This window comes from Alosa sapidissima, chromosome 22 (genome assembly GCF_018492685.1).
Source record: "Alosa sapidissima isolate fAloSap1 chromosome 22, fAloSap1.pri, whole genome shotgun sequence".
Taxonomy (NCBI): Eukaryota; Metazoa; Chordata; class Actinopteri; order Clupeiformes; family Clupeidae; genus Alosa; species Alosa sapidissima.
The window spans coordinates 25346638-25407585 of NC_055978.1; the positions used below are offsets into that span (position 1 = coordinate 25346638).

Here is a 60948-nt window from a genome sequence, read left to right on the forward strand (position 1 = left end):
ACCCACTCCCTCTCACCTACATACTCAAAACCTCATACCCACTCCCTCTCACCTACATACTCAAAACCTCATACCCACTCCCTCTCTACATACTCAAAACCTCATACCCACTCCCTCTCACCTACATACTCAAAACCTCATACCCACTCCCTCTCACCTACATACTCAAAACCTCATATCCACTCCCTCTCATATCTATGGCACAGTACCACGACTCACAATTCATGCACACACACACACACGCACACTCACTGTAAACTGTCCCATGTAGCCTTTTTTCAAATACTGTCTTTATATATTTTATGTTTTTTGTGTTCACAAGCTGTCTATAATTTCAAATAGTGTTTGTATACTGTATGTTACATGACTTTTTACACTTAGTTGGGTTATGTAAGGTTTGTGTTTTTTTTGTAAATATTTGTATAACACCTATGGCAAAACTTAATAAAAAAAAATAATAAAAAAACCTCCAAACTAGACTCTAGTGCTCTCTGCTTCTCGAGAGTTCCTCGAGCCTTTTTAATGAATTGGAGGGCTTGACCATACCGCTCCATTCCCAGCGGTCAGGTTCTGCAGGGCTCCCACCGACGCCTCCTGCGTGCACTGGCGGCTGCTGCGGGCGATGAGTGACAGGTACATGCGTGTGGTGATGGCGCTCCAGAGCCACTCGGCCCCGCTGGGGTTGGACTTGTCTTCCAGCAGGGGGCGCTGGTGCTCCTGCTGCTGAAAAGGAACATTGAGGCACATAACAGGTCAAACACCACAACAACACCCCGAGACAATCTCTATACAAGAGCATGTTTGAAATGCTAAAAAGAGCTTTGGGCTTTTTCCTAGAACAGTGAGTAGTATTTTAGGGGTAAGGCACAGCTGTTTACCTCTACAATCTCAACACTCCTGCCTGGGAAACAGCCTGGGGTTTTGGTCTTGATCGTGGCGGCGTCTCGCATCGTGTAAAGGTCTCCGGCGTACCTCAGTGGGAGCTCAGCCTCCAGTTGGTAGGAGAGGTTGTGCAGAATGCACACGCAATTCTCTGTTGTCTGGTCACACGAATACCAGTTCAGTAAGGGAGTCAATATCAGAAGTAGTATTTCATAAACATGAAGCAGTCAAATGACAGCACGAGTCTAATCAAAGGCATATGAAAATCCCAGACATCACAAAGCTACTCAGCCAATGCATGTGAGGCAGGATGTGGAAAGGTGCAGATGTGTATGTTAAGACCTTGTCATCGGGCTGGTAGTCAGCGATGGTCCCTCGTACGTAGTAGATCAGAGCATCGATGAGGCCAGTTCTCTCTCGCATGACTTTACGGCCATCAGGGCCCGATGAGCTGAGGTTGCTGGAGACGTGAGAAACACATGAAGTCAAACGTCAAGTGACTAATAAAAAAATAAAAAACACACAATTTCATATTGCTAGCAGTACTTATGGAAATAAAAACAGGATCAGGAATTGTGCCCTAGTTAGTAATAATAATACAAAAATATATGAAAGTTACAAGAAAATAATATCAATGCTCAGTACTCAGAGACAAATCTCAAAATGTTTTGTAATATTTTATTTCCACTCCTCTACACCGCTCGCTACATCAAACATTGAGGTCGGACTGGGAAAGGTGATGCAGCAGTAACAGCAAGAGGTGGTGAGTGGGTGGACAGCCCTTAATGTTTTGAAACACCCAATACATACTGGCATCATTATCATTATGGGATACATAGGGCAGAATAACAGTAGGTGTCGTCATGCTTGGAGCATGTTAGGAGGGGAACAACACTATTTAACCCTTTCTGGCTTGTTGGGTTCATTGCTTCTGCGTGAAAACTGAAGTTGAATCAACTTTTGACGGAAGATACTTCTAAGCTATGAAAATGATGACCTGACATTGCACAACCTGTGGATCGTTCTTAAGCATGGTACTTAAATGCTAACTCCAGCACATGCACATAAACTCCAGGGGGTAACAAGTAACATCGACATCACATACATGTATGAGATCTTACATTCTCCTCCTCGCCTGAGCTGGATAGAAGTGATTTTGGCACTGGGCCCATCCTGTTCTAAACCCCCCACTGTAACATGCTAGTTGAACAAAGGTATGACCTCATTCTAAGTCCGGACAAAGCCAGGACAAAAGCAGCATTCTGGGGATGCCATTATCACCCTCTGTACTGCTTCAGCACCATCAGCCTACGGCATCAGCATTCACCCACTGACTGACTTTCAGAGTCTTCTAGGCTCCAGTCGGGCCCCTCAGTAGCAACTCTATGATCGTTTATTACATAACTTCCTAATCCATCACAATGTTACCATGCGGTTAGAATCCAACGCCCATCAAATATTCTATTCTAATCTCAGCAACACCAGCCAGCCACTAAAAAGTGCCCATAATCTATGTGGTCAAGGGTCAGTCTTGTAATAAAATCACCTCTGACTCCAACATCCCAACGTGCCTGAAAATAATCTCGTTATCTGGAGGCTGGAGACCTTATCTGGAGGCTCATCCAGACTCTCCTCCTGACAGTCCTAATCGCTATCATGGAAGAAGGAGTGGTAGCTTTAGCAACCACATAGCATAGCTATTCCATTGACTTAAAGAAAAATAACTACTTTAAAATCAGGACATCACAGATGCTGTGGGAACTGTGTGCTACTTTAAAGAAGACGAAAGCCAAAGCTGCTTACTATTAAAGGGAAACCTGAAATCTCAATAAAAAAGGACATTCCTCTACTGAATGTTTTTATGGAATTAGAGCCAATAGTCATCCTCGACTGAAAGTAACAGATAAGAGCACTGCTAGTGTTCCATTTCAGTCCTAAACCAAAGGGGTACTGAACAAGCAAACAAACGGACAGGACCCTATTAATGATTACATCAGCCAGGGCAGACACAGTCGGAATACTGAGTAGCCTCTAAGCAATCGCTCTTCAGGTAAATAAAAGGGTGTGTGTCTAAAAACATTGGCTCCTGAGACTTCTGAAACCGATACGGAAGTAAATTATTCAGGTCCCGGCAGTGTTGCTAGGACAACAGGTCTTGTTACTACAGGGCAGGTTTTGTTTGTGGCTGGGACAGACTAGGCTAAGTGCCAGATTTCCGCAAAGGACTCCTCTCACTGTTTGATCAGCTTGTTTGGGTGTGTCTCCCTACACAGGGTTGGGCTGGGAGGTAAGCCTGCTGGTGCTGCGTGGTGCGATGTCGTAAACCGGTAGTGATTTACACACACTTTATATTAACAATTTATCCTAAGGCCTCTGTTTTCTTTCAGTGCACTCCTGAGATCACTACATTGTAAAAGGACTCTGGCTCAAAGGAGTCTCAAACATAATACATAATCGACAGTTTCGAAAAAGGAAGATCCCTTTACCACAACCCGACACGCCTCTTACACAATACAGCAAATATGAATAGGAAATGATTCATCAAAAGAATCACAGAATATGTGAGGGGAGGTATTAGTTGCTTTCATCTGTCAAAATAAGTTATCATATACTTTTTTAGTAATCCAGAAATGTAATTCAGTGTGTCATCTGTGCTACTTTTTGTTTGTGGCATTCATGTAATCATCTTTGATAGGGTTGATCCTCAACTGCATATTCAGAAGCTTTGAGGGACACAGCCCACTTACTCAACCTCATGATAAATATCACACAGAGATGAAACATTGTGTGAGAGGGTAGGACCCACATCTAGACACGTCGAGACAAACGGACACCTCATCTCCAAACATAAAATGCACGGTGAACTGCAGCTGACCGAAAAAGGGCATGAACATGTCAAACTGGCCCTGATCTGATATCTTACAAAACAAAGTAAAATAAAATGATCTGCTCATAATCAAATGCCTACATATGGTTCCATTCAAATACTACAGCGAAACTGGGCAGCCCATTTGTATGGGCTAATGCAAATACAAATGCTGCAACAAATGGTCATCTTCTCTTGGTCTGACCTACCGTAAGCAGCCTGTGGTGTTGTAGAAGACCTCTGCATCAGCCAAGAGGTCCTCTTTGGGATTTTCTCCTTCGTTGATGCCGGAGCACGGCACCATCACAGACTCTGTGAGAGTGGTCAGGGCCTCTCGGAGAAGATACTCCTTCAGTTGGTCGTGGGAGGACAGGTTCCATAACAGTCCTGGAAAGACACGATGAGTCAACAATTACTAGGAATGCAGCGTGATGAGACATCAACACACAATAAGACCAAATATGACCAATATGATCAAACTCAGATGACACAATAAGACAATATGACCAAACTCAGGAGAAACCCATTTGGTAGCATTTACTGCAACTAAAGGCAGTCTTTCTGGGGCAGCTCAGGGTTATGTGTCTTGCTCAGGGGCACAATGTTTACAGCTCTGGGACTGAGCTAATGGCCCTCCACTGATTCATGACCCTCCACTGATTTAATTGGAAACCCAGATCCTTAACCACTAGACCATTGTTGGTATTGTCAAATACGTCATTTAATGTAATATCAATTGGAAAATTCCAAATTCATCTGATTTGCGGTTGACCAAGGTCACTGCCCACACAAACCTCAATCTCACCTGTGAGTTGTCTTCGGGTGTCTGTGTCTCTGCTTGTTGTGAGCAGGCTCAGGATGGCCGGTACACCCTCGCAGTCCCTCACCTCCATCTTGTTCTGGTTGCTCTCGTAGACGATGTTCCGCAGAGCCCCGGAAGCAGCGTGCTCCAGCTCCTCACTGTCACTTTGCAGAAGGGCAAGCAGCTTCTGGATGCCATGCAAGTAAGAGACCTACAGAAAGGCCCACATTTAGTACTTAATTATATAGCTATTACATAACAGCAAAGAATAAGAGGTAGCTAAACAATTTCCTTTTTTGTAGGATAAACTCACAAAACCTTAATATGCACTATTTACCACGACCTTGCTATTTACTAGTATAACTACTATTTACTATTTTTTATGTACTGTAGTAGTAACTTCTTTTTACTTTGTAATTATACTATCAGAGACAGAGACAGAGCTGTCTTATTGTGTTACCTTCTTCTTGGCCTCAGCACTGTTGAAACAGTGCTGTTGCAAGAAGGAGGCGGCAGAAACTTGCACATCCACGTCGTCCTGTGCCAGAAGGCTGATGGCTTTCTCCACAGTCATCGCAGTGCCCTGCCCCTCAGCTTTCCTAAGAAGCATGATGTGGGAGACATGAGACATAACAACACATTCCTGCCTCTGCCAATTTCACATATTCCTACACACGGTGAATCATTCGTGAAATGACTACTATACTCTCTATGTCAACAAAATAGCTAACCGTTCGGTGACTGCTGTCTGCTGAGCCTGTTGTCCAACTACAGCCTTTTTCACGCTGGTATCCAGCTCCATGCTGACCACAGAGCCTGGGCAGGACTCGCGCCTCTCCCCATCCGTCCGGTGGCTGTCCCTCCTCACTGTCACCTGGTTCAGCCAGGCCAGGCTGCCTGTGTCCTGGCCGCCCACCCCAGACTGCCCCTCAGATGGTCCCCCTGTCTGCCACCCTAGCTGCCCCCCGGTCTGCCTGTGTGTCCCATACGAGCCCATGGCCACCCGCTGGGCCTCTGTGCTCCTGTAGGGGGTGCTGTGCACCAGGAAGTCCTCCCGGGGCACCGCAGGTCTGGGCCGGGGCCTGGGCTGGGACAGGGGCTGGTTGGCCGGCCGGTTCACGGCTCCATGGATGGTGCTGTACAAGCGGGTCCCGCGGACGACCTCGGAGTGGGCGTAGCGGTGGGAGGGCGGCGCCAGCGTCCGGGGGCTCTGCTCCATGACAGAGGGACGCGCAGCGGGCATGGTGAAGGAGCCGTTTACCCAGCTGGTGTCCTGGCTGTGGCGCTGTGCCCTCTGACCCAGATGTGCCCGCAAGAGGACAGGGCTGGCGTCTGGAGTCACGTCCACGCGCTGCATAGGACTCTTGACGCCCACCTTCCAGCTGAAGGTGTTGCCACCATCATAAGTGACGAGTCGGCCGTGAGAAGGATTACGCTGTAATAGTGGAAGAATACTTTATGAACACTCATCTGCACCATGCCTGATCATAGTTATAACTCACTCCAACATTATGGACACAACACAGTTTCCACTCTTAATACATAATGCATATCAGTAGCTTCACCATGCTGCTTTATTTCCACACTGAATCAATAATACATATGAGTGAAAAAACATAATGTATGACCTTTGTATTCAATTTGAAAGGCATGTAAAACTACACAACAATTAAGTCAAAAGTCCTCATACAGAGCATAATTCATATTCTAGCATATAACAGATATAAACAGGGGTCTGAGAATTAACTACAGAAAATACCACTGCACATAGAAAAGCACTGCTAATGTTTATTCAAATGATGCTAAGCTGTGATTTATTTGACATAACTTGGAATTCAAGAAAAATGGATGGCTGTAAACAATGGTTTTGTTTCCTGCTGTTCTTATCAGAACCCTTCTTTTATTGTTATTCTCCAGCTACTGGGTTTTTTTCCACCATTTGCATACACAAATATATACAAAACGCCATGAGACAATGACAAAGGAAAAACCAGTGTGGGACTGACATTTCCATCGTGGTGAGCCGATATGAACCTAAGGGCACACTGATCCCGACATGGAACAGATCTGTATAGAGGAAGGCCATGAGGTTGTACTACAAACACCACATTTATATTACAGGCTGACAACCTTGCATTCCTCGCATGTTTTCCCTGCAGACGCAAAGACTCGAGGACAGAGCTATATTTAACATTTAACTGGCTATCTTCCTACATGCAATATAAAACACGTGGACGCATACACAACACTTACAGCAGATGCCTAGAGCCATTTCTGTTTTAAAAGGAGACAGAAAGAGCTGTTGATATGTGAATAGATAATGAATCAATGTCAGTGACCAGCTTGTATAGGCAAGGTTTACATTGGACATGCACAGTGGAACTATACAGTGGATCAAATCTACACTCCCAAAGTTTAAAGAGATCTGATGGATGGCACACAACATCATTTTTTCTATATTGTGTTGAAATAGAAAGTGTTTGCTCTGTGCCTGCATTCCCATTTCTCTTGGTTACTGGACATGATGGAGCATGTGTGATCTGAATGGGGCACTGTGCTTTATGGGGCAATGTGTGTGCATGAGTCCTAATTGTTCTGAAATGTTTGAAAACCAAACAAAATTCCTCTCTGGCCAGGTCCATTACGGAGCACCCATTACAAGGGTTAAGAAATATCAGAAGTCTTTCCACTCCTGTTATTTGACCAACACAACTGATAACACACCATGTTAAGTACATGGAGAGAATGGGTTGGCAATGCTGGCCACTGAGAATTACTGGGACTTGGTTCTGCCCATACTTGCCAGGTAGAAAGTTGTTTTAAACAAGGAATATTGCATTCACTTCCTCATTGATGAACTACTGTGCTTAAGTAAAGTATCCATTATATCATTACCGCTGTATTTGTATGTACTGTATGTTACCCTCTGGCCATATTATTTGAACACCATCGACATTATTATTAATCATTCACAATTGTATCTTTCAGTCAGACCAAATAAGACAACCAAATTAGCTTGTGTTTTATGAGGGTAGAAAACAGTAAGTAATGTTGTAAACCATTCACTATTCATGACTCCAATCCTGTCATTACACTTATCCTCTCACTAGTCTCAATCTTCCACAGCACTGCTAGGTTTCTGGGGGCAGGCCACTACACTACCACTGGGCTAGACCACTACAAAAAAGTTCCAGCATATCTCAAATATTTGCTCTCTCAGCACAGGCATTGTAGAACTGATTATATAATTGTGCAGTCCCTTTTAAGTGGCACACAGCCTTTCTTTTGACTATATCTTAGCTTGGTTCCAGGACCTCATTGAAAGAGCTCTAGATTCAGATGAAAATGATACAAATAGATAGATGTCCACCATCTGTCCCTAAGTTTCAGTGTTAATTTTCAATAGTTTCAATAGTTTTCAGTGTCAATGCCAATGTCAATGCATTGCTTATCTCCCTCTGTACGTGATAATATTGTTGTAGATCTAACTTAAATTAGAACTAACTTAAAAGAATTGTTGTGAATTTGATCTCTTTTTAAAAACACTGACGTGTCAATTGGCTATAGGCCTTACAAACGGTCCTCTTCTTCCTCCTTTTATACATTGTTTTATGTTCGGTTAAATCTTTTGTTGTTGAGAGATATCTATTTTATTTCTATATTTTTGATTTGCCTTCATGTTTTGTACCTCCAAATTTGGAGAATATATGCACAAGATTGATAGAGTATGCTTTTTGTTAATAATAGTAGTATTACAGTAGTAATAATGTCTCGAAAACATTCTCACTATGCACATGGACCTCCAGAGAGCATCCATGTCTCCCATTATGATGAAGGACATGAGATTACTTTCAGATATCTTCAGTATCTGGTGCTAAATAGAACACTGGTGTGCTATTTCAACTGGATGCTTGAAGAGTCTGTTTCCCAAAATGACTCAAGCAAATCAGAATGTGGCACATAATAACAGGTCCACGACAAACACTTTCCCAATCTTTCATCAGCATCAAAGTGAATTGCTATATCGCTCATAAGGCTATATTATTACAGAGTTGTAGGAAGGCGTGTTGATGCAATGTGTCAGACTTACGTTCAGGTGAAAGGAGTGTCCATTTGTCATCCCATAGCTTGATAAGCTCTTACTGCTGCTGGTCACACGAGGGCTGCCTGAGAAGTGATACAAATGTAAACAGCCTCTACATCTAACCCATCTGTTTTGACTGGTCAAGTGTCAAACTTGGTTTGTTGACCAATTAATTCACCAGAAACCAAATTGAAAACCGCTTAGGCTATGCCATTGGTAGCCTGTTTGTTTGACAAACTATCTGAGCAAAAGTCAGAACAATGATCCAATGCTTAGACTATCTAACAAAACCTGTCAGACAGGGAATCACAGACGAACACAAGTCTTCTTTTAAACACGAGTTATTTGCCCTCAATGTCTGAAACTTTACAGGAATGAGTAGCCTAAGCATAATTGTCAAAACCTACTGTAGGATGATAGCCTTCCTTTGCGAGCGAGGGTATGTTGCACTTGCTGCTGAACTCGTAGGCTCCGTTCAGATAACAAATGTCTAGATGTCGTAATTTTCTCTTCTGTAGGCACTACCAAACTTGTGTCATTGGCTTCTGAGGACAGCAATATTTCCTGTATGGGTAACACGGACTTAATGAAATGCGGTTCTAAAGCCATTTCACCCTCTTTCAAAGTTCCAGATGCTTCCGGCGCTAACAAAAGACAACGATACACTCACCACCACCTCTTCAGGTGGAGAGAGAAAGACAGGTGTTCCTGGCTTGCGGCACTGCTGGCTGTTCCACGCTACACAGTTCCCTTCACGTTAAGAGGGGCGTGGTCTGAATCATTTAGGGGCATACGATTGGCTTGTTTTGATGTACGGTACACAGTGCCGATATAGATTAATTATTCAACTATTGATAAATTGTCCGGCATGACAGTAGCCTGTTCCTGTGACATTTGTTCATAGGACATGCGTGTAGGCTATTGTCAAATCTATGGAGCCACTACATCCAATTTTGATCACTGGACCCTACCGCTTTGGCATTCCCATAGTTTCACTGATATTCATTAGTTTGGGGAAGGGCCATACCCACTGGAGCTTAGGGGTCCCAGTCCACATTGGGCAGTGTCCTACATTAGGACAATTTATACAGCAGTTTCTACAGCCATCTCCTCGGCTTTGATACGGAGCCCCTAAAACCATCAGACGATAACCAAATTAAATACTGTGCTATCCTATAAATAATCTAAAATTGATGAATATGTGAATTGAAAACTCAACTAGTGAATGCAATAAGAAATTAGTCAAATTTGTTTTATTTGTTTTATCTATAATTCATGTTTTAGATAAATAAAAAGAGACTTCATATACTCAGTCACTGTTTTGGTCTGACAATTTTTGAAAACATTTATTCAATAATTCTACTATTATCATGTATAAATGTATGTATACATGTATATTTGCATGATTTCATGCACTTCTTGTCAAACACAATATATTATTATATTACCCATGCGAAGCTATCACATCTCATTTGTGAGTGAGCAGAGGAGCAAACCATTCACTCTACCAGCTCAGTTCTCTACTGCCATCTACTGTTGTAAAAGTGGACGAACAACAAAGTTCTCCAAGTCAACAGTAAAAACCTAGTAGGCCTAGTGGTTGAAGGATTTATGTTAGTGCATAGGCTACAATAAAAACAGTGGCCACTTTTTTCGAAATGTTGAGTTACCTATATCCTCAGTGTCCTTACGAGAGATCATGAATGTCACTGTCCTCTCTTGAGTGACTTTTAAATAAACTTTATTTCAAAACAAACTCAACCACTGAGCATTTAACACAGGGCCTGGTTTCATCAAGACTCCTTTTCTCTTTGTAAATTAACTCTACATTCATTCACTTTCATGGAACTATAGACATCCAAAAACAGTGCTAACAAAAGCAACTAACAATAAATGTGGATCAAGGCACTTAAAAGTAGCCTAGTAGACACATGATTCTGGATATGGACCATGTTTTAATTAATTTCTCTGTGAAAGTTCCAAGCAATTTTATGAATCATGAGCATCCATATTTGGAGCACTAATTTTTTCACACAGCAACTGATATAAACACAAAGTGCCTGTGTTTGCATATTTGACTTCAGGTCAAGTTAGTTTATTTTAAAAACAAATAAGCATGTTTGTGAACGGAGCCGTACAGATGGTGAGAGGTGCAGTTCGGCTTAGCATGGGAAACAACACATGAAACAGCTGTGTGAGACTATGCTGCATGACCGTCTCAGTCGTCTTGACAGCTCTTTAATGCACCTAAAGAAGAGTGGTAAGAATGTCCCACAGGTTCTCTACTTATTTATATTCTTGACTTAATTAACGTTACCCTCCAAAGTTAATTATGAGCTCATATGCCATTACTCTGCATTGTGAAAGTGGAGATAAGTAGTACTTCAATGGACTTCATTTTCTGTGATGCTCAGTTTACTGTTCCAGAGGGTAATGATAATTTATGGGTAAAGCATGACAAGTCTTTCATATATAAGGAAGGCGTAAACATAACACGCTTGGGAGCTTATAGTCTTATTTAACCTCCTCCAGCATCTTAATCCACCCAGTGAGGTTGTTTGTGACAGCGTGTCTCCACACCGATTAAAGTAAAGAACGGAAATGCCTTTCTGGACCTGATGTTGCAGCTCTATTCTATTTAGAAATGAAAAGCAGAAACAACTAAGGGGGTGAGTACCGGTGAACACTCTGGCACTGAAAACCCATGTGTAAATAATTGCTGCAGGCCATGTGTGTTACAGAGCCTTGCCAAATCATGAGGCCTGTGGCTGTCCATATCAAACTAGATTTGAGGTGATGGACCACAAATGTAAGCAGAACTAGCTGAAGAGTCACATTTACAAACATTTGATTACTACATACTGTACATACTGTAAATTTTACAGTATGTACAGTATGTAGTAATCAACCCTATTCATTGCATATCAAGACATCTGTGTGTCTAAAGCTGAGTTACCCCATCAACATAAATGCTGTCCACAAATTCCTACACAAAAGAAGTGAGAAACTACATGCAGTGGGTATGCCAAGTTTGTATAGATCTGAGGAAGAATTTGAACAAAAAAAAGTTGAACAAAAATGAACAGATTAACAAAAATATACATAAACACAGGGTTCTTAAGAATGCATATGTGAAAGGCTTTGTTATTAGCCATTTTTAGGCCTCAATGTTCTCAATAGGTAAGCTGCTTAACTGGCCTATAAGTTCAATTATGTGTTGTAGGTCAGTGCAGTTCTCTAATGACTGCAGAGTGCGTGTGGATAGAGTGAAATTTACTCTACTTGGACTTATTGGGGAAATGGGACACACCTCTGACTGAGTAGTTATGTGCACTTCAAGAGCAATGGACATAGTCTATTATAGGTCTATATGGCCCATATTGCACAACATAGAATATGGACTTAAACGCATTATTTAAATAATCAACTGTTCTAAAATTTTTATTAATGGCACCAACATTAGATAGGTGTGGAACAAACAATATAGCAATGCAAATGTTACACATCACACAACGCATGATGTTAGCCTAAGAGACATTTAAAAATGAAAAACACATAATCAGCTAGCCAGTCTTCTCACTTTCCCACTTATAACTGAAATAACTGAACGTAATGTATTCATGACCATTAGGTGCAGGTGCTTTTTTTAACTATAGACCATTCAGGACACAAAACTGTGACAAAACAAACAAACAAAGAAAAACGATAACTACATTTATGTACAACCATCAATGCATTTGAGAGTGTGAAAGTACATTGGTACTTTTATACATTAATGCTGTTGGGGTCAATTCCCGATTACACTCTAACTTTAATGATAAAATAGGATTAGAAGGACCACTCATAAACAAATCAAAACCTCAGTGAAACCTTTACAAACAGGTTATAACTGTTTAACATAGTAGACAAATGCGATACTGTACAACGACACCCTGCAATTTTAGTAAAGATATTTTACAGCATTGTTAGTTTAGGCATGGCACAGACAAAAGAATGCTCCATGACATCATCAACATAAAGGCTTGTGCACTGTTGCAGAAATCGAATAGCAAAAAATTTAAAACGAACGATAAATGTCTCTGCATTTGCTCACTACATTGTGAGCGACCAAGTGTTCATTGGAAGAACCTCACGTGTCATTTTCACACACAAAAACGAAATAACAAAAAAAGTTGTCATTGTGAAAATCTGTCAGGTGTTTAAGTCCTCAACACAAAATAAGGGGATCTTAGCGTGTTATTCTGGGATCAACCAACCAATGTCCTCAATGACTGAACAACGCAAAATAACATACTGGTGCTGTCCATTTAAGTTCTCGTCCAGTGGCTTTATTCATGAAGCACTGAGAGCTGACCTGACAGAACGGTACAGTATTTCGTCATATTCCGATTCCAGTAGATTGCTGTAAAATGCATGACAGTTCTCGATGGAGAACGCCCTCCCACAATAGTCAGCGTCAGAGTTAAATAGCCATTCCCAGACTCCAGTGAGGGGAATTAGTGTTTGAGAAGACAGTGGACAGTATGTGCTAGACTCTTGAACCTCCCTTGTGAGGAGAATATTCAGGAGAGGAGACAGTGATCACACATAAAGCAGGAAGAGGAGATACCATGTCCATTTCGGTAAGACTTTGGGGTCACCAACTGAACACAACCATCCGACAGACACAGGTAAAACACCAAGAGGGAAACCGATGCAGCAGTTTGCTGGGGTACTTGGATGAGTTTACAGTGGATGAGTTTTTGTGAAGTTCAGTAATGCCACACTTGTTAAAAAGCACACTTTGGCATTTCAAGAAGACAAAAAAAGAGTTTGTTTTTAATTTGGTTTTCTCCAACAGCGTCCTTAATGCAATAGTGTGTGTTTGTGCATGGGAGTGTGGTTCACTTCAACACTCGTCCTTCACATGATGCTACACTTAGTCTTTGATTTCTTCTTCTTCTTGCCTTCTTTACTCATTTTCTCTTTGTGTTTGCGAATTTCTCGCACTAGTGTGTAGAAGGCGTCATCAACACCCTGTGGGAAAATAAGCAATACCATAATCAATGTTTAGAAGCTGACATATAATAACTCAATACAATACAACCATTGTTCTCTTTTTGTCTGTCTTGCTTCATACCTGTCTGGTTTTGGCAGAGGTTTCTATGAAGGGGATCCGATAGCTCCAGGCTAGGTCCAGAGCCTGCTTGGAGTCGACAGTCCGAGATGGAAGATCACACTTATTACCCACCAGGACCATGGGAACATCCTCTGAGTCCTTTACCCTCTTGATCTGTTCCCTGCATGCATAGTACAAAACATCATAAACAACTGTTTCATGAACATTTTCCAGCATATCCATCGATACATGAATGCCATTTTCACTATTATTTAGTTTGTGTATAAAATGTTTAACACCTGCATAATCTATATCATCTACCCAGTTTATTCCTGAGCCAAAAAAAAATGGGTATTGCTATGACACTTCAGTAATCCAAAATTTGTTTATATTTCTGGCCGAAGCTGCGGTGTGGCTTCATATGCTAGAAGCCATGTGAAAGTGAACTTATACCTTTTCGGTCAGACATATACTAAATATTCCTTTTGAGTGAAGAATTGTAAACATTTTCAAAGAAATATAACAATGAAGTTAGCCTACTGAGATTGCAAGTTATAAAGAAAATGGATGGAAGATGAAAACTGAAATGTAGGTAGGTTTCAGGAATAAGGTGGATAACAGAGCAAAGTTATCTCAAGACCTGACCTACAAAACCTACAATACCTGTAGTGGTGGATATCCTCAAATGACTTGCTATTGTTGATAGCGAAGACACAGAGAAAGCCCTCTCCTGTCCTCATGTACTGGTCCCTCATGGCGCTGTACTCCTCCTGTCCTGCTGTGTCCAGGATGTCCAACAGACAGGTCTCTCCATCAATCACCACCTGCTTCCTGTATGAGTCCTGGAAGGGGATAGGTCCAGACCAGCATGTTGGGTGGGGCATATTGCTATGGTACAGCAATGGCTATCTGGATACTGTATTATCTACATTAGTGAAATCACATCACTCATTAGTGTTTCATTCACCTCAATTGTAGGGTCGTACTCATCAACAAAATGGTTCTGGATGAGCTGGATTGTCAAGGCACTTTTCCCCACGCCACCAGCCCCCACTACCACCAGTTTATATTCCGTCATTATTCACCTGGGGAACAGAGGCACATGAGTCATAATTAATACATATCCTACCCTCAGACCTTCAGGGGGAACTTCCCAAACCTAAATCGTAGGAATGTCTATTAATCCTTTTGCACATAACACATGGATATTTCATCTCTTTCAAAGCACATTCCAGTTCTATTTAGGGAAAGCACAATTTCACACAAAGGTTCTTGGGTGTGTCCCAGTTATAGAAACAGCTATAAAAGTTCTCCTTTCTGATGAGATGTTTTGGAGATTTCATTTGGAACACTTTTGACAAAATGCGCAGCTCTGAAATGACCTCTTCAAGTCAGAAGAATCCCTTTTTACCAGAAAAGAGTTTTTCCTGTGAAGAATGTCTTGTATAAAAACTAGCTTGAAGAACAGTTAATGTCTTTTAACCCATACCATTCCCAGGAGCATGCATTTCAACAATACTGGTGCTTCCTTAAAATTCTATCCAGTGGTAAGAAAGGTGTGTACTGCCAATGTCTACTTCAACCAGATGAGTGACAGGAGTACATACCAAGTAGCATGACAACCATTGGCATATTTCCAAGTTCACCATACTGTTACAAAGCTGTGAGTGAATTAGAACATTGCTGCTATGCTAGCGGAAACTTTTACTAGTACATGTGCTCAGAAGTCACAATCTTTCACCATCATCAATGACATCAATGCTAAAATACTGACTCTGCATTTCCTCAAAAGCTTCAGCATGGAATGTTTTTTTCCTTTCTTGACGAGTTTCATAACTGACAGTTTGTCAAAGCAGATGCTGTGTTGCAACTTGTGACTTCACAAACTACGATGACTCACTCGTCCTAATCTGACAGGTGGAGAGGGAGACAGAGATGTCGCTACCACAACCAGCTCTGAGGATGTGGCTTACAATGTGCACCTGTGTACCTCAACATCATCCTGACCCTTAACTTGGACTTGGTGTTTTCTTTTTATTTCAGGACATTTAATTAAAATAAATATCTGCAAATGGTAGTAACTAGTAACGTGAATGACCCCATATCCAGATGTAATCAAGATGATAATGTGGTATGATGACATACATACTAGACCATATCATTTACAATTATTTTGAATACAGCAATACAATAAAATAAAATAAAACACACCTTTCATTTGTTTCAGACGTTCAGAATATGTTCAGAATAAAGTTTTAACCAAGTTCTTTAAAATACGCCTTTAGGCCTGCTTTAAACAATGTCAAAAAAGGTTAAGATGATTTAGCTTTGCTGTATGATAAACAATTCTTGATATGAGGCACACAAAAAAAAAGAGTATCCATGAAGATCATGATCATGTGAATTTATATTTCATTGCTAATTATAGCTAAGGGACAAAGCGGAGACAGATATACTGAACTAGACGGCACATCAGTTCAAAAATCAATAAAGCAACAATCAATACGATTTTTTCAGGTCCACCAAGTTTGCCACTGTTAAACAAAAGAAAATGACATCCCATCAAACCATTTACTGTATGTACTTCATCAACCTTTTACTGTGTCGACTTACAAGTATTAAGAGTGAATGCTGATGCAGATGTTAAGGTGTTTTTCTAAGTCTAACCCATCATCTTTCCATCTGACGTTTTTAAAATGTAAAGTCTCCCTCCTACTTTCTCATGAAGCTTTACATTGTAGCCTGAGTACATGGTACGGACCAACCCGTTGTTGTTGGTTAGTAGACAGTCCTACCTTCTTTTTATGTTAAAGTTTAAATTAAATGGTCTTCTTGTCCCAGGTGCATTGGGCAGATCCCTAGGGCATGCAGCAGGCCTTAATCAAGTGGTTAGGACATTTTAGCACAATTTTGTGGTTTCCAGTCAGATCTATTGATTATTGATGATAATGTTAGGGAAATGTGAAATAAAGCTTATGGTAAATGACAGATTCAAGCTCTTATAATAAAAAGATTAATTCAATGAACATATCCTGACATCAGTTAGGCTACATGGTAGCTCAACCCTGATCATAGAATTCTGTAACATGTAAGGCAAAATAAAACAAACATGTTCTTACAGTATGTGGGCTGAACTATAAAAAATAACGACTAAAACAATATGTTTTTTTCAAAATTCTTACCACTGTTATGGTAATGTTAGGTACATTTTCAAGTTTGCACCTTGCAGAATAATGTTTCATTTGAAGGTTAAATGCCATGTCTAATTCCACTAAACATTTCTTACAGTATTGGCTAAAGTGTATCGCCCTGCATGTAGGTTTGCTGCTGGGCAAAAATGTTTAATCATTTGGGTGTGTTGGATTCATTCGTCAGCAAAAACTCATTTCCAGTCATAAACAAAAGCAACAAAACTGACACTGTACCCATATATCCAATTATTCCAATTGTGACATTCGTTGTTAAATCAATTAAACAAAATTTCTTACCTTCTGTTTTCCTTTTACAATGTAAAATAGACTAATTCAAACTTCCCTCGGATGATATCCTAACATTTTTCGGTTAAAATGGTCATTGACGGTTGAAGGGATGAGACCATTTTAGACTACTACTGTAAAATCAGCGACATAAAAGTGAAACACTATTCTGACGGCTGGTTTGTTGGCCGTCAGAGAAAACAGGGCGGAAACTGAGAATCAGAAAAGCTAATTTTGAAAGACCACTTACCCAGACAACGTTGAATAGGAAGCCGGTCCGTTCGGTGGTTCCCCAAATGTTTCCACATATGAACTGAAAATGCTAGGGATTACCCTGACTTCAAGGTGTTGAATCAGAGCACGAAACAGTTCACACCCCAATTGTCACGGGTAAAATGGTGTAAAATGCAGTATGCTAACCAAAATAGGCTACAAATGTGCGGACCTCTGGAGTTTTGCGTATGGCTTGCACTCAACTTAGATCAGACTGTGTGTAGTGACCGTGCGCAGCCCACCTTAAGTGGAGAACATTTGTTTATCATGCCCGGGTCAATAACTCGACTATAGGAAGAGTTCAGTTTTATTTCAGTCCTCAAATCTTTACGATTTCTCATTAGTGTTTTCCAGTAGGTCTCAATTTGAACACAAATCTGTCATATAACAGTAAGACAAGGTTCCATGGAAAAAAATGCCACAGTACGAGACAATAGTGAATTGCCTGCCGTACAGAAGCAGGGAGACGATTGAGGAATTCCGTTTCAGTCCTCAGCGTTTAAATAGGATCTATAAATACACGCAGCATAGTTCACATACTACGTCAGAGCAGATATCTACTCTGATTCGTTCATTCCCTGTCAGTTAACTTGGTATGCAGAAAACAAAGGGTGTGTTCAAAATTGTCCAGATCCAGGAAGGCGAGAAGTCATTCAATGGTTAGTGGGGAGTGTCACAAGAATGTATGAAATTAGTATACAGAGGTCAATAATTTTTTTATGCCAGACTTTATTGTGGTGTGGTAGAGTGGTAAGCTTAAGTGCATCACAGAATGCGTTACTGTATAATGTCCCTGCCTTCTTAAATGGAGATTATTGTGATATTGCTGTAGGCTCTAAATGCAGATGTCCATTAACTTTGTGTGAATATCCTTCAGACTTTTAAAAGGAACTATTATCTGGTCAAATATGACTCATAAGTAAATGTCAAATAGGCTAAATGGAAATGGAAACAAAACAAGCAGTCTGTGTACAGCTTTCCTTTAAAATTTCTGTGAAATTCTAGAAAATAAAATTACTATTGAGACTGCATTTTGAACAGAGGAATATATAATTATCAAAAGTAATGGTTGTTGAAGATGTGCAGTAATCCTTTTAGAATGACTTTTGGAGGCTTTTCCACACTGTGGTATGTTTTGTATGACCATTCATGTAGATATATATATATATATATATATATATATATATATATATATATATATATATATATATATATATATATATATAGGCTATGCCTATATAATTACACCTAATCAATTAAGTAGGGGTAGTCTTTCTCTAAAGCACTTTATTGCACAATCTACATTAAACACAATCTTTATTGTTAGATATGTGAAATAATCTAGATATGCTGTTTACGTGGCTTTAAGGTTTAAGTTGCACCACTGCTCCACTCAAAGGGGTCCAACTACCCCTTCTCTGCATGCCTGAGAGGAAGGAAAGGACATTCTCAATAGTTTTATAAGGACAGATCACAGAAACAACAACAAACACCTTCCAATGCTCAGAGTATTGTACAAAGCTCTCTATATGAACTTTTATGATAAGTTGTTGGACCCAAAATCACAGTGGAGTATGCAGGCAAGTGTTACACATGTTATTATGTGTAAAATATAAATAAAATATAGGCTATTATGTGTAAAATATAAATAAAATATAGGCTATTATGTGTAAAATATAAATAAAATATAGGCTATTATGTGTAAAATATGAAATATAAAGACTGGAGTCACAACATTGCTGAAGGAGGGAAAACAAATCTTTGTGACCAACAGTTAGGCTATGCAATTACAATAAAGACGCTTGCTCAACATTATGTACATTTAAAGAATGTTGATGGAGAAAGGAGGGTGAAGAAAGGAGGATGGAGAAAGGAGGGTGGAGAAAGGAGGGAGGGTGGAGAAAGGAGGGTGGAGAAAGGAGGGAGGGTGGAGAAAGGAGTGTGGAGAAAGGAGGGTGGTGGAGAAAGGAGGGTGGAGAAAGGAGGGTGGAGAAAGGAGGGTGGAGAAAGGAGGGTGGAGAAAGGAGGATGAAGAAAGGAGGGTGAAGAAAGGAGGGTGGAGAAAGGAGGGTGGAGAAAGGAGGGTGAAGAAAGGAGGGTGGAGAAAGGAGGGTGGAGAAAGGAGGGTGGAGAAAGGAGGGTGGAGAAAGGAGGGTGGTGGAGAAAGGAGGATGAAGAAAGGAGGGTGGAGAAAGGAGGATGAAGAAAGGAGGGTGAAGAAAGGAGGGTGGAGAAAGGAGGGTGGAGAAAGGAGGATGAAGAAAGGAGGGTGAAGAAAGGAGGGTGGAGAAAGGAGGGTGGAGAAAGGAGGATGAAGAAAGGAGGGTGAAGAAAGGAGGGTGGAGAAAGGAGGGTGGAGAAAGGAGGGTGGAGAAAGGAGGGTGGAGAAAGGAGTGAGTATGTAAGTGATGGAATCCTCTGCCTGTTCATTGTCTCACACCGTCTTGTTTGGTGCATATTTCTTTTCCATTGCCTGTAGTTAACATCAAGAAAATATACAGCAACTGACTCCGATAATCTGTGCTTTTGTCATTCGTTGTTCTTCAAGGACTGCAAACATATTTTTAATCAACTAGCAAAGCAATGAAAATGTACCTACCTTAAACCATCGAATAATTAATAAATAGCTATATAATGACTCTAAGTAAATATCTGCGGAAAAATATAGTTCAACAATATATATCAAACAATACCTTGGTAAATTCACCTTTTTTTGTGAGCGTCTTGGCTCCTGCATTGGTATGTTTGTTTTGGTATGTGCCTGAGGCCAGACGCTGATGCAGCAGGGGTGAGTGATGGAGGAGGGGCTTTGGGCCCACGGGCTTTGAGAGACTCTTTTCGCATCTGTTTTCCTGTCAAGTACATGTCATAGCATCATTTGAATGGCACACAGGAATAAGGATAGTTCACAATTTAGGCCATTTTTCAGTGTGAGATTGTGATCAATTCACCTTCGCAGGCGTAGGAAGGGTGGCGGGTCTGAGTGTTTGAGATGAGGTTCTTGCTTTGCTATGTCTTGTGGTGTGGCCCTCTTACTATCTCCTCTTGATAGAGAGTGGCCAGCCCTGCTCTGTGGTTTTCTCTCAGGTTCCTCCCAAGCTTGGCATGTTCTCAACATGGAGCGCCGAGCTGGCCTGTACCATGCCACTGCCTAACCACCCAACAAATATACAAACAGCTTTTGATGAAGATGATGAACATCTGTCTGTTGATTTTATTATATGTTTTTTAACATATAAAGTGAAGTTTCCTGTCTATAGAATATGTGATATATTACATGTTTTTTTTTTACTTTTTGAAAGAATTGTGCTCACTTGACCATTTGTCGTACACAAGATAGTGGTGTATTCAGGGCTTGATCCAATTTGCGATAGTCCAGTCCACACATGATCATTAAAAGAATGTGCACAAGGTCTGCAATGTTCTGACCAAACCTTATGAATAAATGAAAAAGAGAAAGTATGTTGTCACTGAGATGCTTTGGTGATATCCTAGTTATGTTTTTTTTTAATTATTAAAAAATAAAAAAGTGTTAATAATATGATTGTTGTTTTGTACATGTCATGTGTGTTTTTTGTGAATCCTCACATATTCCACTCAATGAAATTGTGCCAGAGAAAATTTGCACAATATTGAGGTCTGTTATGTTCTATATTCTATGATTTATGACAAGAAGATATAAATGCAAAAATCCTTAGAGATGTTGATTACTGATCTTGCTCTTAAATCTGGATCTTCAAAGGGTATGGAGTGTTTCTCTTTACACTTGCTAGATATTTTCTGCATAGATGTGACCGACCAGAGATATGACATAGAACATCCTTCGGCACGGAATACAGACTGTGAGTCTTTCACACCAGTGACTCACAGTGATTGAGGCTCCAGGTTGAATGAATGTTCTCGGTGGGAAGAGGAAGCAGTTGACAGGCTGTCCCTTAATGCTCTGCTGCAGGTAATACCCTCCGATGTCCTGCTCTGTCTGGGAGCAGTTCCCAAGCCTCACAAAATGTCCCTGAGCCTGGACCTCCATGATTTTCATATGACCTGTCGTACTGCAGAAAAGGTAATATATATTTCAATATGTCCATTATAGTTAATGTCATTTAAAAAATGCATCTCTTAGTGCCATTTAAAATGAATAAGATTAGCTGCAAAATATCATGTAAGGAAAAATTGTTTTATAATGGATCTCTAATGGCATCAGAGTTTGGAGGAGGCCTCTCTTCATTGTTTCAGAAATTTTCAGAAAACAACAATTGCAATTTCACTGAAATATTCTGTTAAAACTGACTAGAACTTACAACAGGTCAAGGGTGAAACTAGACCATAATGCAGAGCTGACAGGCTAGTTATAATGCACAGATTATGAACTTGGTATAGCCTGTACTTTTGTAAAGAGGCCGATAATATGAGCTAAACCATAATCCTACAAATCAGTTTTAATATGGCCCTAGACTGCCCTAAGTCTTGCCTGGAGTATTCCCAGACATGTTGTTTGGCAGTAGCTGGCCTCCTTGCTTTCTCAGTCTTAGCGGGGGGACCTTTCTCATTGAACCTGTTGTAGAAAATGTCCCAGATATCCATGGAGCAGGTGCTTCTGGAAAGGCTTAGGGCTGTTACTGGCCGCTGAGCCAGTGCCAGCCTTCTGGGATGGCCTGCACAGGGGATGAAGGGCAATTCAGGACCATGAACTGAGCTAAATGTAGTATAATATACACCATGATATTTACAGTATAACGTTGAGGAAAACCCAGGTTTTAAGTGAACATTATGAACACATTTTCTGCAGTATGGACATACCTCTTGCATGGGTATCCACAGTTGTCAGTGGCCTCCTCATACTGCCCACGCTAAAAAGACAGAACCCGGTCAGATGCTCGGACTCTACTAATCCAGTGTTCCGGAACATATACTACATTTCAATGTCATGTCAGGCATAATCAACTCAATTCTGAATGGCTGCCATATTATGTGCCCAATTCTATTCAAGAACTTGTGTTCTAAAAACAAACCTTATAATCATAAATGGAAAACATTAGTTAAATGTTCACAATAGTATCACAGATTATTTTCGTTCTGACCTGAATGTTGGAGGAGAAGCCATGTCCTTGAAAGAGTTCCTACATGCCTCTGCTGGCTTCTCAGGCATGCCTTGAACAGTCCAAGAAGAAAAGATAGGGTCTTAATGAAATGCACTAAGAAAGCGATTTTCAGTTAAAGTGGAGGGATTAAAGGAGAATGAAAATGGGCTGACAACTAAAATGGATTCAGGCAAAACAAAGATGTAACACCTTACATACAGAAACGTCAAAAAGTACTTGAGTCACATAGCATGCAGCACTAGGAAATACACATCATAGTAAAGTATACTCCAAACCCAATGGAACTGCATCCAACAGTTCCAAATAAGGTTTAAAGACTTTTGTAGCCTATATCTACCATAACCTGAAGTGTTTGAGCTATTTATAGAGAAGTAGTGCTGCTGCTGCATGTCCTGTACTTTTGTACTGACCAACCAATTAACTCTTTACATGTAGTGCCAAATACATAACAACAGAGGGCAGCATTGGCCTCATAACAAAAGATGTCCTGTTGAGGAATTAATATTTGAGGAATTAATAAAAAAATAAATAAAAAAAGCTATAAATGAAAATTACATTGACTCACTGAGGTGTCTTGTACAAATGTGTGAAGCCTATGTGTGAGAGCAAGAGAAATGTGTCAGTTATTTTCTACATCTTTCTCAACAGTCAACATAATAAGGACAGCATTTAAATGTATTTGTTTTTCAATGAAAAGGAGAACAGAGTTGGGTACAGTTTCCACAAGGAACAAATGATAAAAGATAATCTGGAATTAATTACCAACTGTAGCAGAAGGAACAGTAAAATGTCAAAAGTTCTGTTAGGATGTGACAGTGATGAGACAGGATGTAGGACAGATAGGGTAGACAGAGCCAAGGGCTCTGAGATTATTATTAGTCCTTAAGAAAGCAGAAATGAGTGTCATGTGTGTCAAATTGCTCTGCCTAGCGCAAGTATGGATGAGTCTACCAAGCATACTGGTAGGTAAAAAATAAAATCACATAGGCTACAATAAATCTCAAAAGTATAAATCTCAGAATGAAGTACAAAAAACAGATGGAACAAATGCCATACCATGGAGCACCATGGAAATTGTTGGGAGAGGAACATTAAGTTCTCATATAACACAGCTGTTTGACCAGGGAGCTAGAGAATTGATATACACTGCACCTAGACTTTATTTATTGATAATTTCATTACATCTTAATGTTACTATTTTCAAAGTTTTGATGAAGCTGTTTTCTTAAATACAACGAATAGGATGAATTCCATTCCTAAAAATCCTTTATCAAAAGCATAGCAGCTGCCAGGTACTAGGTTACTAGTGGAGAGAATGGCACATGGTTCACTGTCTGTCAAGATTAAGATCAGAGCTTTACTATTTATGCCATTTCTCCACCCTCTTGACTGTGACCCAACATAATTTATATGTCGTTATTTCAGGTATTTTATCAGCAGCTTTCCATGCCCAACATATCCAAGGTACAAGGATACAAGGATACAAGGATACAAGGAAGTTTATTGTCACATGCATATAGTTACTGGAAGTAAGAAATGCAGTGAAATTGACGCAGGCATGGGGTCTCAGCCTATTTGTGCATTTATGGGGGGGGGGGGGGGGGGTAAAAAGTGCAGTAGAAGAGGGTGCATAAGAAAGGTGGGGGAGGATTGGGATTGGGGGGGGGGGGGGCACCAACAAAGAGCACCCAAGAGCAACAGGGGCAAGGAAAAACTCCCTTACCAAGGAAGAAACCTTAAGGCTAGGCAATCAAGGACATGGGTAGATGGAGGAGAAATCAAAAATAATAAATAAAAAGTTCTATGGAGATGTGCAAAAGTTGGAGAAAGTCGGATATGTGTGTGTGTGTGTGTGTGTGTGTGTGTGTGTGTGTGTGTGTGTGTGTGTGTGTGTGTGTTTTGAGGTGTGATGAAATAAGAAAATAAATAAAAGGTCTGTAGCATAGGGAGAGGGATGAAAAAGTGCTAAAAGTCTTGTAGGTGTGTGTGTGGTTTCTGTTAAGAGTCCTGTGTGGGTGGGTGGGGGTTGACTGTGTGTCTGAGTGTGTGTGTATTTAAGGGAGAGCGCCTTATCCAAGAGGCTGTACTCCTCCTCTCTATATGTCATCCTGGTAAAGAAGGTCGGCTGTGTGAGAGAGTGTCTGAATTCACCCAGCCACAGATACAGTACGTTGTCCTTATCTATGTCACAAAGTTAACGACAAGCCAAAGAAAATGTCCAGTTTTGAATAGTTCTGGATCTAAACTCACCACACAGGAATGAACATTAACATGTGATACAAAGGTTTTCACTTTGGTTTCGAAAGACCTCTAGTGTAGACTACAGCCTTTCTATTCACATGGCAACACTGAATATACTGGAAGGTCAAATAATCCTGTCTATTGTCAATAGTCTGTGCGTGCATGCTGTTCATGCTATCATGATAACATTCTGTAAAAATAAACATGCACCCTAACATAAATAATTCAGAAACACCTCCAAAATAATAGATTGCAATTCAAAAATGGTTTGTTGTCTTGTCTTGTGAAATAGCACGGCTGCCTTGAATAAACCCTCCATGGACTTTAGTGTGTTAGAATGATTGTCAATGCAGGAATGTTCTGATTGAGCAGCAGATAATGTCCAGCATGGACTGAGAAAACAGGCACTCACCCAAGCACTGCAGTGAGCAACCCCAACAGAGCTGCCTGCTTTTATCAGCTTCACAAGGTTTAAGCCACAGAGGTACACAGCATCACTCTGCCAGCCAAGGAATGTGTGGAATGTCTGCATTTCATTATGATGTCACAATGAGAAAAAAAGATGGATAATTTCTTCTTCTTCTTCTTCTCCTCTCACTCTTTATAGACTCTTTCAAGAGATTTCCATTATCAGCATAATAGTTGGCCCCACAAGGCTTCCGTTTTAACATTCCATATGTTATCTTAATGCAGAGGAAGTAGATTGGGAACCAAATAGAACGTTCCAGCATTGTTTTTGTTTTTATTGTTGAAAGGGTCTATAGCAGTAAATATTTAGGACGCCAGTGTATCAACGTTTGTCTTAAATCCAAAGTCAAGTTCCATGCCAGAGTTTGTTAGTTCAACACAATTTTTTTCTTACAGTATTGAGTGCTAATCTGTGGGCCATGTGATATACAGGTCTTAAACTATAGAGGGCAAAGTGTCTTTCAGACAGCCTTCACAGAGAGAGACCTGAGGAATTCTGTTTAGACAACTTGATAGGCAGTGAGACAACACTGACCAGCTGTGTTGGTTGTCTGGAGCAAGCTGTCTGGCATGCCTGCGTCATCCTAGGCAGATGCTATATCAAGTGCTTCAACAATAGTATGCTCTACTCTGGTTTGTATGCACTGGCAGTGGAAACACTGCTGGGTTTTGGCATACAAAGAGCCTTCCTGATTCAATACATGTCCAGGATGAGAGATGTAATCCCCTTAAGAGCACCTGCAGCTATTGGCACTGAAATGTGACACAGAATAGAGTTGGACACAAAATATAAATAGTTGTCAGACACAGCTACTTTCTGTGGAAGATACTTATGAACACTTGATAGTTTAACAAATCAGTTATCATCATTTGCTTGAATTTCCCCTGGGGATCAATAAAGTATCTATCTATCTATCTATCTATCTATCTATCTATCTATCTATCTATCTATCTATCTATCTATCTATCTATCTATCTATCTATCTATCTATCTATCTATCTATCTATCTATCTATCTGGGATATATGGGGCAGCCGTGGCCTACTGGTTAGCACTCTGGACTTGTAACCGGAGGGTTGCCGGTTCGAGCCAGTGGGTCGCGGCTGAAGTGCCCTTGAGCAAGGCAACCAACCCCTCACTGCTTCCTGAGCGCCGCAGTTGAAGCAGGCAGCTCACTGCGCCGGGATTAGTGTGTGCTTCTGTTCACTGTGTGCTGAGTGTGTTTCACTAATTCACCGATTGGGTTAAATGCAGAGACCAAATTTCCCTCACGGGATCAAAAAAGTATATATACTTATCTATCTATCAATAATTCAATAATGTGAACATTTCCTAACTGACTTGACAAGTAACCTAAAATGCATTTGCAAATAGTAAATGTTGTTGAAAATAGCTAAATGGGAAAGGAACGGCAAAATCTTCTGTTACATCGATAACCAGCCCTGATAGCATTTTACACTAATGATAATTGTGACAGTAATGGTTCTTGTTTGTTTTGCTAATTTTTATGGATGTGGTCTTATGGAAAGGAAAGCCTGTTAATTGCTTGGATTGAGTGGATGAGGTTTCAGAAAGCTTAAATAAAGAATACAATAAATCCCTCACCAGACACACCAGTGCCTGAATCCATAACAATTTGCTCAGTACTTTCGGAGGGTAGCAGCCATGTAAACACCTGACATCAAATAAATAAGCTTAATGGTGTTTTCACTGGGTGCAGATGACGGAGACTGGTGGGAACTGGGGAGTCGCCACTATTCAGCAGGGACTGCTTGCTTGTTTAAATATAAGGAGATCTCGTTGGGGTCATCACTTTGTCCACTCTCTTTTCATTTGCTCCTGCATGTGTTTTGGAGGAGGCCGTGAGGAGCTGGTATTGATCACCCAGTGAGGGAGAGAGACCTAGAGCTCCCCGCTCCGCTCCACTCCACTCTGGCCTGCGCAAGAGGCCAATGATTTACACCCTCTCCTGACTAAGAGTATTTCACTCAACGCCCCCACACATACACACACACACACGCTCATGAGCACACGTTCACACACACACACACACACACACACATGCACATACACACACACACACACACACACACACACACACACATGCACATACACACACACACACACATGCACATACACACACACACTCTCTCTCTCTCACACACACACACACACACACACACACACACACACACACACACACACACACACACATGCACATACACACACTCTCTCTCTCTCTCTCTCTCTCTCTCTCTCTCTCTCTCACACACACACACACACACACACACACACAAACACAGACACACACACACACACACACTTTTATCTTTTTAATGGAGCAGCAAGCATATGTCTGCTTCTTGAACACCCTTCAGCTCATGCATGAAAGCATTTCTCTCAAATATGAATTCCTTCATCCTTCAATAATAATAATAAGAAGAAGACGAATAATAAATCAATATAATGGCAATTGTCTGGTTGTTGGTGTGGTTCAATACTTCTTTGGTGATATGGTAGCTTTCTGTAAACTTATGTCATTTTCACAATATAGATTGTTAGAATTCAGCTGAGCATGCGTATGTGTCGAACACCATTGTAGATAGATAGATAGATAGATAGATAGATAGATAGATAGATACTTTATTGATCCCCAGGGGAAATTCAAGAAATTCATTGTAGACAATCGATTGAAATTCCTGGGCACTTTTAAGGTAACAGATCAGCATACCATTTGGTTTTGTAATGGTTTTCTTTTACCCAGTTCAACTGGATACATACCATTTATAAGAATAAAACAGTAATCTGTTGTTACCTGAGAGTACTCAAGTGTTAAACCATACTTATTAACAACCGCTATTTAATATTAACTGTGACAATGGGCCCATTATTGAGCTCAAGATAACCTAACCTTTTCAATATTTACACACACACACACACACACACACACACACTCACACACTCACTCATTAAAAAGTGGAATAATGAAAAACAGCAGATGTTAATTAAGATGTTAAACACAGAACCTAAACATATGTTTGCATTGTCCTCTGAACTGAACGGGTTTACTCTGCCACCAAAGAGTAGCCATACTGCAAATCATCATTAATACTTTACATATTCTTAGATGTCACCAGTCCATCTCATTTATGATTTTAAATAGAATCTAGTCATATATGACTATCTGACCACAAGGAAACACACATTCTGTCAGGCGAGGGCTTTTTCAACTGGGTTAAGATTACAGTTTTATAATCCGATTGCTCCAAAAAGCTGGTGCTCAGTAATAACATTTGGTTGCCTAATAGTTTTATTGAATTATCATAAAATCTGTTTATTGTTTACTTGAGAATATTGCAATATTCAAGGACAGACATTGACGTCAGGTGTGACCTCTTGGCACTTTTGTCAATGTATAGTCACATATGGTTTTCCAATGGAGGCGATAAGAAAGGATCCTGGAAGCATTACATCAGGAAAAACAGATGGGCTCTTTGAGATGAACCACACACTAACATGCTGAAAGGTTTAATCCCTCAAATAGTGCTGCATCTCTCCACAACATTGCACATTGCAGGATTACACTGGCCTATCTCATCATAGGAAGTTCTGATGTAATCTGAGAGAAAGGGACTGAGAAGAGATTTGACTGAAATCAAACAGCTATTTAGGCCTCAGCTGTAAATCCAGTATTTTGTAACTTTAATGTCTAAGGCCAGAAGTCCAACCAGAAAAAGGCACTTTATCCCACATTCTGGTGTAGATAATTTAGATAATCTAAATAATTACTACATAAAATCACTATCAAATATGTCTAACATTTTTTTTTAATTAGTGTAGAAAATAACACAAAATGTGATATAATACAAACATATATTTTGCAAATGGGTAAACTGATGCATAATAACTGTTAATTGATGCATAATAACTGATATATAGTTATTTCCATTGCAGATTATCTATGCCTTATTTCTAAACCTGCAAAGAGACAGTCAAGCACAAGGAGTGAGTTGCTCCATCATTTTACCCCATCAACGCAAGACACATTATCCTCATGTTTGAGGACTTTAATACCTAATAATGAGATCCTCATCCTTTGAATTACACAAGGCCCTCACAAAGCGTCCTAGGCGTGTGCAAACTGCAGCACAGCAAAAATCTGACAGACAGCAGCATGATACAGCAAAGAAAGAACTCACTTTAGATTCTCCCCACACACATACAGATACAGGCTGCATCTGCTGCTCCATCACAGTGGAAATATGAGCCGTGAAGGCTGCCCATTAGATTTGCAGAGCCATGCATCCATACAGTCTCCTCTTATTGGCAACCCAGTTTGTCCCCCTGCATTTACACACGCTGAGATCTACTATTTGCACAAAATGTGTACATTTCTGTTTTTTTGAAAGTGTAGAGTGATTCTTTGGTTGGGTGCGCATGTGCTTTGATGACGGTGGAAATGTGATAAAATTAAACTGAGGGTGCCGCAGATCAATTTTAATTAAGCAATGACTCAAAACGGCATGAAATCGTCCAGCAGCAAGAATCTAAACTTCTATAAAAAGAATGCCATTTCATGGCTTGGTAACTTCATGATTAAGTCTTGGAAAATATCTGGTTGGTGAGAGCGAGCGAGAGAGAAAGTTCATGGCTGGCATGCATTGCGAATTCTGGTTTAATTTATATTTGACAGCCACTGGCGCTGAAGAGTATGGCTATGCCCTGAGAGCTATGCGTGGCTTTTGAAGGCCTAAATAAAATATTTCAAACTCACCATCTGACATGCACCTGCAGACTCTTGAGGCTTCTTTGAACAGCTATACTAAGCTGAAAAGAAACTGCACTTAGGTCACGTTGCCATGGATTTCTTAGTCTGTGGTTTGTTTGATGTTGCCAAGTGACAGCCTGTACTTTGCTACAACAGAACACAAAGACCTATGCTGTAAGACCTAGGCCTGTATCTGACTGACAGTAGAAGCATTCATCAATGATTTCTCTGATTTTTGTTACAAGCAAAGAATTCTAGACTCTATTGCTGTTGTAATTGTTTACATAAAAAAAGGAAAGACAAAAGGAGCTCTTTTAATTGTTTCACTCAATTTATTTGACCTTTTCCCTTTTCCTTTGTGAACTATTATTTGCCTAAGCAGTTTAGTTGGTATATCACAATGTAGACCAATGATATAAGACATAAGGCCTATGTCTCATCAATTTACATAACTATGTTAAATTATAAGACATAAATGACAATAGGCTGTATTAGGCTTAGGCTGTATTTTTGTGTAGTAGGCTAGGGCTAGTCCTGTAGTTTCCCCCTTACTTGATTTGACTCTGTAGGTGAGGTTGGACAGACTTTGGCAAGGAGATGGAGCTATTTCTCGGGAAATTGACAGAAAACCATTTATAGGCTACTTGCACTGCTTTCATTGTCCCAAAGTTTCTGAGAAAATAAGTTAATTTCTAAAAGTTGGCTACAATACGTGCTCTTATAAGCTATTCTTTTAGTTGGCATGGTAGCGTAAATGAAAAACACTGTCGAGAGTCGACGCAACTTTTAACCAACTACTGTCCTGAACCGAGCTTGGAGGCGGGCTAGGTATCTGCATTTGCAATTGGTGAGAGCAATGCAGCTTTAAACCGGTCCATAATGCCTTGCGGTGTCCCAGTTCCGTTACAATGTATGTACCAGGCTGAGCATTAACAGAGCTGGAGGTCTCAGTGACCAGTGTAACTACCCTCTACCTGAATCGGAATCCAAGACTATTAACTTTATAGCGGCTGCTTTTAAATAACGTCACGGACAGACCGGACGACTGGAACTCTGGAACTATTACAGTGCAGATTTTAGGCTGCTGTAGTCGAGACGGTGAGAAGAAATATGTAGTCTTGCTGCTGCTTTCATGCTCAAGAAGACCTTGGACACAAGCGAAGTGGAGTGGAACACTGTAGCGGGCTGACGGAAGTGTATGGTGCACCTCGACACTGCATCTGGAAGCAGGTATTGAGATTTCATGAACGTCACAGCCTGTATGTTCTCTTTCATGTTGTTACGCGCGCGGTTCCGAAGGAAACAAAATAACTTCACGGCCACAGCATGATAATTGTTGGGATGAGAAGGGTTGTTCGGAACGTAGTGATTATTGCCTGTCAGTGCTGAGAAAACGTAGGTCACGGGACGCTGTCCTGACCAGCTCAACCCGAAATCAACTGTTAGCTCAATATACTCATACCGTGACAAATGGGCGATGTCGGTGTCGGGACATTTCTAAATTTTTGTGGGAATGCTATTTTTGTTGGCATTCGTTGATGTCGCAGCCAGGTGGAAAAATAACTAGGCTTGGGTCCTGCCTGAAAACATCAAGTATTGCCTAATGCAGAAATCCCATCTTTGACTAGGCTATGTCTAAATTAGGCTGGTAGACCACGCACTTTGACACAATGTAGTCTATGGTAAAAACGGATGTTTTTCAGTTGGTTATTCTTGTGGCGGGTAAACAACCTATAGACTAGGCTACATATCGATGCCTTTTTATTAGTCTGTAAAGGGCCAACGCAGAATATGTGAATGTTCAAGGTGCCCTGTCCGAATCAAACAGGTTGCTTTCAGTCTTGGATGAAAATGTGATTTATTGTGACTTTTAAAACCTTAGCTATTTATATCATAAATTGTAAATTCCTCTGACAGGTTTCTTATCCATCTTCTTTACTTAGGAATCTGAAAGTTTCCTGATCAGATAATGTCACATCACTTAAATCTGCTTTGAAATGTGAACATAATAACCCTCCAAATAGGAAACATAACTGGCCAATATAAGTGCCATGCTCATTGACATTACAGATGGTTGGCTGTGTATTTAAATTGGGTAGATTATGTCATAATTAATCCTTTGTCTAAACTGTGAAACACTATTGAGTGAGAGAGAGCTGCTATTGGAGAATTCCATCCAGCCATGTTAATAACTGACAGTTAATCCCAACCACAAACAATCTGAGAGCGCACAGCAAGAGACAATGCCCACGAGGAAAAGGGAGGCGTCCGTCACTGCTGATGACATACTTCACCATCTTGATGTAGTCGACTGTGTTGCAAGGCAGACTTACCCAGCAAAATACATGCTTACACTGAACTGAGCGTCTCACTTGGCCCCAGGGACTTCCAGAGGCATGTAGTCATAAACAATGAAATCAAAGAACCACCATTGCAGCGATTGCACTTAGGTCACAGTCACCTGCATGGCGAATGATGAAGGAGATGTCACTCACAGTGATGTCATGTTGTCATATTTTATGATTTTGACAGATGACCCTCACAAACCATGTCACGCTTCATTGATGGGATAGATTTCGTTAGATAGTACAGATTACATTGTTTACCTGCAGAAATGGAGGAGCCTGTTTATGTTAATTGATGGATGTTTACATCCTGTTTAGTCCGAACAGTGGAGGAGTCAGTTCTAAGTAGTGCTGTTTGATTATTTATCCCTAATTAAATCTATAACTGGTAAATCTATAAAAATAAAAATGTTGTGGATTGTAAACACAGACTTTCAGGGAACAGCATGTTGAGACAGATAGTCATAAATGTCTGAATCACAAATGGATTGGGACTTCCAGAGATAGAAATGTAAAACCTTGACAGCTTGCTTGACTTATAAGTTTCCCTTACATATGGATGGAGAACTCATTATTCATAAAACACACAGAAAAACACCTGGAGCGCTCCCTCCCTTTCAGTCTCATTTATTCTCCTCCCATTTTATTTTTTCTCATTAATCAGATTCACAGGAAATGGAACTCACTAACTTGCCCCATAGATTTGCTCCCTTGACAATGTGACCCCATCATTAGGCATTCTGGTCAGTCGCATTTGCATCATGGTGCTACCCTGGCCTGCCCGCTCTTCCCTGGAAGACAGAGAGAGAGAGAGAGAGAGACTCTCAGTCATCGGCCTGGATTGAGAAATGATGGTCCCTGAGCAGCGAGCCTCCACATACTCTGGGAGTACCGTCAGAGGCGCTGACGCATAGTGGGGCAGCATAACACTCTGATTGATAACTGATGGCAGTGTTGAGGGTTTATCGCTAGTCAGTGGGATGCTGGTAAAAGCAACAGTGAGTCATACCACAGTAATAGAGGCCCAAGAAGGGACAGATTGTATTTACTTTGGAAGTGTGTGTGTGTGTGTGTGTGTGTGTGTGTGCGTGTGTGTGTGTGTGTGTGTGTGTTTTGGATTGGGGATATAGGAAAAAAAAGACCTCCAGAGAAAAATTATGTTTAAGTTCTAAATAAGTCCAGAGGTGGAGAGCTGCTATGTGCTGGAGGTTAAGGCAGCATGATTAACAAGGGTTTCCCAGCTGTGGAGGCTATAAGAGAGGGAGTGGAGGGGGTGATAGAAAGGACATCATTACACAACCACACTGGATCTTATTACATTCAAGTGCATAAACAGTTTCTGTAATTGTAGATGGCCTGTTGCTGAAAGCAGCTTGATCCAAGTTTAGCCTTCACATAAATCAGAATGCTTTACAGCATTTGTGATCTGTCGTGCAGTATGTGCTGTGTGTGTTCTAACTGGCATGGGCAGCAACCTTCAAGGGAGCACTAGCGTCTAGGTGGGTAATCAGTATTCAGTAGTTCAGTTCAGAGACAAGTGATGACCCTGGTCCTGAGAGATGCTCAAAAGAAAAGGTATATTCATTTTTGGTACAAAACCACAGGGCCCTTTTAAAACTGGTTGACTCCATACAGAGCTTTTTAGACATGGGATGGGAATTTGGCATGGGATGATTAGTAATGGAGGATGAAAGGGTATTGTCATTTCCTCTTGAAATAAAGCCCAGTCTATGGGCTACGCTCGGTGAAAACAACATTTCCTGGTTGTATTTATTCATTGAAGATGTCATACAACTATTCTGATACACTAGATAAAACGGCAAAAGCGCTACAGTCGGAAGTTGACGACAGCTAGATTGAGTAAGTGCCCCTACAAACTACCAGCTGTCTCATGGAAAAATGACCTGACTAAATGGCTTAATATTCTGTGCCTTTTTTTTCCATTCACATCAGTTGTCCATGTGTTTGTTTTGAGTTGAGTTTTGTTGCGTTGAGTTGTCCCAAACCTGAAGTGGCCACAACATCCTCCATTTGGTAGGAATTTCCCTACTGTCAGAGGTATGACCAATGTTCAAGAAAGGATGACAACGAGTGTTTTCCCAGCAGGCTTTGCCCTTCACCGCATCTTTTTGAAAGACCTTTGCACAAACAGATAAAATCCTCAGGGATATCTGCCATTTCCTCCCACAGCCATCAGTGGTGCTGTCATCTCTTATCCATGGGCAATGACACCATTGTCTAATCTTGCCATAGACAATGGCTCTTGTTAACGACACGATATTGGACTGTGATAAGGCCCATGAGGGTGGCCCCTGCAGATCGTCATGCAACAAAGATAAGGAAAAGGAGTAAACAAATTGCTCAGGTTCCCGCACTAAAAAAACGCCTGACCCTCTTTGATGATAACATCTGGCATTGCACTGGGTGCATCAGGTGGGGCCATAAACTCTCGTGTAGCACACAGTTAAAATTCATCTCACAGGCAGGCAAAGTCTTTTGCACCACAGAGATGCGTATGCATTGGTTTATATTTTGGCTGTGAGAGCCCAGCAAGGCTCTGTGTTGATGGCAGAGAGCCCTTCTAAGAAACAGCAGGCTTTAAATAGAGATTAGATTGCAGTGGAGTGATACAAAAGTCTCCTTTCAGTGTTAACGGTCTCTCATTGAAGTGATTTGAATCCCTTGGATTCATGGTGAAAAGCTCACACTATTCTTTTGTGTTTATTGTCTTCCCTGGGCTGAATAGGGTTTTTTATGTTTTCATTTATCAGGAAAGACATGAAGTCAGACTGTTGGGAATCACGCCTAGGCTTGACATACTTGACAGGTTTCAGGTGTGATATCAGAAAGCATTCAGAATTGAAAGAGATCACCTTCCTTCATCTTGTACCATACAAAAAGCCAGAGGTTTGTTGTGATTTTTTAAAAAATGATGTAGAGGTGTATCTCAAGTCTCAGCATGTTTGCTTATTTGATTTTTGTCATATATAAATGGAGGATAGCGGCTTTTTTTTTAAAAGCATGGGAAGAGTGTGAGATGGGTATTTACTATGAGGACTGATGGGATTCTAGCCAGATTGGAGATCACCTGCAACCTCAGCCAACACCTGTAAATGACAAACACTCAAACAGTTAGTTTTTATTCTGTACTTCAAATGCTCCAACTGTGGCTTCCAGGCCTGCTAAATACATACAGATTCCTGCAAACAGATCCACGATTCTTATAAGTATAAGTAAGTATATATACTTTTTTGATCCCGTGAGGGAAATTTGGTCTCTGCATTTAAAGGAGAATTCCGGTGTGATATTGACCTAAAGCGCGTTGAAACATGATACCGAGTGTGAACGTATGTCTCATAGCCCATCTCGGCTTGTCCCCTGCACTCCAAAATCTGGCGCTAGTTAGCCGATGCTACCAACAGCTTTTTCAATGGTAGTGCTTTGGCATCGGGCTAGCCATGCAAATAAATCACTGTTTTACACCATTTACGAGGCTCAATGTATCTTCCCACACTTCATTGGTAGACTTCCGAGGGCCCTGACATTTAAAACGAGACATTGAGAACTTTGAAAAAGCACTGGTACTTTACTTACAAGACGATTTATGCAGACAGTATCTTCACAAAGTTTAGCGTTTGCAGCCATCTTGAATTTAGTCACGATAAGAGTAAGAATGAACAGGTATGATAAGGGATCAGATTCCAAAAATAATTCTGTGGAAATGCATGGATTCCAGTTGCTGCTACTGGAAGAATGTTCATACTGTTCATACTGTTCATTCTTACTCGTCGCTCGACTTATCGTGACTAAATTCAAGATGGCTGCAAACGCTAAACTTTGTGAAGATACTGTCTGCATAAATCGTCTTGTAAGTAAACTACCAGTGCTTTTTCAAAGTTCTCAATGTCTCGTTTTAAATGTCAGGGCCCTCGGAAGTCTACCAATGAAGTGTGGAGAATCCCTTGCTCAAGGGCACTTCAGCCGCGGCCCACTGGTCGGGGCTCGAACCGGCAACCCTCCGGTTACAAGTCCAGAGTGCTAACCAGTGGGCCACGGCTGCCCTCATGATTCTTGAAGGATGACTCAGGGTGATTCGTAAGACGTCACAGTTGTCATCCAAGACTTTTGACTTCTCAAACCTCAGATGTTATTAGAGCATGAGTTTGATGTGCTGGCATGAAGCTGCGAAATGATGACATAACGTGACGTGCTTCTCCAAAAGGCGCCGTAACCTACAAGTGGACGCGCAACTCTCACTGCTCTCTTTTGCTTGTAAAAACTCTTTATGGAATCTTTGTGTGCCCCTCACCGACCACAAAAAAAAACAAGCATTTAAAGCCTCCCCTGTGCAGCGTGCTTCGTGAAAGTGGTGGGGGGAAAAAGTCTGTGGCCCCGGTGCCACAAACACCTTCTTAAGCCCTGTGGGAGAGAACGTGCAGCTCTGTGCGTGAGATAAGCTCTCTCCCGCTCTTACAGATTACATGTCTGCACGGTGAAGTCGCTTTCAATCTCGCCCCGGGCTGCTTAAGAGTCGCCTGCAGAAACGGCACGTCCACAGCGCTCCGAGACAGACTCTCACCAGCCTGTAATGACGCTCTTCCCGAAGCCGGGCTGTAACGAAGGTCGTTAATCGCGCGCTGCTTCACAATTTTGAGTGCCTCGTTCGCCCCTCTCTCTGAAGAAGGCAAAGATCCTGACAACGGCAAGCCTGTATCAGAAACTTGAATCTGATCTGGTAAGTGCTGCGATTTGGGTGTTTGTGTGGTTTCTCAAGGATTGGGTAACACATTTGCTGATGCTTATTGGGTTCTCCCATATGTTCGCACCAGAGGGTTGCAGTTCTCACTGGGTGAACAGCTTGCTGCCATGTGAAAGCTGCTTAGATTGGACTTTAAAAGTGCCTCCCTCCCCCCTCCACCCTGCATACATCAAATAGGGAGGAGTACATTATTTGGTACAACTCCCCTATTAAGGGAAATCAAGCATGTGACTACTAGAGGGGATTTAAACCCTCAAGGCTCCTCAAGGCTCCTAACCATCACAGCTTGAGCCAAGACCTGAATCCTTGTCGTGCAGATCTCCTGTGCACTCTTGTGCAGACACTTGAGAAGTTTTGACAGAAACACTGTTGAGTGGAAGTAAAACAAAGAGAAGGTTAGATGGTGATTTGTTTGAAGGTGTTGCTGCTTGGTCTCCCTGTTCAGAGACACAGTTATTTCTCTATTCTCTTACTATGAGTGCTCAGCCACTCTTGCACTGCGAGGAGGCCGGCCGGCAGCTAAGCAACTAATTGTGCAACACCATTCAAAAGTTGCCTTCCGCTACATATTAACTTGAAGAATAGGTGCAGCAGCATTGTTGCTGCAGTCTCAGAAGAACCATTATGCTAGCGTTGAATCAGTTTGCCTTCTAATCCCACAGCAAGTGGCCAGTTGCATTCTTGGTGCACTGCAGATATGGGGAGCAAATAGAGGGACACAACAAGCGGACCCTGTAGTGCGATGGCTGTCTGTGGCATTTTGTCACAAAGTAAATATCCAGATTATCACTCTGCACTTCACATCAAACCGGGATGGACATTGGGGTATTAAAATGAGGCTTCCCAATTCAGCGCCTGGCTGAATGGAGCTCCAGTAACGCTTCATCATGGGCTCTGTTTCACAGTTTCCTGTTGTATTCAGCCATTTAGCACTAGATTTACTAGCGTATTATCCAGAGGTCCTCTCCGATCAATTTCCTTACCGACATGCTATTTATTATCCAGCTGTACCCACAATGCGGTGAGTTGAGTGCAATTTAAAGTCGTCACCTGAGAGCTCCAGTTCCGCCACCCCCTGACCCTCCCTTCTTCCTCTGCGTAGTTCCAGCGTAGGTTTCTTCAGCACCGGGAGTCGCACCCCAGACGTGGGTCAGAGACAGTTCATTGCCTGCTCATTCCACAGACCTGTGTCACCAGGAAATGAAGGGATTTGGTCCTGTGCTCCTGTGGAGGGGGCTGAGGCGGAGTGAAATGGAATGTCGTATCTGAAGCCACTCTCTTGGGAAGGGGGCTGACTTTGCACTTCTAAACACCCCCCCCCCCCCTCACACACACACACACACACACACACACACACACACACACACACACACACACACACACACATACACACACACCCCAACTCATGTCCTCAGGGGTTGCTGCATTGAAAAGTGCTCTGCAAGATTTCCTTATTGCTAAAGGGAAAACAGACAGTGAGACCAGCTTAGTAGTCATGCTGAGGAACATTTGGGACACACTGTAGTCATTCCTTTCCCAGCTGAAGGGAAGGAGTGCTGTTTTTGCCTACTCGAGAGTGCGCACTGCAAATAAAGCAGGATATGGTGTTTGCACAAAGCAAATATTTTAGGGAGAGTTGTGGTCAGTTTTGTTACAGTGGTGGCCTAGAATTATTTGTTGTTTATCATGCAATCGGGGTGTGCATGAGCACTAAGCTCTACCAGCGTCAACATCCTGACAAGAATGTTCCTGTACCCAGGCCACTGTTTGAGCTGCACCTCAGTCTGTTCAAGCGTATGGTAGGGCTCTGAATTATTGGGAGCGATTCAACGCTTGACATTTCCTTGTTTCGCTTTCAAATGATCCACTACTTATGCAACCTTTTAATCAGCTGTTTGAAAGGACAGCCTGCTCCTTGGGCTCTTTCACGAAACATAAGGGGGCTATGTCTTAGACCTGAAGACATTAACAACAAAGACCCCACAATCCAGTTCTTAACTCGGAAATGCCACAGGCCATCTTTGTATATTTGAAATGTTGAATTTTAGAAAGAGGCTTTTTAGAAATAATCCTCCCCTTCTTTTTCCGACATGACCACATTTGAGGAACAAGACGGCCGACAGAAATAGTCAACGGCTGGCAAACATCTAAACAAGTTGCATTTTTCTGTTGGCTTGAACACATATTAAGCCATATAAACATTTCATTTTGTACCATGCAGTTAGTTGTTACAGAACAGATGGTATGATCATATCTATTTGAAGACACCTGGCACCCGTTCGTAAACAAACATGCCACTGCAGTGGTACGCGGTGAAGAGAGGCAGATGCAGCATTGCTGTTAGTTCCCTCTGTTATTCAATTTCGAGCACCCAGGGATTCAGGAAAACTTGGCAACGTTGCTTGGGGGCACCATCACAAAGCAGTCCCCACCACCATCTTGAGCAGGCGCTTCAAGGATACTTAAAAAAGTTCCCCTGAGGAGAAGGCACCAAAAATAGCTGAGAACTGCTCAGCTGGACCTGATCCCAATCCTGACCCTTTTATCATAAATGTGTAATGATCTCACGCAGTTCATGGCCACTTGACAAGTGTCCTCTCTGCGTGAGATGCAGCATGGTCGCTGGCAGTTTGTTGGGAAGCTGGCAGCCTAATTTGAATCACGGTGGTTGCAAATTGTCGTGAGAGATGTCATGACTTTCTCATCATGCAGTCCTGTTTACCAAAAAGCACAAAAGGTCAATAAATTACACTTCTAGTCAAACCCATGGGCAATAATAGTAATATTAAGTTGACGGACAAAAATATGTCTTTGAGGAAGTCATTTTCGTTCACAATCAAGTATGCTAACAATCAAAGGATACTGATTGTTGTTTCTCAATCCCCAAAAAAGGAGAATCACACCCTCTGGCTCAGATATCCCTCATTCATCCTTCAGAGCTCCGAGTTTTGGAGATATTCATAGACCTATTCAGACTCTGAATCTCAGAAGCCTAATGTTGGGCGTGTGCCATCACCAACCACTGTGACAAGAATGTTGCACAGCCTGGGTGTGAACTGGGTGCTAGTTTCAGTGATTTTATCTCTTAGATTTCACAGGTCATTACTTGGATCATTTTTTTGCTGTGAGTGTTCAACTCGGGCATTTCCTGGGGATGATTCAGGCTTTATGTCACGCAACCAGTGCGGCCATTACAGAGTTAAAAAAAGATGCCAACTGCTGCGTGGATGCTTAATTACTCTCTCAGAATTACAATCTGCAAGCACTGCTCTTCATCCCAATCTTCTTTTGTTCCCTTAATTTTGTACAGAGAGACATGGAGAGGAAGAAGATTAGGATTATAGGCTTGACCACTTTCAGCCCTCTCCCCAACCCCCATTCCCCCCAGTCCAGTCTTTCCCATTGGAATGTGATGTAAGTCTCCCTCTGTTTTGTCTCAGGGACACCACCCCCTTCTGTTGATGTCTTTATCTCCCCCTCCTCCCATCGCCCCCTGCCAATCCCCACCCCGACATGTTACAGTGCAGGGCCCTGAAAACGAGGCTCCAGGCTGGTCACTGGTGGCCAGCTGGCTGAGGCCCAGCAGGGTTTTTCCACCAGAGGCTCGTCATGGCATTGTCCACTCGTGCTTCCCCACACACCCCAAACCCAGTCAACCCCCGCTACCCACCCACTCCCCACCCCTCCCCAACTACAGGCCACATTATTGTCCAGTCAAACCCGGGGCGAAAGCCGCAGCGAGAAAAACATGGATTGTTCCCTAATTGCCAGTGGATGTTTGTTCGTTCCTAGGCTGCTGGCCAATCCAGCGGGCTGTGCCGGGCTTAGACAAAGACCTGTGAGCCATCGCCATGGAGAGGGATTGTTTGCATCCAGTCATGCCAGTGTGTGCAGTCCCCCCTTGTCAGCAGGCCTCTTTGTTTTGGTGGTCACTTGTTGGAATTGGCTGCCCCCCCCCCCCCCCCCACACACACACCTTAGTCGATATCACAGAGGAAATCACGGGAAAACAAACACAACATAAAGTAGTAACCTTTGGCCAATTTGTCACGGCATTCATCCTCTGTCTTAATAAGATTCTCTCCACTACCACACTAGCGGTAATGTGCAAATCCAGTCGATACTGGATTTTTTAAAAACTAAAATGGTTTGAAATATAATATTTGAATACTGTACTTGGCAGCAAGATAGTTTTGTTACACTCTAATCACAGGCGCACAGAACAACAGGTTATACCACCTTTCAACGGATGAGCTTGTGGGAAAAAGAGATCTCTGTGGTAACCTAACTGCCTAAGGGGAGAGGAACCTCTGTCTGCCTAGGGGCTGCAGTGGTGCAATCCCACTTCCAAGTCATCCATCTCTGGACTGCTTCCACCAACAGTTTGCTTAAGAGGGCTCTGTGGGGTCAGTCACATCAAAGCCAATCGGCACGCTGAACATCGATGGAGCCAATTAATTTCCCTCTGATCCAGATCAATTCCTGCAACTGACTGGATGTGGCTTTGAGATTCCTTCTCTTCATTAAGGTTGAATTGAAATTGAGTTTTTGTTTAGTTCAGGTTTGACCCTGGACCTTTTGCCAACTGGTGGTACACTCACCTTGAACTGATAGGGAGAGAGAGAGAAAAAAAATCAGGTTAGTATCAGCCTAGAAAGGGGGGCAAACCTATCTGACCACACATGGCATTCCCCTCTGCCCATCTCCCCAGTTTCCCACTCCCACACTCATCCAGTATCTGGGCTCCCCGTGTAAGAAAACACATTCCTGGGATGCCACTGGGCTCAGGCCTGTCTGTGTGTTCTGAACCTGGAGGAGATTGGGGCGGCTGGAAGGTCAGGGGTTATGTTTTAAGTCCAGCACTCCAGCATGACATGATGACCTTGATTTACAAAAGTCAGAGGTGGGAAAATACAAGCTGGGTGTATTTTGAAGAGTCTTAAAAAAAAGGGACCTGTGCTTCAATTGTGTCTGCAACTTTTTGTTGCCTTCCTGCTGTCATTTAGTCAAAAGAAACTGCAGGTTTGAGCATGTTAGTTGTTGGTGTGTTGGAAAACCGTTGCTCATTAATGCTTCACTCTTGTCATCCAGGAGCTTTGTGACAAGTTTCATGCCGTCACTCATCTGAGAGATGCACACATCAAGTGTAAACTGTTGCTATATCCCCAGTGGCATATCCTGTTTTACAGAGTTAATAGCTACCTGCCAGCCAATCAGGAAAAGTTATTTCTTGTCTCTGGGGTATAAACAAAAATATTCACCATGGCTTGAACTAGGTTAATGTGGATTAAGTGGCTCACTGTCCCCTCTGCGCTGCACTGGGTCAAGGGTTCCTGGTTGCCCTTCACCTGTTGCTGTGGACGCGGTTGAGTTCCTGACAGAGTTGACTGAGGAGGCCTTATGATCTCCAAGCGATCCGGTGCCATAAATAAGTGAAGGCCCCGACAGCTGCCTCTGTAGAATACACTGCTGCCACTAGTGAACACATTTGAAAAGGTGCTTCAGCAGCAACTGGACTGGAGTGGACTGAGTCTCCTCTTTTCCCAGGAATTTATGATCACATGTAGACAACTCTCTGAGAGAAGAGCAGCACTAAGGGAGGTCAAATGGCATAACTTTGGACAAAAGCGTCCGCCAAATCCCATAACCATAACCATAACCATAACTTTATTTGGTCATAGTTTTTTGGCATGAATAACACTGACAAAAAAACCCCCACACACACTAGTGTTTAAATCAAGGGGACCTTTGGTGATGTTTTTAATTTTGAAATGACCAGCCATAAAGGGCTGTCTTGTTTTGAGGTGCAGTAACTGTCTTATCTAATTTATAGGCATTGTCAAATAGGTGTATTTGTGGGTGCTATTCTTCTTTTGTCTAAGGGGATTCATAATTTATTGGTCTACATATAGTATTTAGGAAACAGAATTCATACTTGTATATTCTTGACCGTAGTGTTGATTTAGTACATGCAATCCCTCATTTTCATGACCATTATAGGCCACACAACAAAATGTCATCAGTCAGTTTAATGAAGGGGGCACTAGATAAGCTAAAGAAGTGGGAGATTTACAACACCAGTACCGTTCTGAGAGAAGAATGGAATGAAAGAATATAATGCAGGCATATACCTCTTAGTATGTGAAGACACGCTCACATGCTCGCTGACATTCCGAGCTCATCACAGATTAAAAGATGACAAAGTTGACTAGCATAAGTGCCCTTCACACATGTGCACCTATTACCTAGCTGGCAGAGAGCACTCATAATAAGGTCAGCAGTGCTGAAATCCTGGCTGTGCTGAATAGGCGAATACGCAAATACGGCACATCTGCTGTAGTGATGTGTTCCAGATGAAGGCCTGTGTCTGCTATTCACCTGTTCAGCCGGACCTGTGCTGTCTGGCCCGCTCCGCCCGGTCAGCAGAGCTGTTCAGCGGAACCTGAATAATAAACCTGATAGATGGCCGGAGCCTATTGCGTCCAGTTAGTCTTGTCTGTGTCTATGTCAGAGGAGAGGAACTCAAAGCCCCTGTACTCAGTTCAGTTTTTCTTTAACTAGCGACCTTTCACCTGGGTGAACCTGTAGGCTACTAACCAATTTCACCAATATTCATGTTGTGTAAGGTCAGTGTAATAGCATTATTTATTTTCTCCGCAAATCATTTAAAAAAGATGTTCTACAGATGAATGATTTTTGATTATATTAATGTGGAACAGGAGATAAAATATGCACCTGTCACAAACATGCAGATATGGAATTTTGCATGTTTAGCAAACTAAGCATTTCATTGTCCCTTTTCCCAGGCAAAAAGCAGTTCACATATAAATCAGCGTAACACATCCAAAAACCTCAATTTCCAGACCACCTAGTATATCTCCCTAACAACTGTCAGCAGCTTTGCGATGAATACTGGCAAGCACATTGAGTACACTGAGGTTAGGTTTATGAAACACACATACCACAGTTCTAAGAAATATAAATGGTGCGTATTTCAGGACAGTTACAAAAGAAGACGGTTCATTACTGTTTTTTTTATTTTCCTCACAGCAACCACTGGGAAATGTTATTTTAAGTAGTAGCTAAGTGATTTTCTTAAATGCACATGAGAGATAGCAAGTCAAAGCCACCAGATAAATTGGATTATATTGTTCTAATAAGATTGTGCAGCTTTTCTTAAGAGGGGTTAAAAGACGTCACTGTGGTCTGTGTGTCTCATTGCGTGCTGTTGCACATTTGGTTTGCCAGACAGGACTCACATTCGGTTTTAATTAGAGATTGAGTTAGAGTTTTGTTTAATGCCAACAGATATATTAAACTAAAACCATATTTCAAAAAGAAGGAATGAGTTGGGGGCCTCATGTTAGAATTTGAGAAGGCTTTATGAATTCCATGAATCAGACATGTTTTTGACAGAGCCAGTTAGTATCGATGGCACTTCGTTGAACAGCAACCAACAATTACTCATTATGGATTTTTGTGGCCCAGTGCTAAACATCTCAAGTCACATGGAGGTTTTGATTTCTTTATTAAAATGTAGGATACATTTATTTATGAAGTGCATTAATCCTATTTTGATACATTTTTGTAGGTTACTGGTGGGCTAATGTGTGGTGGTAGTCTTCAAGCCCATTTGGGTGCCATACTTCTTGTTTTTGTTAGGTTTAATGCCACGGACACAATCTCCTGTTGAAAAATCTTTGACATTCACATGGTGGTGAGGTGGAGACAAGACTCTTATTAAATCATTTATTCTCAGGCCTTCGTTCCCGCCTGCCGCCACCATGCCTGAGCGATACTGGAGCGCTCCTGAAGAGTGCGCGCCGTGTTTGGTTGATTAAGCGCAAATACAGATGTTTCACAAGCAGCTGAAAAGGTCAGCTAGAATAGATAACTAAATGTTTTCCAGCACTTGATTGAGTGTTGATGTTAACTCGTGTGTGATTAATATACCCCAGCCAGAAAACGCAGAAAGGAAACTGCTGATGTTTTTGATCGTTTGCAGAAGCCTGGAGCACTATCAGAGTGGATGACTCTGCTTTTTAAAAATGACACTTTTAAGTGTGATTGTGGGTGATGATGAATTAAATGCCGCTTATGTCATGCTAACTTTTTTCTGCCCATAGAGCTATGCAATGTAATCATATCTGCCTGCAGTGACCAAGGATAGTTCAAATGACCATCAATTCGTAACTGCTGTTGTAACAGCCTGGAAGGGAGAGGGATTGGCAGATCTTAGTCTTTCTTTCTCCTCAGATTGGGTGTCTTATAATGTTTATTTATTACTGCTGTCACCAGTATCCTGGAGTTTCAAATCTGGGTAATTCAGCTGCACTCCATCTTGACAAAGGACAGCCCATTTCTGTGCATTTTATTCTAGCCGGAGCCTCTTTTTTGCACTGTCACTGTCATAAAGCAGAGAACTTGTTTATCACAAGTTTTAAGGCAGCCTTGTGTTGCTGTGCTCAACGTTTTTCACTTCTCCCTTGGAATGATCACTTAGAAAGGAGTTATTCATTCTGCCAATGGTGGAGTTGACGCCTCTTGCACAATGTAACCTCATGAAGCTGTTATATTGCAGATGAATGATGTTTTTAGAGTGTGTTTAATCAAGTGCTTGTGGCCTATCCAACACAGTCCCTGGAATTGATAACAGCATTACATGATTATTGATATAGTCACCTAGGATTTCCATAGGTTGGTATGAGGTTGCTGGTGTATTGATATTTCAAAGCTGTTGCTAGATACTATGTGTGTGTGTGAAAAATCCAAACCTGGAAGGCAAAGGACAAGCCTCAGATAGACTTCTGAAGATGTACTACATTGTGTCCTTTTCGCTGTCCACTCCAAGGACATCCTCAAAACGTATGACCAAGTAAACACTATGCACTACGAGATGAGTCGACAGAAAGTCAATAACAGGAAGGCCAAAGTCAAGGCTCCAACAAACTCCAAGCCTTTTCTCAGTATGCAATGTGAACTTTGAGATATGCTGTCAGTTCCATGATGGAAGAGCTGACAGTGAGCTCTAGAACAAAAGCAGGAGAGATTTATATCGTCAGAAACAACAGGTTCTTAAAATACAAGATGGTGTCCTTGTGGCGTACAGTATGGAGCCTGGCGTAAGGGCACTGAAGAACAGACAGACCTGGAGATACGACAATACAGTTTCGGATAGTGGATGTACCCAAACTAGATGAGTCACCGGCGATATCATGATCCACTTGATAAGACAGCTGGTTGAATGCCTCTTCAGCGTCAGAGGTGCATCCAACCTCCAGGCTTCTGGACTAAGTGCTGGGCACCACAACTAGTCAGCAGACGAGAGGCATTTAAAGGGCCATGGCACACAGTCTGGGCTCTGGAGCTCGGACAGAGCCACACACATAAAGGGAGGGGAGGAATTTGATTGCCTGTTGATAAGTAATTGAAGAGATACTCTGAGAGTTCCCAACCAAAATGAAACATGGATTTTGACCCCCCCCCCCCAGGGCTATTGGCTATTAGTCTGTCCTCTCTGTGCTGGCCTCCTCACCCTGGTCACAATGTCTGTTGTTAAAAGCGTCACAATCTAGTTGTGTTCCTCTGCGGTGAAGAAGCCCTGATTTAGTGAGATTCAGACTCTTAACTGCCAGCTCCTGCACTTTTCCCCAGTGAAAGTGATGATGACTTAGCTAAGCACAGAGATCCTGAAAAGGTGGGGTTGAGGAGGAGTTGTGTGTGGGTGGATGGGGAGGGTGTGTGTGTGTGTGTGTGTGTGTGTGTGTGTGTGTGTGTGTGTGTGTGTGTGTGTGTGTGTGTGTGTGTGTGTGTGTGTGTGGGAGGAAAGAGGAAAACAAATGGAGAGACCTCAGTACCCCCAACTCCCTCCACACACACACACACACACACACACACACACACACACACACACACACACTCCCACACACACAAATACACAACCCATCTCCTCCTCCATCTTCCACTCCTTGTTTACACCCCCACCCTCCAACCCCATACTGCTTCTCCTCCTCCCATCGCAACAAAGCCCCCAGCCCCCGCACACACACACACACACACACACACACACACAAACCCCAAAGCCGTTTCCATCAGAAGACTTATAGCCTGAGTTGCCGCTCGGGCTCCTGCTCACATCGGCGGGATGCATTGCGTCGCATGGGAACGGGCCCATTTACGGGGCTTTTACAGGCCTGTTTTGGCCGGGGATCCTGCTGTAGCCGTGGACAGTTCTATACATCACTCCAGCGGGCCTCACGCCTGGCTTTCAGCAGATTGCCATCTCTGGGAGCTCAATGAATGGATGCCAGTCCAGCGCAATAAACATGGCGGTGGGAGAGTGGGAGTGGAGGGGTATGGAGCGATTAGAAATTACGCCGGTGTTAAAGATCTCGGGTCAGGTAGAAAAAAAAACAGTTCAAGCTGAAGGGAGCATCTTCTCTGGGCATTGTTTTGGTCTGTGAAGCTAAGAAAATATCAAAACAAAGAAATAACCCACAGTAGTGAAATTCCGTTACACCCTTCAGCTTTTCTGTGCTGTACAGAAATGTCCAGTGCAGTGTAATTATTTCTGCAACAGAGGTAGTTACTGGGACAGAAGATTTTTTAGACATTTTTTTTTGCTGCTGCTGCTGTTTGACAGTCCCACATTTCAAAGAGAGCACCTAGTTTTCTCACTTCTTAATGTTGTTGTTGTTGTTTTTGTTGTTGTTATTGTGGAGTCTCTTGAATAACTGTCACTTTAGCGGCTTAGCCTAGGGAGGAGGAGGCCTCAAATTACAGGCCAGGAGATCCTCTCCTGGAGGAAAATCACAGGTTACACACCAAATGTGTGCACGTCGGTGCTCATCCAACCCGAGGGGTCGACTCGGCTGCCGGCGCCAAAATGATGGCTCATCCTGCAGCCTAGCCAGCGCCCCTAATGAGATCGCTGCCTCTGCGCTGCTTGTGTCAGCACTTTGAGAAAAGGGTAACTTTCACAGAGCGCGTGGCACCAAAGACGCCCCCCCCCCACCCACCCTGCACAGCAGCATTGGAAGCAGGCAGGCCATTTGAAAAAAAAATAAAAATAAATAAATGCCGGGGACACACACAGAGCTCCAACGAAACGAATGAGCCAAACGTCTACCAGCGGCGCCGGGCTTGACGCGAGCCGCTCGTCTGATGTCTTGTTTTTTCCCTTCGTAGTAATGCATGACTTATTAGCATTGTTAGCTTGTTAGAGATCCCACGCAGACTCTCATTAGGCCTACAGCCTGGGCTCTCAGCTAGGGGTCCATCTCAGAAATGTTTTATGCGACACCCCAGTTAACTGGCAATGAGCTCTTGTTAGATAATAAATGTTAGCAGTGATTGATTAACCACTGAAATAGGCTGTGAATTTCATTAGCAGAGCCCTAATGACAGATGAATTATTCAGAGATGTATTCATAAATGCAGATAATTTTTGTGATTTACTTGAATAATAAAGAATTAGTCATGGTCATCGTAGAGGTGAAACCAACAATTAGGAATGTAAATCTAACAGGCACTTAGCAGTAGGCTCCAATGCCTAACAGACTTCACCAGCTTTAGAGGGACAGTGCAGAAGATTGTTCAGGAATGAGTCATGTTGGAGGAAAGAGCTCCTCTATTAGTTGTGTGGATAGTAGTAAAGTTCAGCGTTGCTCTTATTGATACATATTTTTCATTACCCGCTTCCTCCATTTCTCTTCTAAAGCTTATCGGGTCCATGCGGAACGTCCTCTCTGCAAAACATATTGTGCAATAAGCAAGCAGCCAAGCGCCACCACTAGCTGCACTATAACAATCCCCACCCTCATAAACACTGATGGCCAGTCCAGAGAGTAGGAAGAGGAAAGAATTATATCAATACAAATAAACTGCAGGAAGTTGCATATTGGCCTTTCTTCCAATTGGCCTTAATTTCCCTTGTGCATCTTTTACTCATTGGCAGTTGTGGTGGAAGTGATCAGAGACAAACTGTTGTGTTTGTCTCTCTCCAGAATGCGCAAGAGAGCCCAGTCCGAAGCCCTGACCATCACAGAGGTATGACCTCACCCAGATGAGAGCCATGGAGCTGAAAGTGTGGGTGGACGGAGTCCAGCGGATTGTCTGCGGGGTCACGGAAGTCACCACGTGTCAGGAGGTGGTGATCGCACTGGCCCAGGCCATAGGTGAGTGAGAATAGCACCTTCTTCTAACTTCTAGACTTTGTTTGTTTGTTTGTTTGTTTTTTGTTTGCTGTTTGGTTCTATATCAGACAGATGGTTAAATAATGCGGTTAAATTATACTTGAGGCCAAGCAATTCCCTCCGTAGAGCTCTGCACAGAACCTGCTGGTGTCATGCCACCCCTCGGGCTACTTGTGAAAAGTCATCAGCTGAGAAACAAGTATCTCTCTCTCTGTCTCTCTCTGTCTCTCTCTGTCTCTCTCTGTCTCTCTCTTTCTCCGGAGTGCTCAACCAAGCGAACACTGTTCCACAGCAGTGCACCCGGCACCGTGTGTTTCTAAGAGTTAACCGCTGCAGTCCTTTCAGAGCCACTGCAGCGTGCGTCCACGGGGCCTTGGGCCTCTTCCTGCAGGTCTCCCCGGGCTTTTGTCCCAGCCAGCACAGCACGGCGCTTTGATTCCTCAAAGACCTTTCGCTTGCCTTGCTGGAGCGAAGTGACGAATGTGTTCTTTTTTTTTCCCCCCATGTGGGACCCCGCTGTGCCGAGACACACAGGCTGGGGCTGGGGTTCTTATCTGCAATTCACAGCAAAAAGGACAATAAAAGAAACACATATGAACACACATACACACATATGTATTTACGTGTACTGTATGTATGCGCACACATAGACATGTATGTACATGCACACTTCGACAGACTATCTTCGGCTATCCCTCCCCCATCCCCACCCCCACATCCCTGCCTGTAGGCAGTGATCCTCTCTCATCAGAAACATGTACATGGCTGACCTCTGCTGTGTTTAATCATCTCCTATGTCCACCCTCTGACCCAGCATCCAGATGCATAGCCCCCAGCCAGCGCCAGAGAAATTGGTCTGTTGCAGTTCAAAAAGCCTTACAAGATATTTAATGCGTGCCATGTTTTGCCGCTGAGCCTTTTTGCTAGGAGGCTTCAACATTCGCGGGGAATTCATGGCTGATTTGCCAATATATCATTCCTCTTACTGCTTGGCACTGACCGAAGGCTATGATTCTTCAGGCTTCCAAGGCAATTTTGAGCTCCCCCCTCCACACTCCACCCCCCCCCCCCCCCTCTCCTTTCTTCACTGAAGTACAGAAATGCTAGCGCATGCCGAACACAGCGGTCTTGTCATCTGATCTGAAACACCCTTTTGCTCTTTTGCTCACATAACTTGTATGCATGTTCTGTCCCCCTTAGCAACAAGTGGGCTTTGTGTTTTGCGGGGACTCTCTTCATGTGACCGGCTGTTTGGGGTGTGCTGTGACTTACAGTGTGGTCCCTTTTTCTGAGAATCATGGAAATGAGCGATTTAAAGTGGTTGACCCCCCCCCTTCATAGCCTCTTGGCAGAGTTCCCACTCGCATGAGACTTGGGATTCATGTTCTTTGTCTGAAGAACTGTGGTCAGGTTTGGGTGAAGTGACCGAGCAACCCGGTCTCACAGTGGGAGAGCAACAAAACAAGCCAGTTTTAGTATTCTCGGTGTTATTTGGGCTATAAATTGTGGTTGTTTTGTTTTTACATTAAAGGACATTAAAGATCCATTAAGGTACATTAAAGTCGAAAGTGAGGGATGAGACTAGCTTATCTTCCTCTTTCTTTTCCTGTTCAAATTCCTCTTCCTTTTTGTCCGCAGGACGCACGGGGAGGTACACACTGATCGAGAAATGGCGGGAGACCGAGCGCCACCTGGCCCCGCACGAGAACCCGGTGGTGTCGCTCAACAAGTGGGGCCAGTACGCCAGCGATGTCCAGCTGGTGCTTCAGCGCACAGGCCCGTCGCTGAGCGAGCGGCCCACCTCGGACGGCATGGCGGGCCGCGTGCCCGAGCGCGGCCTCTACCGCCAGAGCCTGCCGCCGCTGGCAAAGCTGCGGCCGTCGGCCGCCGACCGCTCGCTCAAGCGGCGCGAGCCCAAGCGCAAGTCGCTCACCTTCACCGGCGGCACCAAGGGCCTGCGCGACATCTTCGCCGGCAAGGGTCGGCAGGAGCACCACCTCCACCACCACCACCGGGCCGCCACGCCCATCGCCCACGCCTACTCGGCCGCGGCGGCCGCCAGCGCCACCGCTAGCCAGGCCAGGAACGGCGCGCTCACGCCCGTCCCCCTCGCCGGCCACTGCCCCTCGCCGGACCTCAGCCGGCTGGTGCAGCTGCAGAAGGAGAAGCTGCGCTCGCTGGAGAGCCGCCTGCAGAGCTGCGAGGCCGAGATGCAGGCCTGGCTGGACGGCACCGAGGCCAGCGGCGGCGGCGTCGGAGGTCGACTGAAGGAGGAGGACGAGCAAAACGGGGAGGCGCGCGAGGAGAACGAGGAGGAGCTCCTGCGCCTGGAGCAGCAGCTGCGGCGCAACGAGGCCGAGATGCAGGAGGAGGAGTTCTGGGAGAACGAGCTGCAGATCGAGCGCGAGAGCGAGCGGCAGCTACGCGAGCAGCTCCAGGAGCTGCGTGCGCGCGTGCAGGAGTGCGAGGCGCGCCTGGCCGACTGCCTGGCGCGCGCCCAGGCCATGGAGGCCGGCCTGGAGGCCGAGGAGCGGCTGCAGCGAGAGCTGCAGGAGACGCGGCTGCAGCAGGACGAGGAGGAGCTGCGCGCGCGCCTGGAGAAGGTGCGCGCCGAGCTGGAGCTGCAGGCGCAGCACGCCGCACGGCTGGACAGCAGCTGCCGCGCCGTCGACCGCTCGCTCGGTCAGTCCAGCAAGAGGCTGCAGGTCAGTCACGCACACGCACACACACACACACACACACACACACACACACACACACACACACAGACATATGCACACACACACACAGACATATGCACACACACACACAGACATATGCACACACACACACATAGAGACACACACACACATACAGTAGAGACACACACACACACACACACACACACACAGATAGACTGACATGTACAGACACAGACACACTGTCTTTCATCAGGAAACTTGACTACTGGCTCAAACAGTCCAGCAAGAGGCTGCAGTCACAGACATATGCACACACGCACACACGCACACACACACACGCACACACATAGACACGCACACACATAGGCACACACACACACACACACACACACACACACACACACACACACACACACACACACACACACACACACAGATAGACTGACATGTACAGACACAGACACACTGTGTCTTTCATCAGGAAACTTGACTACTGGCTCAAACAGTCCAGCAAGAGGCTGCAGTTACAGACATATGCACACACACACACACACACACACACACACACACACACACACACACACACACACACACATGCATACACACACAAACACAAGCACACACACACGCGCACACACAGAGAGAGATAGACTGAGAGACTGACAGACTGAGACACATTGAGAGACACATAGGGCCAGTTTCCCAAAAAGCTTTTAGTCCAGCACTTGGACTAGTCTTAATCCAAGTATGGGAAACCAGTCCAAAGTGTCTTCCCATCCGCTCAGAAATCAGCCTCTGAAAGCAACCTTTATCCTCACGTCTACACCGCTCCCATTCATCAAGCCCTCACGAAAATCATTTATAAAAGCTCGACGATCGCTAATGATATAGCGAGACACACGCACAAGGCTGTGAGTGATTCATCATCAGTAGGGATGCACGATATATCGGCGGCCGATATATTATTAGCCGATAAGTGAAAAAATGAAAATATTATTATCGGTCCGATAACAGAATTCTGGCTGATAATTTGCGCCGATATTTTTTAAAGTCCTAATTTAGGCCTACGTAAGGTCCATCCTGCTACACTGAGCTACTTGAACTTGGTTGGCTATACTTTTTCCTCAATGTAATGTCAGCGGTGTGAATGTATTTCACCACTCTAAAAAAATCTGTGGATATGCGTTCATTTGGGAATCTGTGCATCTCAAAATCCTCTCATGAATGATCCGCCATTTAACCTTAACAGAGCGGAGCTCAGCCCTATCTAGAGCCGTCTTGTGCTGGTGTGTTTGCACTTTACCGCGCTGGTCAGGGAAACAAATAAACAAACTCGTTAGTGGGACGAGTACATAAGTAGGCCTAGTTCTAAGTTGTGTTTTAGTATTATATTTGCATTACTTTGGCTTGGGTTTTGTATTATTACCTAGAAATATGCTAACCATTCGTGCTTCAGTTCCAGACAGGTCATCATAATAAGTTATTAAAACCTTCGGGGCTTACGCCTTTCATTTCTGCTGCAGCAGGTTGTGCGCAACAGAGTAGACGGACATAAGATACAGTCTGAGGAGTTGCAGCTTTATTCAGTTACCCGCAGTTGAAACTAAACCTTCCCTAAGTTTCCCTCACAAACTCTGATTTGGTCGCTATACTGTAGCTTATTCCAAGATGAGCTGTTTATGAGTTTAGTCCTAAATGAAAACGATTCAAACTCTCTAGCCACTCACTCGCAATTCACTGACGTCAGGTTCACTTAAAGGAGCCACACATACTGTAGGGCTAGGCTACTGTTATGTTGTTGACTGCCGTACTATTGAGGACTATTATGAGTTCTGTCCATCATTTGGTGGTAGGTAAAATTACTGCAATAAAATGATGCTTATTAAATGCTTTCCCCAAATCACTTTTCACATTTTTTTTTCAAGAGTAATATTATCGGTTATCGTATCGGTATCGGCCACAACAAACCAATAAATATCGGTTATCGTTATCGGCCCTAAAATTCCTAAAATAAAAATCGGTGCATCTCTAATAATCATCAGACACCTTGGCAGGTCTGAGGTCTGTGAACTCCCCTATCCCGAGGTCTACAGCTGTCCTCTTTATGTGCCGCCATTACGATCCCGCTACGGAGACGATGGCCTGATTAGTTTCCTGAGTTGCATCTGAGCCTGTGAGGCATGATTAGAAGTTGAGTCAGTGTGGTAAGTCTCTGAAGTTCTATCCAGGACGTGCCCTCATGGTCAACCCTTCTCCTCCCCATCTGAGAGCTTTTCTTGAGGGGGGGGGGTGTACTGAGTTACCATGACGGATCAGCCCTTTTTTTCCATCCTCTGAATTTGCTTAGAGGGCTGCGTGCATATTTATAATGTTCCAGTGTCCCACCTTAGGAAGTGCTTGCTCACGGTCTACTTAGCGTTTCCTCATCAGCACACAGGGCTTTCCATTCTCTCAGCAGGGCTGAGTCCCGTCCCCTGGACACCGCGAATGTCACGCGAATGACACTGCGTCATGGCGTTTACCCTTCATCAGGAGAGCCATTGGGGGAGTTCACCTCCACGCAAATCGAATTAAGCCGAGTAAACAGTGCGGCGGACGACGTCCACGAGCGTGGGCAGACAAAGAGTTAAAGCGCTATGCGTGAGCGTCGTAAATGGGATTTGCTAAGTGAATTTAATGGCTAATTGAGTGGAGAAAATGTTCTTGGGGCTCTTTAAAAAAAAAAGTGGCGAGCGACTCTGGCAGCGCGTCTGCTGCCCGTTCGACTGAAGCCGCATGGAAGAAGTGAGCAGCAGGCCTGGGTCATTGGTGGTGATCAGGCAGGGCAGGGTGGGTCCAGCCCACAGCCATGGTGGAGGCACTGCAGAGAGGGCTCTGGAGCAGAGAGGAGAGGAGAGGAGAAGGAGAGGAGAGGCCTGAATTATGTAAGGCTCCGCTGGTAGCCAACGGTGAAAGATTAAGTGCTGGAGCTGGATTAAGTGTGCCTACAATGCGTCAGCTCTCTTTGGGGTTTGCAAACAACGTACACACTCACATGCACTCTCTCCTCTTCCTCCTCCTCCTCCTCCTCCTCCTCCCCCCACCTCTTTCTCTCTTGTTTTGCTCCTGCTCCCTTGTTCCCCCCCCCCATCCCACCCCTCTCTCTTGCGATCACTTTCTCACACATACTAACACACACACACACACACACACATGCACATGCACACACACACACACTGCCTAAATGGAGCATGAGGCCTGGTGTGGAAAGTGATTTCACGCTGGCGCTTTTGAAAAGAATAAAGGAGCTGAACCTATGGTGTATTAATATTAATGGGGGATTAATATGATGATATTGTCTGTCGTTGAGACCTATGCAATGCATTGAACATAATTATTGAAATGCATATTGAAGTGAAATTGTTTTGTGAAAGACCTAATAGAGCTGTAACCATGAAGTAGCTCAGAGAAAAGTTGAACACAGTAGTCTAATAGATAAAAAGAAGGCATTTTATTGGCGTGGTGCCTTCATAAAATAGCCCAAAAGAGTTTTGGCTCCCCCATGGACTGATGAACCAAATTGATTTGTTTGGTACAGGAGAAGGAGCAGGAGCTGGAGCAGTTGACCAAGGAGCTGCGACAGGTCAACCTCCAGCAGTTCATCCAGCAGACGGGCACCAAAGTCACGGTGCTGCCGGCCGAGCCCACCGAAGAGGAGCCTGGCACAGGTCAGCAGATGGCACACTCCTCACCACACACACACACACACACACACACACACACACACACACTCCTCACCACACACACACACACACACACACGGCTGCATTCACACTGAGCAGCTCTTTAAATGTAGCAGTGCGTTCATCCACGCAAGAGAGGCATAGACAGTAGCTCACAGGGGACCCCTGGTGGTAAGGAGTGGGTAGAATCCTGATTGATTCACACAGAGATGCCTTTTGGTGATGGTGCAGAGAGATTATTTAAATGTTTTATGTAAGACCCCACTTCAAATGGCATTATTGATGCCATCTTTCAAAAGGTGAATGCATATCTTAATCATTATATTATCTTCTGAAACTTATTGCAGTGCAGATCGATGAACATTTACAAGTTATTGGTGCACTGAGAGTTTAATTGAAAGCAAGATATTGGCTACCCGCTGTTTTGAGGAATCTTCCTCGTATTCCACATATATATATATTTGCATTAAACACTGTGTGCTTTCAGCAGTCTATGAAAACGTGAGAAAGCCCTGCAGTGACAGATGGTCAGTGTCAACCTATCATGGACCTTTGTTTTCTCCTGCACAATGTTAAGACAGCATAAGAAAAAAGAGACATTTCAGCAAGTGGGGCATCAAGTAGGACAGGTCAGGACCTAGGATAGTGCAGCCAGTTTGGGGACAGATATGGTGTCAATTCTGGGGCCGATGTGGCGATATTCATCAGTTCCAATTCCTATTTGGAGTGCAGTGTTTCCCATACATTGACTTATGTGTGGCGGCCCACCACAATATCAACACTGACCACCACACAATGATTTTCCTGGTTGTACTAAATTGTGCTTAAATCTGATTAGAATCATAACAGCGCTGCACTAATTTGTTAAAAACTGTTGGATTCGAGTTAATTCTGTAAACCTACCACCACAAATAGAATTCAATTCTGTGGGAAACACTGGAGTATGTCCCAGTGATCTGCTGTAATGGCTTGAGCTGGAGATGTGAAGCTTCAATGACGTTCCGTCTCTCCTCCTCAGACGGCGCTGACCCAGGCACTCTGAAGCGCCTGGGCTCCGGACGCCAGCTCCCCAACGACCTCCGCGCCCTGCAGAGCCCGCATTCCTCCAGCTTCAACCCCGAGGGGATCTACGTCTGACCCCTCCTCCGCCCCCCGCCCCCCGCCCCCCCCCCCCTCCCAACCTCGCAAGGCCAAGAGACTCTGAATGGGGGACATTACATGAGGGGATCAACAAGAGTGTGTGTGTGTGTGTGTTTGGGTGGGTGTGGGGGGGTGTTGGGGTGAGGAAGGGATGACTAGGGGAAAGTCATGTGGGATCCCTCTTTGATGCGATGGGGCCTCATTTGAACATGCTGAATTTTAGGAATGCGTACGTGTGTGTGTGTGTGCGTGTGCGTGTGTGCGTGTGTGTGTGTGTGATCTGTGCCGTGGAGCCCACCAGTGAACCAGCCTTGAGCAGAGACTACCTATCTTATCCGGGCGAGATTCAGCATGATCCAGCCTTTGGTTGTCCAGTCTTCATCAGACCCATCTCTGGATTAGCCTCCGTAGCATTGCTGGCCCGCGGATGGCCGTCGTTGGATCGGTGGCCAGGGGAGAGCCTCCCAACCTCCTGCTGGACCCTGGCTCAACAGCATGTGATCCACCACAAAAAAGACTTCAGTACTCATCATGGTGACTATTTGACGATCCAATGAATGCTCTTGGAGTCAGACCAACCACATTTGCTGATCCTGGATCAGATTAATCTTCAAGCAATGTTGGGGTTAGCAAACCCCAATCTTGTATAAGCACTCCTGACACACAACATACACTATTAAAAAAACATATTAACAGGCTTCTGTCGCACATTACGGTTGATCTGATGAAACCTTTAAGCATATCTTGTTTTTACACTAAGTAGTCATTATTCTACACCATAATAATCATTATAATCTGTGCATGTAGAGTATACATGTCGCCTTATATTTTTCTGAGATCATGACTTTGCTGGGCGGTGTGGAGTGGTGAGAGGTGTCCTCAGACATTGAAGGAGACCAGGACAGTATTTCATTTTTTTTTTCTTTATCATGTTGAACTCGTGGCAGCTAAGTCCCCAAAGACCTCCGATAAAGATGTCATTCTCACTAAAATGGCTTAACCTCTCTCCTCTTTTGTTTTCGTTTTCTGTCTGTCTCTCTCTCTGTACACACACACACACACACACACACACACACACACACACACACACACACACACACACACACACACACACGTACACTTCCAGGTCTTAGCAGCACAGACCACTCTTTGCGGAACACATCATCTTCATACATTTCTGCGGTTCTGCATGAACAGAAATGAATACCCATTTAATATGTATGCTCAGTATTATTGCTGTTTAATCCTTTTTTTAGTATGTTTAATGTGTGTTGAGGTAACCACCCAAGCATTTAGGAACTTCTCTTTGATGGGTCGCATTATACTCTTAAAGGTTGCTTTTGTTCACAGTATCATTGAGACATTCACCTTCAGAATCTGTGGATTCTGAGCTCATAAATGACATATACCAAAGCCAATGAGTCAGACTGGGTATTGTGCAGTACTAGACTGAATGTAGCAGAGCTGAGGTTGTACAGCAGGTGGAAGTCAGCAACCACACAAGGTCCATTATTATTGAAACTGCATTTAAGTGTTGCTAATAACTGGATGGGAAAATCCTTGTGGTGTTGTAGAGGGATTTGATTGAATTTTACACGCACTCATATACGTACACACACGTTTACAATTTAGCTCCTAATGTTGGAGGACTGGAAATGCCGACTAATTTAGTTGCAGTGGAGCTACATTTTTTATTGCCATGTTGTCCTCGGAACGAAAGAGACAGAGACAGTCTCAACTTTAGAGACCTCATTTAACCTGAGTGGTGGGGAGTTTTTTGTTCATTCTCAAACGGCTAGCCAGGCCAGCTCACCTACACTAACCAGTGGTCCTTAGTGTACTTGTGTCACCTGGTTGATCTCCACAGAGGTGACGTGTGTTGTAGTGCCTCATTAGTGCAGAGCTCAGCAGGCCATAGATGTGAGGCAGTGGAAATCTTGTCCTTCTCTCCCCATCCCTTGCACGAACAACTATCTCTCACTTGATGCAACAGGAGACTGACAGCATGCCTTACTGAAAAATAATATGTAAATAACCAATACATATCACTACTTAGTAAAGAAAAATACATATTTTTAATGTTAAATAATGCACAATGCTTTTGTTGTAAAATATGTTAATGAATAGCTTATATGAACTAACTTTTTTATTTTGTTTTGTTTTCAGAAGCTCTCTTGGGCAGTTAGCTCTGCATGCACTGATGGTTTTGATTGAAGTCTTGAGTTGGAAGAGATTGCTAAACAGTGTGTGTGTCTCTCTCTCTTTCTCTCTCTCTCTTTCTCTCTCTGTATGTGTGCGTGTGTATGTGTGTGTGTGTGCTCAAGTGTTTCTTTCTAGCCCTGTTAACGTGTAGTATTCAGACTATGCAGTGACAACACAGCAAGCTCTTTCTCAATGCAGACAAATCATAGGCAAAATTCTATTGAAACCCACCTCCAGAGCAAACCAAACCCAAATCCCAGAGCCGAGGCTAATCTTCCTGCTGTCACGTGAAGTTGTGAAGTCCAAAAGATACTAGATACTAGTTGAAGGACATGGCGGATGGCTATATTAATTCTGCCTCTTCTCAGATGTACTGTAGAGTAGATTCAAATCAAACACCTTTGAAATATGCCTGAGTAGAATCTACAGTATATATTTTTATAAAGTTAAACATGTTTGACTTTGTCAAAAATGTTCCAGTTAAAGATTTTGCTTGTTCTGAAGCTATAACTGAAATGACAAGAGTATTGTGCCTTTAAAATGTGCTGGTGGTGACAGCAGAGTAGTGTTTTGATATACTGAAGGTAAAATGGGCATTTGTTGATTACCCTGAATAGACACAGGGAAACATTTCGAGAAACTTTCCCCCAAAATCTGTTTCAAAGAATATGCACTGATTTGTCAACATCGATTTTGAAGGAGTTTCTGTGTCCATCTGGTTTTGATGACGTGTGCTGTTGTATTCTAGTCCCAAAGTGATGACTTTTAAACATCGCAATATTTTTGTGTTAGATGTAGCAGTTCAAATGAAAGATGGGGATTGGCACAACTTCCTAGATATGAATTGCTTTATGGAGCTAGCTATGTTGTGCTTACTCTTGTCTGGGAGGGGAGGGGGGGAGCATGTATAGTGACTGATCTAATCATCTGTCTTTAACTAAGTATATTATAAATCTGGTTACTTTGTGTGGTAAGAGTAAGCAATAAGTTGCATATTGACTGAGATGGAACCAACATGAAGTGCCAAATCAATGCGCAAAACCTAATTCTGTTCTCTTCACAAATACTCCTGTTCACACATAAAAGGATTTTCATCCAACTGCCAAACCCTTCTAGGTGGGTTTTGAAATATGAAAAATGTCTGGCAATTTTCTCAACCTGTGACAGAATTTGATGTACTGAGATGTGTTCACACGCAGTGACAGTCAGGTCTCAAACAATCTCTACCCTCGGTTTGTTTTTTATTATTTTGATTTTTTTTAATTGATGTCAAAGCTTTGGTACAACACCAAACTCGTGTCTGTAAATGCCTGGAAAAGTTAAGATGTGGTGGTCCCACATTGGTAGAACAGTATAGCAAATATTTATGGCAACGTTGTTAAAAGCTGCTGTAATACTGTACAATACATAATAAATTTAGAACAGTGCTCAATGTATGCTGTGGCTCATCTCCTCATTCACATACAAGTTGACTTGGTTTTATTGACACTTTTCACTGTTTAGTCACATACTTGAGATTAAGTGATTTTTTTTTTATCTTACAAGATTTTACCAGTCTGACAAGTGATTCTTCTGTAGTCCAATTTCATCCATGTTTTCCAATTCTTTATAATTTTTGAACATGGTATGAATGAATACACACCACAGTTCACTGGAACAGATCTGGAGAAATGTATCAGTATAAAAACACAATATTTTATTCTATAGTCTAGTCTATATATGCATGGCCTTTGTTATGAAAGAAGATGTTCAAACATTTTTTCACTACACACTTCTACTCCTACAAATACCTGGATCAGGACCAAGTTACTGCACAGATTTTTAAAAGGCAAATTGAACACAACC

At 43.0% G+C, this 60948-nt stretch overlaps 4 protein-coding genes across 9 annotated transcripts in view; 1 reads left to right on the forward strand and 3 right to left on the reverse strand.

The window, feature by feature from the left end:
* pkp2 (plakophilin 2) overlaps window positions 1–9365 on the reverse strand; it is a 13529-nt gene extending 4164 nt beyond the window's left edge. For 2 of the 5 annotated variants that reach the window (XM_042079169.1, XM_042079170.1), the window contains exons 1-9: window positions 9042–9365; window positions 8641–8717; window positions 5282–5985; window positions 5011–5149; window positions 4554–4761; window positions 3958–4135; window positions 1225–1342; window positions 879–1040; window positions 547–720 (exon numbers count right to left, since the gene is read on the reverse strand). In XM_042079169.1, coding sequence (XP_041935103.1) covers window positions 547–720; window positions 879–1040; window positions 1225–1342; window positions 3958–4135; window positions 4554–4761; window positions 5011–5149; window positions 5282–5985; window positions 8641–8717; window positions 9042–9243 — 1962 coding nt within the window. In that variant the 5' untranslated portion in view covers window positions 9244–9365. Of the gene's footprint in view, window positions 1–546; window positions 724–878; window positions 1041–1224; window positions 1343–3957; window positions 4136–4553; window positions 4762–5010; window positions 5150–5281; window positions 5986–8640; window positions 8718–9037 lie in introns of all 5 variants that reach the window. The other 3 variants (XM_042079166.1, XM_042079168.1, XM_042079167.1) reach the window with 2 other exon arrangements.
* Window positions 9366–12059: 2694 nt separating this feature from the next.
* Window positions 12060–17954, reverse strand: LOC121697346 (GTPase KRas-like). Of its 2 annotated transcripts, none has more exons than XM_042078837.1 (5): window positions 17459–17954; window positions 14700–14817; window positions 14396–14574; window positions 13754–13913; window positions 12060–13650 (listed from the first exon to the last, which is right to left on the reverse strand). In XM_042078837.1, exons 2-5 carry the CDS (start codon window positions 14808–14810, stop codon window positions 13537–13539), a joined length of 564 nt encoding a protein of 187 aa, XP_041934771.1. In that variant the 5' UTR covers window positions 14811–14817; window positions 17459–17954; the 3' UTR covers window positions 12060–13536. The 2 variants fall into 2 exon arrangements, with proteins under 2 accessions (XP_041934771.1, XP_041934772.1); XM_042078838.1 differs by lacking the exon at window positions 17459–17954 and adding an exon at window positions 17221–17416.
* A 797-nt stretch (window positions 17955–18751) lies between these two features.
* On the reverse strand, window positions 18752–25322 carry LOC121697345 (lamin tail domain-containing protein 1-like). Its single transcript, XM_042078836.1, has 10 exons — window positions 25237–25322; window positions 23149–23176; window positions 22563–22632; window positions 22282–22331; window positions 21953–22136; window positions 21350–21533; window positions 20796–20915; window positions 20433–20632; window positions 20189–20333; window positions 18752–18907 (listed from the first exon to the last, which is right to left on the reverse strand). The coding sequence occupies exons 3-10, from the start codon at window positions 22628–22630 to the stop codon at window positions 18875–18877; spliced, it is 984 nt and encodes a 327-aa protein (XP_041934770.1). The 5' UTR covers window positions 22631–22632; window positions 23149–23176; window positions 25237–25322; the 3' UTR covers window positions 18752–18874.
* Window positions 25323–30901: 5579 nt separating this feature from the next.
* rassf8b (Ras association domain family member 8b) lies at window positions 30902–60539 on the forward strand. The gene is made up of 5 exons (XM_042078978.1): window positions 30902–31290; window positions 49170–49340; window positions 50997–52063; window positions 55617–55746; window positions 56780–60539. The coding sequence occupies exons 2-5, from the start codon at window positions 49229–49231 to the stop codon at window positions 56896–56898; spliced, it is 1428 nt and encodes a 475-aa protein (XP_041934912.1). The 5' UTR covers window positions 30902–31290; window positions 49170–49228; the 3' UTR covers window positions 56899–60539.
* Window positions 60540–60948: the final 409 nt, after the last annotated feature.

Coding starts and splice junctions, on each gene's coding strand:
- LOC121697346 (XM_042078837.1), bottom strand. CDS start 14,810: ATGACGGAATATAAACTGGTGGTAGTGGGGGCTGGTGGCGTGGGGAAA. Junction 14,575..14,699: donor AGTACGACCCTACAATTGAG/GTGAATGAAACA, acceptor ATCCCCTTCCAG/GACTCATACAGGAAGCAGGT. Junction 13,651..13,753: donor CCTCTGCCAAAACCAGACAG/GTATGAAGCAAG, acceptor ATTTTCCCACAG/GGTGTTGATGACGCCTTCTA.
- LOC121697345 (XM_042078836.1), bottom strand. CDS start 22,630: ATGCCTGAGAAGCCAGCAGAGGCATGTAGGAACTCTTTCAAGGACATG. Junction 22,137..22,281: donor TGTGGATACCCATGCAAGAG/GTATGTCCATAC, acceptor TCCCCTGTGCAG/GCCATCCCAGAAGGCTGGCA. Junction 20,633..20,795: donor TGTGTACGACAAATGGTCAA/GTGAGCACAATT, acceptor TTGGGTGGTTAG/GCAGTGGCATGGTACAGGCC.
- rassf8b (XM_042078978.1), top strand. CDS start 49,229: ATGAGAGCCATGGAGCTGAAAGTGTGGGTGGACGGAGTCCAGCGGATT. Junction 49,341..50,996: donor CGCACTGGCCCAGGCCATAG/GTGAGTGAGAAT, acceptor TTTTGTCCGCAG/GACGCACGGGGAGGTACACA. Junction 52,064..55,616: donor AGTCCAGCAAGAGGCTGCAG/GTCAGTCACGCA, acceptor TGTTTGGTACAG/GAGAAGGAGCAGGAGCTGGA.